Raw genomic sequence first — 72,089 nt, 5'->3', positions numbered from 1 at the left:
GTGACTGTGACCTCAATTTCTACACCAGTGGGTCCTTTCAAGGCTCCACAGGTGACCTCTGTGGAATGTCGCAAGCCTCCACACACACATGCATCCATGAGGTCATCGATGCCATATTCATGAAGGCACACAACTTTGTGCATTTCACCCGGGATTAGGAAAGCCAGGAAGAAAACCGCTGGGATTTGCCCAGATCTCGGGTTTCCCACAGGTGCAGGGTGTCATCTACTGCAGCCATGTGGCGCTTAGATCTCCATGGCAACAAACGCTCAACTACATCAACTGCAAGGGCTTCTACTCGCTGAATGTTCAGCTGGTGTGTGATCACCACAAACGCATCCCACAGGTCTGTGCACAGTTCCCAGAGAGAGCCCATGACTCCTACATTCTCAGTAGGTCTCAGATCCCTGATGTCTTCCAGGGTCCACACAGGCTGCAGGGTTGGCTTCTCGGGGACAAGGGCTACCTGCAAAGAATGTGGTTCATGAAGTCCATGCAGCAGCCTCAGAGCGCAACAGAGAGAAGGTACAATAAGGCGCATGCTGCAACTCGCAGTTTGGTGGAGCAAACCATCGAAAAGTTGAAAATGAGGTTCTGGTGCCTGGACTGGTCTGGTAGAGCACTGCAATGTAGTCCACAGAGATTGTCACACATTGGAAACACCTGCTGCACCCTTTACAACCTAGCACTGCAACAGGGAGAGGAGCTGGTTTAGGAGGAAATGGAGGTCTCCTCTGATGAGGAGGACGTCAACGAGGATGAGGCTGAGGTGGTCCTCAAAGGCGAGGTGGTCCACAATAACAGTGATGAGGCCATCACAGTGGCCAGACAAGGCAGGTGTGCTCAGAGGCCCTCATAGCTGTTAGATTTGCAGAGGATGACGACGACATGCAGTGAGGAGACCCCATAGACCCTTACATTGCATCTGTGAACATTTGACTTGTAGTTGGCCTTCAAGAGCTGCGCCCTTCAGGACCACACTGTCACCAGGCACAGATGCTGATGAGCTGGGCGGGGGGGGGGAGCCACACCTCAAATATGTTGAGAGCACGCAGAATATTCTGCCCAGGATATGATTAGCAATGATAAGCCCCATCGAAGTGCAGACATGTCTGATGTGTCCAGTGACTGTGAAGGCGCACCATCAGTGTGCTGAGGAGGTTACACACTGCACAGGGAAGAGGCCCTGGACTGAGACGCCTGCCTTTACCTTGTGCAGGGACCAAGGTTTCACAACTGAGTGACACGAACACTGCTCATCAGTATAAGGAGCCATAGGCAAGCAGACATTCATGGGAGTTTATTAACAAAATGAACATTATGTACAAGTGATTAACACCCATGCTGAAGCTGTGCAACTCCATTTTATTAACCTTCCTAACATTGCCACTACGTCTTTGTGCATCCCCAATATTCACAGCGGAGGTGGAGGCAGCCTGCTGGCTTCTATGTTCTGTCTGTGATGACATTGATGGGTGTCCTCTGCAGGGCCAAGACCTGGAGGGCCCCAGCCTGCTTTCAGGGTCCTGCTGTGTCACAGTGGCACTTCCTCAGCTGTTGGAGCTGAAGCTGCTGCGGTCACAGGAAGAGATGATTCAGACAGGATGGACACTCCCAGCGTCACCTGGATGGATGGGCCTGGAGTGTGCACCTGCTGATCCTCCTCCCTATGAGTTCCTAAGGGCCCCTGACTGACTCCTAGAGGAGAAGGGGCAGTTGGAGTGAGATCGCGCTGACCGGTACCCCTCTCGCATTGACACTGTTGGAGGTCAACTATGGTGTCAGCGATGGCGTTCAGCCCATGCAGCAGTGCAGGACCGATGTCCTGGACCAAGGTCTCCATGGTGGCTGCCATCCTACCAGTGTTGACCTCAGTGCTTTGGTACGCCGGCACTATCACCTCAGTCTGAAGGCGGATGGACTCCTTGTAATCTGAGGAGTGCAGAGGACATCCCTTCACAGAGGCAGCATAAGTCACCTTCAACCCTAACGACAGGGTCATTTCTGGAAGGCACAGTAGCCTAAGGAACATGTATCAGTTGTGTAATGTGATAAGCACTCCACTAGTGCACCTCCATAAGCAACTACACATAGTGCAGTCCTTTCAACCATGGTGTCAACAAGCCTGTGGGCATGGCATCCTTCAAGCAGCTGTAAAGCCATTGAGCACATGGATGGGCTCATGCCAGTATGATAGCAGCTTAGCAAGAGAGAAAAACATTTGTCAATGGTAAGTGCTTAACCATCTCAAGAGGGATCTACATCCGGACAGCACTATCTCTCCAAACATCAGTTCTCGTGCATGAAAAATGCGAGGCCTTATCTTGCTACTGAGCCCCAATATGCTATTGGACATCAGGATGCAGTGGCCTGTTACACAACAGTATGTACCTAAAGCAATGAGTTATGTTCGAATTGATATCACAGAGGGTGGCTCAGCAGGACCATCATTTGATTTTTGACAAACACTCATGACACTACATTCGTCAGAAGCCTGTCAAATCTATGTCCTGCATTGCCTTGGCATTTGGAAGAAACATGGCCCTGCCAGTACTGACAGAGCAGTCTATGACAACTTCTCCTCATAGCTCCTGCTAAGCACTCAGGAGATGTGCTGAAGCATCGCTTTCATAGCATTACAGCCCTTGACTTTGCCCATCTTACAAAGGCCAATCCTTTCTATCTACCCTTAGTCATGAGTGCACATTATGCAATGAATTCCATATCGATTTGTGTACTGTGCTTTACAGAAGGATTCCGTAAAGCACCACTAGGCAGCCATTCAGCAGCAAAGTGCAATCCTCACAGCTAAATAGATGCTTCATCAGGATGAGCATACATCTCTGACATCACACACTCAAATATCACCGAGTGGAACCTACTTCAATCATTCAGCATTATGGATGGGAAGAGTGAGAACTAAGAAAAGAATAACAGTCAGCCCTCAATGCAGGGAGGCATGATGATGAATACTACTTTTCACAAAAACATTCAGTAATAAAAAAACTCCATCGCAAAGTACACTTGGGAGAAAAGACACTAACAGTTATGACAAATGCTTGTAACATCCACAAATTACAGACTTCAGTGTGACAGCATCAGAATAATCACTAACCTTAATGACCAATTCTCATGAGGCCAAATAGTGTCTGCCTGAGATGCAAGGGTCACATGTGTATTGTCCAACCATCATTTTCACATATGAAGTGCCTTTGTTCATGTTGCGGAAGTGGAACTAAAGTCGTATATAAGCCTCCTAATTGTAACCACATGGTAGAATGGAGCATAAAGGAAGAAATAAAGGGAGCTTGTCAGAAAGGCACAGCGATAATCATGGGAGATTTAATCTACATATAGACTGGAAAAGTCAGATGGGCAAAAGTAGCCTAGATGAGGAGTTCATGGAATATTTCTGGGATAGTTTCTAGAACAATATGTTCTGGAGCCAACTAGAGAGTAGGCTGTACTAGACCTGGTATTATGCAATGAGATGGGATTAATTAATGATCTCATAGTGAAGGTGTCCCTAGGTAGCAACAACCATAATATGCTTGAATTTTACATTCAGTTTGAGGGAGAGAGGAGTGGGTCTGAGACTACGTTTTTAAACTTAAATAAGGGCATTTATGAGGGCATGAAAGCAGAGCTGGCTAAAGTAAATTGGCAAATTAGGTTAAGGGATAGGTCAATAGAGATGCAATGGCAAACAATAAAGGGGATATTTCAGAATAGGTACATTCCAACGAGTAAGAAAAAGTCCAAAGGATGGACACACCATCTGTGGTTAACTAGAAAGGTTAACGATAGTATCAAGAGAAAGTATATAATTGTGCAAAGAATTGTGTAGAAGGCCAGAAGATTGAACAGAATTTAAGGAACAGCAAAAGATGACTAAAGGATCAATAAGGTGGGAGAAATTAGAGAATGAGAGAAAGCTTGCCAGAAATATAAAAACAGATAGTAAGAGTTTCTATAAATATTTTTAAAAGGAATGAGTTAACAAAGTGAGCATTGGTATTATAGAAAGTATGTCTGTAGAATTGATAATGGAAAACAAGGAAATGGCAGATGAATTGAACAGGTATTTTGCAGCAGTCTTCACTATTGAGGATACAAGTAATATCCCAGAAGCAGCTATAAATCAGGAAATGGAAGGGAGGGAAGAACTCAGGAAAATTACAATCACCAGAGAAGTGGTACTGAATAAATTGTTGGAGCTGTGGGCTGACCAAGTGATGGACTTCAACCTAGGTTCTTAAAAGAAGTGTCCAGTGAGATAATTGATGCATTGGTTTTAATTTTCATAAACACCCTAGATTTGGGAAAGGTTCCATTAGATTAGAAGATAGCAAATGTAACTCCATTATTCAACGAGGGAGACAGAAAGCAGGAAACTACAGACCAGTTAGATTAATATCTGTCATAGGGAAGAGGTTAGAAGCTATTATTAAGTAAGCTATAGTAGGGCACGTGGATAAGTTCAAGGTAGTCAGGCAGAGGCAACATGGTACTGTGAAAGGGAAATCATGTTTAACCAACTTATTGGACTTCTTTGAGGAAGTAACATGCATTGTGGATAAAGGGGAACCGGCGGATGTACAGTACTTAGATTTCCAGATGGCATTTAATAAAGTGCCACATCAAAGGTTATTGTGGAAACTAAAAGCTCATGGTGTAAAGGATAACATATTTGCATGGATAGAAGATTGGCTGGCTAACGGAAGCAGAGAGTAGGTATAAATGAGTCTTTTTCAGGTTAGCAAGATGAAACAAGCAGTCTACCACAGGGATCATTGCTGGGGCCTCAACTGTTTACAATTTATATAAATGACTAGGGTGAAGGGATGGATAGGATGGTTGCCAAAGTTGGTGATGACACAAAGATAGGTAGGAAGGTAATTTATGAAGAGGACATAAGGAGGCTACAAAAGATATAGGGCTGAATTTTTCATGTCTGCTGGCAGCGGGTATGATAGGTGGCACACATTGATAATATGGTGCGATTGGCTCCACGATGGTGGGAAGCCAGGTCACGATCATGCACTCATCCCGCTGACAGTGGGCCATGCTTCCCATCAATGGTCATCGGGGAGCTCATTGTAATACATCAGCATATCATTAAAAAACTCTTGGTCCCCCACTGGATCGTCTGTCCACGTTGGCGGGAAAGCATATTGACGTGTTTCACAAAAGCACACAGGTGATGTGCACTTGGTGGCCTTCACTTTGGGGGAACTGGAGGTGAGTGAACAGCATTGTTCTGCAGACCTCACCAGGGTCACCTATTGCTTTGCAGGCTTCAGGGGCGCCGGGGTGAAGTGCTGCCCTGTCATGGAGGCAACTGTTGTCAGGGGGGTTGTCTGGGGGGCAACTGCTGCCCAGTGTCGGAGGTGATTGTTGTTGGAGGGGGGTGTCCAGGGGCAACTGCTGCCCACCCTCAGAGGCGACTGTTGTTGGAGGGACAGGGAGGGGGCAACTGCTCCCTGGCATTGGATCCTGCGCACAAGACATCGAGTTGGGGGCAGGGTGAGCAAGGGAAGAGGCCACGCTGTAGGGACACTTGTATAAACTGACCATTCCTCTGAAACTGAGATAGTTCAGGCACAGCCACAGAGATATTATTGGGGTCGGGCTTCTAAGCTGCCCACCCATGCAAACAGCGTGGAGGTACCAAAGTGCCACCTAGCGATCCAAACCTTACCACCCCAGTTCCTCCCCCACCCCGCCCAACCTGGCCCCGGCACAATTGGACTGCACATGTTGTACAATCTCCTCGCCAACTCTGACCATGTAGCAGTCACTGCTGGAGGCGCTTACAACCTCTTGCAATCTCAGCATCCCAGTTAGGAGCAGTCTCCCCCGTGTCACAGGACAGCCATGCAGTGCACTCATCTGTGGCCATCTGAGGGGCAACTAGCACTCTCCAAAAGGTGTTAAGGGGCGGTCACACAGGGCCAGGAAAGGTGCTAAGTACACCTAAGCTAACCATGCCCCTCTCTCTTTCATGCCGCAGGAGGACCACATTAGGAGCATGGGACCTGGTGACCTAGCTTTATGCCTGATGGCCTACAGAGAGCGGAGAAGACTCAGAAGAGAGTGACTGAGGCTCCTGAGAGGGAGAGGAAGGTGTGAGGGTAGAGGGGTGGGAGATGGGTTGGACACAGTTGAGGCCCCTATCAACCACAGTGGGTGGGAAACCTTGGACCCATCTCCCGCGCCTCTGCCCTCACACCTTCCTCTTCCTCCCAGAACCATGATAGGGTCGCCCTTGTCCTCACTTTTCACCCCACCAGCCTCCACATTCAAAGACACCACAATGGTGATGTCTCTTGAACTGGCAGTGGGTGAGGGTCCTGTGGATCTGTGATGGGTTTGTGAGTGTATGAGTTCAGAGTAATGAGAAGAGTGACTTACGGAATGGAGGAAATCATTCATCCTCTTGCGGCACTGGGTGGCTGCTCCCTTCTGAAGGGTTTTGGCACTGACCACCGCTGTCACCGCCTCCCAAGCTAGATTGGTCACTTTGCTGCCCATCCTGCAGCCAGAGCTGGGGTACAGGACATCCCTGCAGGCCTCCACAGCCTACAGCAGTCACTTCAGGGACCCGTCGTTGAAACCGGGGACTGCCCTCCTTTATCCTTTGCTGGCCATGCCTTCCATGCAGCAGTGGTGAGCTGGAAACAATGAGCGCTGTGCTTGCGGCTGGACTTTAAACATGACACCCAGCCTGATGTGGCGGCGGGGTGATGGCGGGCGGCGAATGAGAGCTCACCCGCCATGGAAGCAGCATGTTTCCCGGGAGTGCATAGATAATGAGGCGGGTTTGGGACGATATGGCGTGAAAACCCGCCATCACGACCAGCAGGTAAAACGTCGCTTTACCCACCCACTACCGCACTTAGTGCAAACTTGGGAAAATTCTGCCCATAGATAGGTTGAGTGGAAAAAGATCTGGCAAATGGAGTATAATGTGGGAAAACATGAAATTATCTATTTTGGCCGGAAGAATAAAAGAGAAGATATCTAAATGGTGAGAGATTGCAGAGTTCTGAGATACAGAGGGACTTGGACGTCTTAGTGCATGAACTGCAAAAGGCTAGTATGCAGGTACAGCAAGTAATTAGGCAAGCTAATAGAATGTTATCATTTATTGTGAGGGAAATTGAATACAAAAGGAGCGAGGCTATGCTTCACTTATACGTAGAACTAGTGAGACCACATCTGGAGTACTGTGTACAGTATTGGTCATCTTATTTAAGGAAGGATGTAAATGCGTTGGAAGCAGTTCAGAGAAGGTTTACCAGACTAATACCTGGAATGAAAACAAAAATAGCTGGAAAAACTCAGAAGGTCTGACAGCATCAGTTCTGATGAAGAGTCATACGGACTCGAAATGTTAACTGTATTCCTCTCTGCAGATGCTGTCAGACCTGCTGAGTTTTTTTCCAGCTATTTTTGTTTTTGCTTTGGATTTCCAGCATCCACAGTATTTTGCTTTTTTAATACCTGGAATGGGTGGGTTGTATTATGCAGAAAGGTTGGACAGACAAGTCTTGTATCCGCTGGAGTTTAGAAGAGTAAGAGATGACTTGATTGAAACATATAAGATACTGAGGGGACTTGACAGGGTGGATGTGGAGAGGATGTTTCCTCTTGTGGAAGAATCTAGAACTAGGGGTCACTGTTTAAAAATAAGGCGTCGCTCATTTAAAACGGAGATGAGGAGAAATTTTTTCTCTCAGAGGGTTGCGTGTCTTTGGAACTCTCTTCCTGAAAAGGCAGTAGAAGCAGAGTCTTTGAATATTTTTAAGGCAGAAGTGGATAGTTTCTTGGTAAGCAAGGGAGTGATAGGTTATCGGGAGTAGATGGGATGCAGATTTCAGGTTACTATCAGGTCAGCCATGATTTTATTAAATATTGGAGAGGGTCAAGGGGCCGAACGGCCTACTCCTCCTGCTTGTCTGTATGTTTGTATCCGCAGCGGAAATGGAAGAAGCCTGTTGACGGCTATGCCCTGTTGTCTGAGATGCCTTTGGCGGGTGTCCTCTAGTGACCCAAAGCCTGAAGAGCCCCAACTTGCTAAGGCTCTCCTGCTTTGCGGTAGGTGCACCCTCCACAGCCTGACCTGTTGGAGGTGATGGGGTCATTGGCAGAGGGGAGGTGGAGCAGCAGGACACCCTTGCAGTGTCCTGGGGTGGAGGTCTCAGGGTGCTTGGTTGACACCCTTCCTCCCTGTGGGTGCCTGATGATACCTCCCTGTCTCCTTGAGGAGAAGAGCCACCTGGAGGGGAGTCGAGGTGCCCCGTCCTGCTTTCGCCTAGCCACTGCTGGAATGGTTAGACATGGTTAGAGTGATGGTGTATAGGTCTGAGCACAAATATTGCAGAAACTGCTGGAGCTGGGTCTCCAAGTCAGCTGCCACCCTTTCCATAGCAACTTTGATGCACTCACATGCCAGAGTCACAACATCAGACAGAAAGTGGGTGGACTCCTCCATCCTTTGTTCCAGTCTTGTGACGGCCTCTGACAACTCTACCTTATGTTCTCCTGTCTGTCTCTGCATCCCCAACATTTCTCTCAGGGACAAATCCAGAGGCTCATCATCAGACTCGGTCTCAGCAGCAGCCTGGTCTCTAGCAGTACTCCCAATGTCAATGGCTGCCACTACCTCCACTTACTGTGGACACAATTGTGAATGCAAGCCTGCTCTAGAACTAGGACCCACCAAGGTGCGTGTATCTGTGCTGGTGGAAGGTGCAGGTGAACATAGTGACAGGTCTTTATCAGATGGATCCTCTGCCTCTTCATCTAGAGTGTCTGGGAACTGGGGCTGACTCGCTTGCTGGAGCTCCTCCTCCACCTTTTCTTGCTGGTAGCTGTCATAGAGAGAAGAGATAACTCATGATTGACTGGGCATGCTCCAACATTATAGGTTACTCACATTCACTGTCCGCGTGTTGTTGATGTATACTGGATAGACCCTCACTGGTTTTCTGGGAGAGGCCAATCTCACCTTCCATGCAGGAACAACCTCTGTCTTCATCAGCGATCGCTGTCGCTGGCTCCTCATGGGAGGAGAGTGTCCTCAGCTCAGGGGTCCCACCTCAGGTCTTCAGTCTCTCCCTTCTGTTGTGGGTAATCTTGTCCTGCATAAAGACCGATGGATTGACTGTGAGCACTATGGATGAAAGGCATTTCAGAAGTATACATGTTTATTGTGCCTGCTAAGCCCTTCCCGGTAAGGGATTAAGACACCATTTGTGCAGGATCTTACATGAGATGGTGATCTTAAAGTGACTGGCAGACATTCAGTGCTGATTTCCTATTTGATGGTCCTTTGTGACATTCCTGTGGACTCTAACCCAAAGACTGCCGCCCTTATGAGAGTGTGCATTTGGAGTGAGTAGAGGTTTAACTTACCCTGGCGGAGCACGTCAGATCATTAATTCACTCCTGCACTGTAGGGCAGTCCTTTTCTGTTGGCCATGAGCACTGACCTGCATGGCAACCTCCTCTTGCGTGGTCAGGTGGGAGGACATCCTGCTCCCATTCCTCAGAAGGAGAACCTCCTGCTTTTCCTGGAAGGCCTAGAGGAGATTCCCCAGGGAGGCCTCGCGGAACCAGGCAATGGAGGGTTTTGTCCTCTTGGGTGCCATGTTGAAGCAGAACTTTACAACACACTTGGCCTGCAGTGAATGAATGTCTGTGCATGTGCAGCTTAAATATGACGACAAATCCTTGCCTGCCCTGCCACGAGATTCAACAAGCTCCTTATGCATAATTAATGAGCTAAAAAGCAGAAAATCGGGTGGATAGGTCTGCCCCCTCACAGCCCCCCCACCCCACACTTCCAGCAGGAATCACACCGACTTTCCCACCTACCACCACACTTAGTCTCCAGAATTGAAAATCCCGCCCTGCATGGTCCCTTGTCAGGGACACCCAGGCTCCAATGTAGCCGCTGAAGAAAGGCAGTCAGTCAGACAAACCACCCCCTCAAACGCCCACTGCCTGGACTTGTTAATGGAAGGAAGTCAGGATACTCGCGAAGGATCAGAGTGTATGTATACATAGCTATTTGGATAATGTAAGACTAGTCAAAGATTAGGCAAGATTGAAATGGGAGGGACTGCATCATCAGCTACTCCAGTGCTGCCCAAGGGAACGCCAGCTTATTACAAGTACCAAAATTATGGTAAAAATACTTGCAAATTTTTGAAAAAATGGAATTGGATAACTAGAGATGATCCCAAGAAGCAATTCCCAATGGAAGGCACTTGGGATATAGATAAATTAGTACCTTTAAGAAAAGGTAAAGTTAAACAAGACCAGTGGGACGCTTATTATGATTGGTACCAAGAAGCCAGTAAAAGACAGGCAGACTCCAGAGTTAGAGGACTCCAAGACTCACATAATAAGCTCCTCAAAGAAGTAAAAACCTTGAAAGAAGCTAATAACATGAACAGTGCAGAGGTGCCTTCAGCATGTACCATTAAAACCTAAGGAAGATGATAATTCCTCCACAAAATCAGACATGGTGGATTGGATGTCCAATGTATTCCCACCTCCCTATCATCGAGATGAGGAAGGAGTGGCCAGTTCATCCAGTCCAGCTACTTCCAGGCAAGCAGCTCAGAAGGAAGTCCCACTCCTTTACAGGTCTGGCACCCCCGCACCACACCCCCCCCTTCCTTCTTTTCTCCTTTGCAGACAAGACAACAAAGGAAAAATTCACAAACCAGACCTGCTCATCAGCTTCCCCTCAGACAGTTGCCAGGGGCAAATGGCAAACTGGTAACGGTCCATGGCCCATGGACCCCAGGGGATTTGAGAAATTTGGCTAAGGACTTTCCCCCTGTAAGAGAACAGCCAGAGAAATTTACTGAAGAACTTCTAACAGTAATGCAGTGTTATAATCCCAACTGGTCAGATATGCTGCAATTGTTGAGAGTGATAGTACCCAGAGAGGTACAGAAAAGGCTGCTCAAAGCAGCCCAGTGGCCCAAAGATAATCTAGGCCACACTGAAGCCCTGGACGACTTTAAGGGACAACTGATTGATGCAGTACGTGTAGTATGCCCCAAAAAGGCTGATTGGTCCAAAATTGTAAGCAGGAAAAGAATGAATCTCCTGCAGATTTTTTACAGCAAATAAATAGAATCTTTGAATCTCACTCTGGGATCACCAAGCCCAGAGATATGGCCCCAGAGGCAGTTGCAGCCACCTTTGTAGGAGGGCTTTTGCCCAAAATCCAAAATCAGTTCAAGAGCATCTTTATAGGGTGGCAAACCTAAACCCCCACAGAGCTAGTAGCTGTTGCCTCACACTGCCAAAGCTGCCTAGAACAAAGAAAGAACAATTGGAGGGAAGACTGATTGCTCTGCAACCTGGCCAATTGCAGGGAAACAATTTTGGGGAAAAAGGAAGGGGCAGAGGCAGAAGTAGAGGCAGAGGGAAAGGGAGGGGGGGAATGCAGGCAACCCCAGGAAGAGGTGCCTGCTTGAACTGTGGAGAAACAGAACAGAAAACAAACTCCCTAGTTTACTATTGGAACTTGTGACCCTACAAGAATCCGTCCCTTACAAAGAACGTAAGTCATGGATCCTTACGGGATGTCACAAAGATTCGGATGGTCTTTGGCGATCCACAGATGGCAGACCTGTGGCCCCCAGGCAAATGTTTCCTTATTTAGCAAAAATTGCTTATGGCGTGACACACGTGGGTAAAGGGGGGATGATTGAGACCATCCGAAATACATGGTACGCCCCTGGTTTTGCGCAAATGTCAGCTAACCTCTGCCAAACGTGTGTCATTTGCCAAAAACACAACGCTGGCAGGATCGAACCTACTCGGTCTGCTGTTAAAATAGGTCCCTGTGGACCTTTTGTAAATATACAAATTGATTTTATACAGTTACCTACGGCATTAGAATAAGAGTATGTGCTAGTTATAATAGATACCTTCTCTAAATAGATTGAAGCTTTCCCTGCACGTAAGGCGGACGCTATGACAGTAGCGACAATACTGATTAAGGAAGTAATCTGCAGATTTGGCCTACCAGAAAGTATAGATAGTGACAGAGGAACACACTTCACAAGAAAAAATATGCAAGAGATATGTAAGGCTTTGGGTATTAGACAAAATCTGCATTGTCCCCACCACCCACAAGCATCTGGAATAGTAGAAAGAAACAATGGCACACTAAAGAATAAATTGACTAAACTTTGTGAGGAAACTGGCTTAAAATAGCCAGAAGTTTTGCCCATAGCTCTAATGAGTGTGCATTCTATACCACACTCAGAGGTGAAATTGAGCCCACATGAAATAATAATGGGCAGCCCTACGAGAGTAGGATTTAACCCCACGTGGCTAACCAAATCCTTTGATCTACATGAGGCAGATGATAAATGGATACGGTATTGTCAAGCATTAACCAACCAATTGAGATCTATTCATGCACAGGTAAAAGAATCACAAAAGAAACCAGGAGACTTCCAGTGCCATACGCTAAAACCAGGCAAGTGGATCCTTGTGGAGTTTCACAAAAGGATTCCCTTAAACCCAGATGGGAAGGGCCTTATTAAATCCTACTGACCACCAGAACAGTGGTAAAGTGTGAAGGAAGAACCACTTGGATTCACACCTCCCACTGTGAAAGGATCCCGGTGCCCAAAGATGTATAAAGGACTGAGCTTGCTCCTGGCCTTTGTGGCCCTCGGTGGAGGTTCCATAGTTGCCATCACCTGGCCGTGCGCAGGAAACGGAACATACACTATTGAACTAGACTTTAAGGATCAGGTACAGTGCAATCACCCAGATGCCATCCCGTGGCATCTGATCATGTACCATTGCCACACAATAATGTTTGAACAAACGCAAGAAAATTTGTCAAGCATTGAACCACAAGGAATTTGCTATTTCTCTTGTGGAAATGATAGACGTAAAGTAAAATTTGATTGTACAACACTTCTGTATAACCGTATACGAATGCGTCGCGAGATAATGAGTGACTCTAGTAATAATCAGGCTGTATTGCTAATGTCTAAAACAGGTAATGATGGTTCTTGCAGGGATAATAAGATCTATTATAATGATGATACCCACAAACCAGTACTGGTGTACTGTGGGAAAGGAAATTTTAGCAATAAATGTTTAGAATCAGGAAAATACATAGAAATGAGCGAGGTTCTTTGTCTCTCAGTACAAGTTAAGGCCAGTAAGATTGATATAGCTATGTCTACAAATAATGTAGGAATGTTGTGTGATGAAGAAAGGCCAGGAGATGAAGGAATGATAAAAGGGGAAAGAGTCATATCCATAACTTGCAAAGGACAAGATCCTACCTTGATCCTTAAGTGTGGCAAACAGAAAAATCCCAATAGTAACAATAATAGACAGGAGTGGAAGTTACAATTTAATATACTTTGTGAAGGACCCAAAATAGCTATGGGTTTAGGAAAAAGGGGCACCGGTAGGCTAGTAATAGAAAAGCGAGACACTGATAATAATTATAGAGCTACCACTACAACCAATAATAATCAGGTACAGAAGGAACAGGGAAACAATTGCAAACTATATACCCCTAAAAACGCAAGCCCCACTTCAGGCTTTGCCCTAACCAATAGCTATCAGTGTGAAAGACAAAGCAGAGGATGTTATACTTGTAACGGGACAGAAATAAATTTAAAGCCAAACCCTTGTGGGCCATGTCAAACAACTGGCACGAATAAGAGGATCGATTGCAGTATAAACAATCAGATTTGGGGACAGGTGGGAGGAGGATTTGTCTTGAGCTGTGCAAACCAGATAATAAGATGGGCTATTAGGTCTGGCCTTACAACCCCATTACCCCTCTCAAACAGCACAACAATACCCAAAACAGCTGGTACCCCAACCCCACCTCAAGATATTATTAAAACAATTGTCACCCAGGCACTCCCAGAATGCCTCAAAAATGGGTCAGAAGTAATACCACTAAACACAGGGCTAGTAATAATCCCAGAAAAGGAAGGAGTGATTATTGTGCCAGGATACACCCATGTGAAAGTAACAGTAGATCTGATGAGACTAAATATACCAGAATGATACCCTAATGGACTGAGAAACCTGCGTACCAAACTGTTAAGAGAGGAAGTTAGCCAAACAGGGTTGAAACTAGAAGTTGAAAAGGAGCAATTGGTGAGCGCTCCCACTGTAAACCCTACTCAGAAATAATGCAAAAAGGAGGATACGGGAAAAAAAGACGAGAAAGGAGAGGGATCTTGGAAGTTGCAGGAATAGGTTATGCGGCAGGAACTGCCACAATAAATAACTTAGATATAGGAACTCTACAAATGGAAATTGACAAAGGAAAGGCCCACATGAAGCAGATAGCCCAGGAAGGGTATAATGATCAGGAAGACACAGCCCAGACTAATGAACAGCTGACTGTCCTTATCCAGGAAGGTTTGAAACGCCTGAAACCAGTAACTAACACGATAAATGCCCTGATTGACAGAGAAGAGGGTGAAGAAAAGAATGAAATAAGGGATGCTGTATGCACCTTATACGGGTCTTGGGTTCTGGCCCAAGTAGATAAAAACTTGTTGCAGCTTAAAAATCACCAGGTGCCAGATTGGATAGGGGAAGAGACTTTACAAAAATGGGCGCTAGGGTCATCCCTAGCAAATGTTGATGTCCGAGATGTCTTTCTAGCCACCCGCATCCCCCACCTTAAGAGCAGCAACAAAAAGAAGGAAACAATAATCCTGGGTATGGTTCTACACATACCTAAAACGAAAGATGATACATTGAGATCCCGACTATATCGGGTCGAAAACGTGGGCTGGGTAAAGGAATGGGTGCAGTTGACAGTCCCAGAAGCCCCAAAGTGGGCAGTGATAATGATTAACTCAGTGAAAGAATTGCAACGGGAACAATGTCATCAGACGGACGATATCTGGTTGTGTCCAGACTACGCCACCATAAATAAAGGGACATGTGGTTTAAACCATTGGAATAATTGTTTGATATATGTCAGCCCGACTAAACATAATGGCTTATATTTCAGAAAAACACACAACGCAACCCACTATTATGTTGTAATCACTAAACCTAACTTACGCTATACGGGACAAGGTCTGCACCTTGCCAAACTATAATGTAATAATTAAAACCCCTAAAGAGCAGGTTGTCTTTGGAACTGACACCCTGGAACCTATACCAAAGGACATTAATCTAAAAGTTGATGCAACAATACAGTGCACGGACAATGATACCACAATACGTGAGTTTGCACCTCCTGTTTTGACTACACTCCTTCCGATCGGAGTTGATTGGGAGCAACTGATAAAAGAAACACGCAACATAATTCACAAATGGAAAACCATTGAACAGAAGATTCGGACTGATCAAGACTAGCTATTAAAGGAGAACACTGTTGTGTCACAAATTTGGAATCGGGGTATAAATATAAAGGTACATCCATGGCTGAAAATTCTCTCCCATGTCCTGGTTATTATTCAGGCCTTGATAATTGTTATCCTGATTATGTTAGCCTGCCAGCTTAGAGGAAGGATCAACAAGTGGGAAAAGGACAAGTATAGAAGGGAAATGGCACTATTGGGAAGGGACTAAGGGGATTGTGCTACAAAGCACAAAAGAGGGGACTGAGAAAGAAAAATCACCTAAAGGGTTAAATTATAAAGGGAAGCAAGAACAGAAAAATAAGCCTGGACATGTGAAATGACCTGAGATCAAAGGTTAGGCAAAGAGTAGATAAAAAGGATAAATGACACAATAAACACAAACAGATGTTGTCTCATGGAATGAATAGTACATTGTTAGAAGAGATAAGGGATGATCAAGAAACTGTATGGGTAAGCAAAATCAATTAGCTAATATTGATATAATTATAAGAGAATAAAGAAGGGCAAGTTAATAAGATCACTCAAGTTAATAAGATCACTGTGTAAATATGCTGGAGTCATGTAATTGTACTGTATAAATACTGCTTGTTGAACACTGTAACTTCGAGCAGATCTAGATGATCTCTCCCAATGGCCATTGTACGGTTCAGCGCTTAATAAATTGTACTCTTTCCTGAAGTAACCTGCATTTGCTGCATTTATTCTTTGACAACAGTCACTCTCACCTCACCTCGGGAGTTCAGCTCTTTTGTCCATGGTTCAACCAAGACTATAATTATGACAGGAGCTGAATGGCCCTGGCAGAACCCAAACTGGGCATCAGCGAGCAAGTTATTGCAAAGCAAGTGCCACTTGATAGCACTGTTGATGACCCCTTCCATTACTTTTCTGATGATCGAGAGTAGACTGATGGGGTAGTAATTGGCTGGGTTGCATTTTGTGTACAGGACTTACCTGGGCAATTTTCCACATAGCTGGCTAGATGTTGTAGCTGTACTGGAACAGCTTGACTAGGGGTGCGGCAAGTTCTGGAGCGCAAGTCTTCAGCATTGTGACCGGAATATTGTCAGGGCCCGTAGCCTTTGCAGTATCCAGTGCTTTCAGCCGTTCCTTGATATCATGTGGAGTGAATTGAATTGGCTGAAGACTGGCATCTGTGATGCTGGGGACCTCTGGAGGAGGCCAAGATGGATCATCCACTTGGTGTTTCTGGCTGAAGATTGTAGCAAATGCTTCAACCTTATCTTTTGCACTATTGTGCTGGGCTCCTCCATCATTGAGGATGGGGGTATTTGTAGAGCCCCCTCCTCCATGGAGTTGTTTAATTGTCCGCCACTATTCACGGCTGGAAGTGGCAGGACTGCAGAGCTAAGATCTGATTCATTGGTTGTGGAATCGCTTAGCTCTGTCTATCACTTGCTGCTTATGCTGTTTGACATGCAAGTAGTCCTGTGTTACAGCTTCATCAGGTTGACATCTCATTTTTAGGTATGCCTGGTGCTGCTCCTGGCATGCCCTCCTCCACTCTTCATTGAACCAGGGTTGATTCCCTGGTTTGATGGTCATGGTATAATGGGGGATATGCTGGGCCATGAGGTTACAGACTGTGTGCGAGTACAATTCTGCTGCTGCTGATGGCCCACAATGCCTCATGGATGCCCAGTCTTGAGTTGTCAGATCTGTTCTAAATCTATCCTATTTAGCATGGTGGTAGTGCCACACAACACGATGGAGGGTATCCTCAATGTGAAGGAGGCACTTCATCTCCACAAGGACTGTGCGGCGGTCACTCCTACCGAAACTGTCAAGGACAGATGAATCTGCAGCACGTCGTTGGTGAGGATGAGGTCAAGTATGTTTTTCCCTCTTGTTGGTTCCCTCACCACCTGCTACAGACCCCGCCAACTCAGTCATTAGTGGTGCTACTGAGACTCTTGTGGTGATGCATATTGAAGTCCCCCACCCAGAGTATATTCTGCGCCCTTGCCACCCTCAGTGCTTCCTTCATGTGGTGTTCAACATGGAGGAGCACTAATTCATCAGCTGAGGGAAGGCGGTACATGGTAATCTGCAGGAGGTTTCCTTGTCAATGTTTGACCTGATGCCATTAGAGTAGATAGGGTGAAACTGTTTCCACTGGTGGAAAGATTGAGAACGCATGGGCACAGATTTGAAGTAATTTGCAAAAAAAGCAAAAACCATATAAGAAAAAATATTTGTATGCAGTCTTTGATTATGGTCAGGAATGCACTGCCTGAGAGTTTGGTGGAGGCAGGTTCAATCAAGGCATTCAAAGGGAACTAGACTGTTATTTGAAAAGGAACAATGTGCAGTGCTGTGGGGAGAAGGTGGGAGAATGGCACTAAGTAAACTACTTATCCAGTTTGTACTGAAGGTCTCTTAGAGAATAGGCCCCAAGGTAGCCTGTTACTGCTGTAGTTCCCCAGGTCAAAGGGAGCATCACCCATTCAGATGGACAGCTGTTCTTCATGTTGGTTGTGGACGAGTTAACCAGAGTGGGATAGTGTAGGCATCTTCCTGCAACTAGTAGCCAGAGTTGTCCCAATTTGCTCATCGCAGTGGAAAGTGCCCTTTTGGTCTGGTGGGCAAGCCTGTTCTTTTTGAAGTTCAATTCATTGAGGCATTTGACTTGGCTCAGTGATAGCACTCTCATCCCTGACCAAAAGGTTGTGAGGTCAAGTCCCACTCCAGAGACTTGGGTACATATCCGAGGTGGACACTCCAGTGCAGTACAGAGGGAGTACTGCCCTGTTAGAGGTACCATCTTTCAGATGAGATGTTAAACTGAAGCTCTATCTGCCTTCTCAGGCAGACATGAAGGATTTCACATCACTGTCCAAAAAAGAGCACGGCAGCTTTTCCCGGTGTTCAAGCGAATGCTTATCCCTCGACTAATATCATTAAAGCAAATTACATGATTACTTTCACATTGCTGTTTGAGGGAACTTGCTTTGTGCAAATTAGCTGCTCCATTCCCTTACATTACAACAGTGACTACACTTCAAAAGTACTTCATTATCTGTGAAGCAGTTTTTGCTGACCTGAGGTTGTGAGAGACTATAAAACGCATTGGGCAGAATTTTACATCTCGTGGGCGGGCGCACGCTTGACCCAATCAGGCATAAAATCGCATGAGAAGGCGTCGGACGAGTGTCCCGACGTCATCCTACGCATGTGCGATATTTCAGTCGGCAGGCATGTGCAGAAGTCGGAAGTGCATCCACCGACAATTAAGAGGGCAATTAAGCTCATTAAGGGAGCAATTAACTCCAATTTTTCATGGTCTGTCCAACCGGTTGGTGGACAGGCAAATTTTGCATTTTTCATGAAACCTCAACCAAGGGCGGGATGAGGTTTCCGTTATTAAATAAAATTAAAATAAAAATCTATGGACAGCATTTTTATGATCTATATGTTCAGATGCCTGATGCTTGGACATTTTTTTCCTGATTTTCAAAACTTTATTTCATGGTTTTCGGGTCTGCAGCTTCCTGAGGCAGCTATCTGTCTTCAGGGAGCTTTCTTTCAGCACTCACCCATGCCCGCGGAAACGTCATCGCCCGCCCTCCTTCCACCCCCACCATGGCAGCGCTGAGCTTTTCACACACATTTCATGCTGGCTGGCTGTTAATTGGTCAGTCTGCATGAAATCGTGGTCAGTAGTCTGTTTCCTGACCGCTCCCGGGCCTGCCGATCACACCTGCCCGACGAGCTGAAAATTCAGGCCATTCATTTTCTTACACAGGAACAGGTAGTGACTCAATCTGGACAGCAGGTTGTGGTGTTCCAGAAACCTGATTCAGTTCAGCCATTCACCTTATTATAAGCCTTCCTGCTTTCTTTTTAAGTGTGTTTAAATTAATCATTTTCCTGCCACAGTTCAGCATTAATCCCTTAAGCATAGTATTCATAATTCACAATTTTATCTTTAAAAAGGCGGATGTGATAATTGGGCTTGTGACAGATTCATTGGGCCTGATATTCACAGGGCTACATAATTACCACTATATTACCTTCAAGAGGAAGAGGAGGCAGGGAAGAAACATCGTGGACCCCGTGTAACTGAAAACACTGTGAGACATAAGATTGTGAGAAACAATTCCCCCATAAAATAGACCCAATATTCCCCACCATTACATCCACTCCCCATCACAATATCCACATGGCCAACATCCATCTGACTGAATGGCATGTTTATATGGTGTAAATTCTATGTAATTCCATTCATTCCACGTGATATCAAGAAACAGCTGAAGGCACTGGCTATGGACCCTGGCAACATTGCAGCAATAGTACTGAAGACTTGTGCTCCAGAACTTGCCAAGCCCCTAGCCAAGTTGTTCCAGTACTGCTACAACACTGGTATCTACCAGCAATGTGGAAAACTGCCCAGGTATGTCCTGTACACAGAAGCAAGACAAAATCAAACCAGGCTAGTTACTACCCCGTCAGTCTACTCTCCATCGTCTACAAAGTGATGGAAGGTGTCATTGACAGTGCTATCTTGTAGCACAAACACAGTAATAACCTGCTTACTGACACCCAGTTTGGGTTCTGACAGAGCCACTCAGCTCCTGACCTCATTACAGCCTTGGTTCATCTATGGCAAAAGAGCTGAATCCCCGAGGTGAGGTGAGAGTGACTGCCCTTGACATCAAGGTAGCATTTGAACGAGTGTGGCATCAGGGAGCACTAGCAAAACTGAAGTTGATAGGAATCAGGGAGGAGTCTTTCTGCTGATTGGTGTCACACCTAGCACAAAGGAAGATGGTTGTCCGTTATCTTAGCCCTAGGACATCACTGCAGGAGTTCCCTGGCCCAACCATCTTCAGCTGCTTCATCAATAACCTTCCCTCCATCATCAAGTCAGAAGCGATGATGTTCACTGATGATTGCACAATGTTTAGTAACATGACGACTCCTCAGATACTGAAGTATGCAGCCTCAGTCTGTATCCATATTGTCATGGAAACCTGGTTTATGTCAGAAAATGTTTTTTGAATCAATGGCTGGATACCCTGAATTGATTTTTATTCACAAAGAGTCTAAAACTGCATTTCAGTGACTTGAGCTCGCAGCCATAGATGGCTACACAATTTGCATGATTATACCTTTCACATTCCAACGCCCTTGAAATGGAGTCTACCTGTCTGCAAAAACCCACCAAAGATAATGACTTGAGGGGAATGTGTATGAAGCACATCCCTATCCCACTAGCACAGCTTCCAAACATTCATCTTGGTACTCAAAATTATGGAGACAAATATTTGGACATAACCACTTGGCCAATAGGACCCTGGCTGAGGGTGGAGAATGTGACCCATTTTGATTCCTCGTCCCTTTGTGAGCTCCTACAGTCTTGCACATTTGCCCTCGGCTTCAAATTTCCTGCCCGCTCCTCTGTCCCATTTCTCCACCGTGAGACCCAATTGCTGACATATAATGAGCAGACTGAGTTCTTAAGTGTGATGTCATCCACTTTGAATCAAAGAATGATTGATCAGTACATTTTCTAAATGGTGAGAAGTTTAGAACTGTGGAGGAGCAGAGAGATTTAGGGGTTCATGTGCAGAATTCAATGAATGCTAGTGAATAAAATATAATTTAAAAGCATAATGCAACATGTAGTGTATTGAAAACTGCCTTGTGCATTTTATCCACATAAGGTTACCACACACAAGTACCAGCAAATGGAGTCTGGAAAAGGAAATAAAAGGGTTCCGTTTTTAACAGCATGTATTGTTCTGATTCTGAATGCTTCTTACTGAATATTACTGTTTCTTCCCAAGAACAATGCTGGCCTTTATTTCAGGGGCAGGAAGCCAAAGGGGTGGAAATACTCAAAGTGAGTCTGCCCAGAACTGAATACAGCACTTGAGGTGGGACTGACTAGAACTGGACACAGTCCTCAGAGTGAGTCTGACCAGAACCCTGTACAATTAATCATGAAATCCTCTGACTGTATTCTCCTGTTTTGGGTTTGTACTCCAACATTAATTTGTCTTTGTTGCAGCTCTGTGTAGTTTATATACATTTTGTGTTGCGCTTACTGAGCTTGTAGCCTCTGTTGCTTTGCTTTTTTACATCTCTCCTTGCCCCTCTAAACCTTTTAACTTTTTCTGCATATTTCTCTATTTCTGTCGGAAAGTTCCTTCCCCTTCCTCTCTGCAGGATTTGTAAAGGTTATTTTTCCTCTTTTGTCAGTTTTAATTTATTTGTTAAACCATTTTTTGTTTGGTCTGAGGTGATTAGTGTTCAATTCATTTAATGAACCCAGCTTGCTGAATTCTGGTAACATATTATGAAATTACAATCTTGCTTTTCTGAATTTGGCCCTGAACTGCTACTCCCAACCTGAAAGGGTTAATCTACAGCCAGAGAGAATTATAAAAGTGAAACTAACATTCTCATTCCCTGCACTGAGTGTTTATAAGGATTTTACTTCCTGCTTTGGTTCCTCAGTCTCTCAGGTGCTGTGTGAAACCTCTTCAGCTGCTGTAACAATGGATCCTGAAGGTTTAAAAGATGAATTAATCTGTGCTGTGTGTCTGCAGGTGTACCAGGATCCTGTAATTTTGCCCTGTCAACACAGTTTCTGTTTGAAATGTATTGAAAGAGTTTGGGTCCACACAGCAGGCCCAGGAAGGTTTGAGTGTCCTCAGTGTCGCTGTAGATTCGACCCCAGGCCCAGTCTGAAGAGAAACTTCACTCTGTGTGATATAGTGGAAAAATATAACCACTCACAGCCTCCTGCTGGTCATGTCATGTGTGATTACTGTGATAGCAATCCAAACCCAGCTGTGAAGACTTGTCTGAAATGTGAAATATCTCTTTGCTCCCTTCATTTAAAGCCACATTTACAGAACAAGGCTTTCAGTGGACATACTCTCATTGAACCTGTGTCTGACCTTACAGACAGGCAGTGTCCTGACCATAAGGATCCCCTAATCTTCTATTGTAAAGATGATGCAAAGTGTGTGTGTGTTTCCTGTGCAATAATAGGGAAACATAAATCCCACACACTGCTGAGCCTGAATGAGGCACAAGCTGCAATTAAGGTGAGTGAACAATTCTTGATATTAAATACAGTGAAGGAGAGTTTTCTTGTTAATGACCAACATTAATTGGAACTAATTGCAGACAGTGCTGATTTAATCCTGTGTTTTCTTTCTGGCCTGTGTCAGGCTTTACAGCTGTTTATTTTTGGTCAGTCATATTTATTCCCCTTCCTCTTACAGTCTGTCTGAGAGAACAGGTTGGGCACAATGGGGTGGGGTGGGGGGGGGGGGGGGGGGGGGGGGGGTGGGGAGTGAGGTTGGCGCAGTGTGACTGCCCCTCACCCACACTCAGCCGCTCCTGGGGAGAGCACTGTAAAGCTCAATTATTCACTGTGGGCACCTGTGAGAACTGGCATGTGGCTGTAGAGCAGAGCATATTGTAACTCTGTGCACTGGGGGATTCTGCCTTCTGAGCAGCAGGGAGAGGCTCATCTCCAGTGGGGAGTGTGAGAGACACCCATGGAGAGGGAGAGGCTCAAGAGGCTGGGAGAAAAACCTGTTCCTCACAAGAGGGAATTGCTGTTTGAGAAATGTTGGTGTGTCTGAGTTTGTCTCCCTTTCCCCTTAGCTAATTTCTGGAAATGGAGGGAAGCTGAGTGCTTCGTCTACAGTTCAGGTTTTGGTTGGGGCTTCTCTAGGGTTGGCTATTTACCCTAAGAATACAACTATGGGCTGTGTGAAAACCATTCTTATTTATTTACAGGTAGATATGTACATCTCAGTGCTTTAGACTAGGTGCTACATGTGCACCAGATCTCAGTTATTTAACCAGGTGATGCTGCATCATAGTTACATCAGTATTGGGTGCTCCTGATGTTAACCCTTTAACACTGAGTCCATGTGAAAATGCAGCCTATGGTGTGTCATGTAAAATGAAAATGTGTGTGTGTGTGTGTGGTCACTCAGTTTATACAGGGAAGGGAGGATTTTGTTACTGAAAGCCACAGATAGGAATACTTATGCCCAGATCCAGGCACTGAAACCCCAAGATTTACAGGGAGGAATGGGGAGACCTGTCAGCAGCCTTGACATCTGGAAAAGCCAGGAATGCAGACGTTCATTTGGATTTAACAGCAGGACCTGATTAGGATTCTTCTACTGTTTCCCAGCCAGCCAGACTGAGACGCTGAGCATTGCTGGGTGGGAAATCCTGCAGTACAAGGCAGGAGCCAGGGAACAGCGGGGATGGTCCCGGTCAATCAAAGATCAGAGCTTGGCAGGTTCGGGAAAAGGAATTGTAGCATGGCAGAGAGATGGTGAATGGGGAGAGGTGGTGGGTTGGAGGCAGATGGCAGAAGGGAGGAGAGAAACAGTGGGGGGAGAGAGAGATGGTGATGGGAGGTTGGGTAATAGATCCAAAATGCAGCAACAGAGAGGAGAGAGATGGTACATAGAAAACCAGGGTGAAGAAACAACTGCCGAACAAAGAATAGTGCCGAAAAAGTAGCAATACAATCAGTTGAAACAAGCAAGAACCATTAGACAATTAATTGGATAATTACCATTGTAACCATTCACTCTGTAACCCAATCCTCTTGGGAATGACAGAATGTTAACGTGTTCAACTCATTTAAATGAAAAGTCTTGTTTCCTCACCTTGTCAGAAACACACCCAAGGATCTGAGACAGAAGGAAAAAGCAGTAAAAACTGGGAAATGAGAATGTTCTTCCGAACTGGTCTTGTATACGTTAAAATGGAACACCAGTAAAACTGGGAAATAAGAGTCCTGGTCCGAACTGTTTTTGCCTTTTGAGGCACTCGACCACATTAAATCTCCCAAAATTTTGGAGACAGTACATTAAGTTGAGATTAATTTCTTGCATTGAATTAGTTTTCTCAGACATCAACTGTATTCACATTCTCCAATAATAAACATATCGATTCCAGTTACATTGAACATTAACTCCTTATCCACCACACCTCTGTTATGGGTGTGAATATTTAAATGTCAATTTTTATTTGACAATTTAGAGTGTTCACAAGATTTACAGAACTAGCTGTCTGTGTGACTTGTCACAGTAAACCAGTGTTCATAATTTCAGAATTTGATCAGATTCTCGGTCTGTAGCCTCAGGTCAGTTAGTCTAATTCAATTCAGACCCAGAAACAGAGGAACTCAATCACTCAAAACAACACCTCTGTACACGTGTATAGGATAGCATGCGCTTACATATAACCAGTAGAATGCACCATCTTCCTCTTGCTCTCCAGCATATTTCATTATAAAGTACTGAAAATTACTGAGGAAAAAATAGCTTTTGAAGGACAAATGAAGTTTGAAATTTTTATCACATCCTGAATGTTGACAAAACCGAGGCATACAAAAGGGATTAAAACTGCTGACTATAACAGGGAGTGGAGCCTCTGAAAAGTGAACAATTACAGATGTTTTTTAAATTAACAGTACACTGAAAACAAAAGAAATCCTGTCTTTTGCTCTCATTTCAGTTTATCTCTATTTCTAATGTTTGTTAATTTCTCTTTCACTACCGCTGAAAACTCTCCTCTGACTTCGTCATTGGAGGGTGTAATGACCAAGAGTAAGGGGGGAGTAGGGTGGCTTCTGCACCCTCTTTACCTCTTTTCTGATCACCAATTGTCTGATTATCTTTTCCAACCCCCCGACATCATCCTAATGTTCCTGATTCCATATCCATGGTAGCCATTTAGAGCTTGCTCTGCAGCCTATTTTTACACTCCAGTAATATATTTGAAGATCAACAGTCACATTGACTCTATGTCCCTTTTTTATACTTTCTGGATGTGTTTGTTTAATCCTCTGTATCTCATTTTATATCTCATCCCCCTTCCTGACTCAGACAGGGATGGTGTTCCGCAGTAATAAAAACAGAAAGTGCTGGAAAAACTCAGCAGGTCTGGCTGCGTCTGTGGAGAGTGAAACAGAGTTAATGTTTTGAGTCCAATATGATTCTTCTTCTGAACTGGCTTCTAACTCTGCTGAGTTTTTCTAGCACTTTCTGCTTTTATTTCAGATCACCAACAGCCGCAGGATTTTGCTTTTATTATTATGGTGTCCCACAGGGTCAGGCTGTACCCAGTAATTTCTCCCGGGCACCACTCTTCAGCAGTAATACTGTGGCAGGCTTGTCAGTCATGTCAGTGTCAGCATCCAGAAAGGAAATACACACCTGAGAATCCGTACAGTGAAGCTACGCTGGGTCAACTCCTGCGATGAGCCATGATCGTATTGAGTGATGGAGCAGACTTGAGGGATCATATAGCTGACTGTGCTCCTATTTCTTAGGTTCTTCTAGGAAGTGTGAAAAGTCCTCGAACTTCTTTGATGCTAAGAGTGAGATTCATTCAGCTTCCTCTGTCGTTTCCCTGCCTTCCCCTTGCTCACCAAAGCAGATCTCCCCCAATTTTCTCCCCTGCTCCAGCTCTGAATTGTCATCTCTCTATAATTTTTCTCCCAACACTCCTCATGCCCTTTGTGTGCTCATCTTGAGATCCACATTCCTTGATCTTATTCCTGCTAAGCCAGTAACCACCTAACATCCCTTCCACATTCTCGCTGGTATTGGAAATATTTCTCTCTCCACTGGGACCATTCCAGTCACTTTCAAATCTGCCATTATCAGCCCCTTCTAGAAAAACACAGCCTCACCCCTCGATCCTTGCTAACTACCAGTCCATCATAACTTCTCTTTCCTCTCCACTTGTCCGTGTTGTCACCTCCCAAATCCGTGTCCACCTTTCCTGCAACTCTATGTTTGACACTCTCAAATCAGGTTCCTGCCTCTGCCACAGCAACTAAACAGTCACAATGACATCCTATGTGACTGTACCCCGGTGCACTTTCACTCCTCATCCTTCTTGACCTGTCTGCAACCTTTGACACAGTTGACCACATCATTCCTCTCCAATGTGTGCCCCCTGTCGAGTGGGACTGCCCTCACCTGGTTCCACTCTTACCTATCCAGTCATAGCCAAAGAATTTTTTGCAATAGCTTCACCTCCGATTCCCACAATGTTACCTTTGGAATCCCCCATGGATCTATCCTTTCCTCCCTCCTATTTCTCATTTACAAGCTGCTCTCAGCCACATCAGTTTACACATGTACGCTGACGACACCAAGCTCTACCTCACCACCACCTCTCTCCTTCCCTCCACTGTCTCATGGATTTATTAAACTGCTTGTTTGACATCCAGCAAGATGCAGCAGCTATGGAGAAAGAAACAGAGTTATTGGGCTTGATTTTAGGGGAGCCGTAGTTAGGAGGGAGCACGTTGATACTCGGTCCCCCTGCATCAATTAAACAGCCGGCTGTCCATTAGCTGAGTTGAGGCATGAATGGAAACCTTTCTGGAACAGGGAATCATGCCTCTGACAGCTGCTAGCCTATTAGAGGCCAGCAGGTCTTCAATACTTTGGGAGGATGAGGAGGTGTCTCTTGCTGGATTGGGACTTGATTAAGTGGTGGGGGTCTCACCAGGGCCAAATTGGCAGACCCCAACAAGTGGGGAGCTGGGCGAGAGAGATTGGGGAGGTGTTGGGGTTTGAGGGGCCAGGACTGAGGGGAACCAGTTTCCTGAGTTGATTTGAACTTCTGTAATTAAGTCAGCAGCGTTTCACTGGCATTCACTGTCCAGTGGTGGCTATCTCTTCTCCATACATTTGCATCACATGAATACTGATTAAAGCCAAACATTTTCGAGAATAAGTCAGCCGGGCATGGAAATCTCATGTCTCCTGCACCAGCCGATGTTCCGATTTGAGTTGAGCTGTTGTCTGTGGTTAGCACAGTGGTACAGAGGAGAAGCCTCACATACCTGGAAAGGGAGATGGAGTCATAATGGTGCATGGTCAGGCACCATGATGGGTGTTGTGGGGGTCAGGGCGTCTGGTTCACCAGAGCTGAAAGGGCAGGGTCAGTCCTGTCCAACGTTGTGTCTCGTTGTCCAAAGGAAGCAGCTGTACTACACGGGGAAGGTCTACATTCACAGAGGGGAGATCAAGCTTGATGGAGGGCAGGTCCAGCTTGATGGAGGGCAGGTCAAGGCTGACTGAGGTCAAATCGAGAGATCCTGAGGGCAGGTCAAGGGTGATAGAGAGAGACTTCTAGGGTGACAGCAGGCAGGGTGGGGGTGAGCCGGGAAGGGAGGTGGGCTGAAGATGAAAGAAGGAAAGTCGAGTGTCATTGTGACTGGTTGATGGTGGGAGGCTGAAGGATGATTGTTGAAAGGCAATGAGTGATGCACGGAGAGTCGAGGGCATTAAGCGGAAGCTCGAGAGTGGGAAAGAGAGGGTGGAAGTGGATTGTTGAGAGCTCCAGGCTCACAGTTGGAGTGTCTGTGGATATCTCAGTGAATAGGGGTTAAGCTAGCTGAAACCAGATTCAGGTGGGAGGAGGATATTGTGGGATTGAAGAGTCCTCGGTGTGGCACGTGGGTGTCTCAGGCATTCTGATTGGTCAGCTGCAACTGTTAATGGGGATAAAGGTCATATACACAGAGCTGCTAAAAGCTTTGCCTGCTTTCTTTATGCAGTCTACTTTTTGGATTCACAATGGGTCCCATACACTCAGTAGTTTTGCAACCTCAGGCAGAGGAGAGAGGATTTGCCGTAGGAGAGCTGTGGCCAAACAAGAACAGAAGCCACAAGCCAATCAAGATGCTTCACCAGAGGGTGAGGCTTGTCAGGAGGCAAGAAACCAGGGATGCCAGTTTCGTCATCAGGCATTGGCACACTGACGCATGTTCAGAATGGATACAAACTATCATCAGATGTCTGTGAGGCAATGCCAGAGACATCTGAGACTATCCAGGGAGGCAGTCACTGACCTCTGTGCACTCCTTCAACAAGACCAACAGCTCCATGGAATGAGAGGGACCCAATGCTGGTTGCCTTCAAGGTGTCCATGGTGTTGAATTTCCATCCCCTCTGATCATTCCTGGTGTCCACAGGGGACATGAGTGACATTTCTCAGACTGCCACACCCAGACCTAGTTCACTACAGATATTGATAGCCAGGCCGCAAGAGCAATGAGCTTCAGGGCTATCGTGTGGTTTCAGTCAGGTGCAAGGGTCATTGAATGCACTCATGGCCATGAGAGATCCCTGGGAATTGCCAGCTGCACATGTGAATCACAAGGAGTTTCATGCTTTTAACATTCAAATATCTGCAAACACAGAAAAATATCCTGCAGGTCTATGCTCAATTCCCTGCGAGTTCCCATGACTCCTACATCTTATTATCAGGTCCCAGAGCTATTCAAAGCCCCTGCCCAAGTGCTAGGTTGGATCCTGGCTGATAAAGGCTTTCCCTGAGGACGTCGCTCATGAAACCAGTGCGTCATCCCACAGTCACAAGGAGGAGTGGAACAATGAAGCTGATGGTTCAATCGGAGCTATCATGGAGCAGACCTTTGGCTTGCTCAAAGTGCGCTTCTGCTGTCTGGACCGGTCTGGTGGAGCACGACAGTATGTGCCAAAGAATTATCGTGGTCTGCTGTGCATTGCACAATGTTGCATTGTAACAAGGAGAGGGTTTGGCAAGTGAAGACATGGAGGAGATGCACTCAACAGATAAGCATGAAGGTGATGAACCTGAGGAAGAGCACAGTAATGTCACGGCACACTTCCAAGATGCCAGGAACAAGAAGAGGCGTGCTAGGGCTGCCAGAGACAACCTCCACGAGGATTTTCCTGTCTTGCCACTAGCAGGCATCGCCACGGGCAGGACATGAAAGTTTGGAGAGCAGTCAAAAGTCTGGGGATCTCCTACGCATGTTTAGGGTCACATTCCTCAGCCTCACCAACTGGAGGCACTGGGGTCACTGGCGGGGGAAATGAGGTGTGGCTGACACAAACTCTTCTCCCTCTCAGTGCGTGATGGCACCTTCCTGTCTCACTGAGCAGAAGGGCACCTGGAGGGAGGTCCAGGTGCCCCAACCCCCTCTCCCCTAACAACTGCTGTAGAGAGCCCAGGGGCAGAGTGATGGAATGCAGGTCACAGCGCATTTTAGTTCTGCTGGACCTGGCTGTCCTCTCCATGACAGTTACCATCCTCCACAGATGAAGCCACGTGGTCACCTCCTAGAGGCATGGCAGAACTGTTGCCTTGGATGGACTCCTCCACCATCCATACAAGGCTGCGCATAGACTCTGTCATCTCTGCCAGATGTTCTCTACCTGTCCCTGCATCCCCAGCAGGCTTCTTGGCTGGACAGCACCCAATGCCAGGAGACCAAGGCCTGTCGTCAGCCTGGGAATCAGTATGGACCTGGTCCCCGACAGATCTCCCAACATCAGAGACTTCAAATGTCACAGCCTCCCTCAGCTGCTGCCAGTTTTGTATCATGTGCTCATCAGATTGTGTCTAAATCTAAACGATTTGACTACCAGTGCGCTGTTGGAGAGTGCATTCTCTGGATCTTGTTGTTGTTCTTCTTCAGAGGTGGAGTCTTTCCTGAAGGCTAGGGGCTGTGGGTTAGGCTCCGGATTGCAATGACTTGCAGTGGAGAACACAAGGAAAGACAAGGTTTAACACATTCTATGAGCATATCACAGTTCTACACATCTCCTGTGTGCCCATGTCTCGACACCAGGTTGGAGGCATTCTCACTCTGCTGCCTTGCCACTCCTGCCTCACTGTCTGCAATGGCACGGCCACCCTGCTCACTGGCAAGCTTCACAGTCTCCTTCTCAGCTGTGTCAGGATCTTCATCTCTGGTACACCTTCACCTATCTTGGCCCTCATTATGCACTAACTTCTCCTTTATTGACAAAGGGGAGAGTTATCTCACTAGGCACCTTGCCATCTTGTCTACATGCACTCCATGCCATGTACTGGCCCGTCACTTTTAACTGGTATCCAATCATGTTCTGCATCCACTTACAGTATTTATTCACCAAGCAAAACTGTCACATGCTGTGGCCCCCCAAGCACAATGAAGCAGAGCACGCATTCTCCACTCGGACCCGCTCTCCACTCACACAGATTGCTTGATGCCCTCATTGCCCCATGATGTAAAGCCACCAAGCCACTTATTCTGCCAGATCAGAGGAGATTATTGATCCATTTGTGGCTCTGGACCCAGGAGTGATTATGCTGCTCACCACCACTACAATCTCCATTGAGGCGTCCTTGGTCTGACGGGAGGGTCTCCTGTTGCCAACATTTGGGAAGAGCACTTCTCCTGTCCCGGAGGAGAACCTGCAGGGACGTATTGCTAAACCAAGGGGCCACTGATTGTCTGGTGACAGACACTGTTGCTGGGCGGGGAGTGATAGGAGTCCCGGGAGATGAATCCAATGAAGAAGGATGGAGTTTTATTCTGTTAAAAATGTTTTTTAAAGCAGGTTGTTATTTTTAAACACTTATGATATGTTTTTACAGGAAGAATTAGAGACAGAAATCAAGAAGCTTCAGGAAGTCCAGCAGAATTGTTCCAGCAAACAGCGAGGCTTGGAGAGATCAGAAACTGAAGTAAAGGTAGGGAAAAGTGAGACTGGATTTTGAAAGGGTTTCTCTCCTCACTGAGTCAATGAGAACATCAGAAACAAGCCTTCCAAACTAGGCTGGTTCTGTTGAGCTGAGTCACTGATTACACTGAGTTCCTGTGTGTTTGACAGGGAGCTGCTTAATTCTACCTGCACCTCTCATGGAATTATTCCATCGCTTGGACACTGAATTTACTGAAACAGACACAGCCAGAGTTGAAGACTTGTCCTGAAGTCTGTATCATATGAACATAGAAAGGAAAAGGAAGAAAATCCCATTAGCCCCAGTGAGCCTGCTCCATGCAGACAGGGTTCAATCACACACACCACTGATCCATCCTGAATCATGTACTCACCTGGGAAAGTCAAACAGAAGAGAGAATTAAACCCCTGCAGCCAATTCAGGACAAACTACGGGAAATTCCTCCCCAGCTCCCTTTTAAAGGGTGGTAGTGACTCCATACCAACCACATGTTCAGAGAGTCTGTTCCAGAGATCGAGGACTCTGGTGTCTAACCTATCTCTGTGTCTATGGATTTTAAACACAGACCCTCTAGTCCTATCCTACTGATCCATCTCGAGTACCTCACCCAACAAGTGAGTCCAATAATCCCTCCATCATTTTCAAAACCTCCATCATGTCCCTCTCAGCCTGCCTTTCCCTAATCACCCAAGCTCTTGGAGTTGATCCTCCGAACTAAAACCATCAGACTCTGTGTCATTCTGGTCACTGTCCTCTCCAGAATCTCAATCTCTTTCACCAGGCATTGGCACCAAAACTGGAGCCAACACTCCTGATGTGGATGGACCATACCCAGTCTAAATACAGTGCTCTTTCTTTTAAACTCCAGGTAACACTGGTTAAATTATGTTTTCTCTCCCAGTAGACACCCCCCACTGCTTGTCTATCTTTAACGGATGATGGGGTAGCGATCTAAACAATCTATCCCTTCCCTGGAAAATGCCATGTGCTCAGGGTAACAGCTGTGTGGAAGGACCATTTGTAATGAGGGTTGGTTTGGGTTTCAGACACGAATCAATGAGTTGAAAGGAAAGTTATCGAAGAGCTTCTCTGAATGGAGGAGAAAACTGGAAGAAGATGAAAAATCCACATTGAAACTGATCAATGAGGAGGGGCTCCGAGCCCTCAAACAGATTAGAAGCTGTTCTGAAGCATTAAACAAGAGGATGGAACAGATTACATTTATAGATGGAGAAACCCAGACTCTGGTACAGAGGGAACCTCTCTCCTTTATTCAGGTACATCTTCAATATAAACAGTGCCATGGTTGGGTATTTTTGGATACTGATATGAGGCTGAATTGTTTGAAGATTGTTGGTATGGTTCAGTTGTCCCCCCCTCCAACTGAAAATTTTAACATTTTTGCGTTCAAGTGCACTCAATGGTGAGGGGGAAGAACAAGAGGGGAGGGGGGGAAAGGGGGGTGGGGAAGGGAGAGGGGCAAGAGGGGGAGGGGGAAAAAAGAGGGGAAAGAGAGAAGAGGGAGTGTGGGGAGGAGGGGAGAAGGGGTGATGGGAATAAGAGGGGTGTGGGGGAGGGATGGGGAGGGGAATCAGGGAGCAGAAGGAGGGATAGGGAGGAGGGGAGAAGAGGGGGTGGGGGAGGAAGGAAGAGAACTGCTGCAATCCAAGGAGTAGGGAATGGGGTGTTTTCCCACTCCTTCCAGGCTTGTCCAGCCCCAGCAGCGGCAGGACTGGAAAATCCTGCCTCCATTTCAGACACCCAGGTGAAGATTTTTCCCACAGGCTTCAGGATCTCCACGTCAGTGCTAAATAGGGGTCAGAAGCCTCTATTGTAGGGAAAGTGGTCTGTGATATTCCCTGAGTTTTTAAAACCCATTTAACCTCTTTGACCAAAATTTTGGTCATATGACCTAATACTGTCTTATGTTGGCTCACCCTACCTGAAAATTCTGACTTTTGAAAGTTTGCAGATGGGGTTTTTTGGGCGGGGGGTGGGGGGGGGGGGTGGGTGCGGGTGGAGGTGACAGAAGAAAGTTGCTTCGTGGAGGGCTAGTGAGGTAGAAAGTTGCTCTAGGGGTGGGGGGGTCGATGGGGAGAGAACTGCTGCAGTCTGGGGGAGGAAGGGTGTGGCGGGGGCAGGTTTGTGCTGCACGGGTTATAGGTTATAAAGTAAAACATAAAAATACCTCATCAAAACAGGGTGTGCTTTTGTAAACTTTGCTCATTTTTATGATGTTTGAAGCTATCGAAATTCAGAAATATGGAAGATCAATTCAGCGATCATTTTTGGTGTCCAAATGCTTAAGTGATGTTGGTGATTTTAAATGTTTGAGTGCAATGCTTTGGGACAATTGATGTCAGTTACAGTACTTGTAATGTTAAATGATAGCTAAATGATTGATTTTGAGTGTAATTGATAGCAACTGAATGCTGTTGAACACAAATGATGTCAAACTTTTCAGGCAGGGCCCTAAGCCCTTCCCTCATAGTGTTGGTGCTACCCCAGGATGGCGTGCACCGAAATGTGGGAATATCTCCCATTCCTGTGACTGACCCCACCTACTGGGTGGAATCTTCTGTTCTTGAGTATAAGTTGGGAGATGGAGGCAGAAGTGAGAGTGATTTCCACTCAGACCAGGATGGTTGGCCACATGTGATCATTACATATGCATGCACGAGAAGCTCAGCAAATCTTGCCCTTACCTCACAGACTCAAAGGTCTGAGCGCCATCTTTAAAGGACACCTGGACAGACATTCACCCACTGCAAGCCAGGAGCATCAATCAGGTTGTCGTTTCAGTGGGGGAAACCTACTGCCGATACCAGAATATTGCAGAACAGAAGATTGGCCCCATGGTTCAGAAAGTCTCCCTTCTCCAGGCCGTCCAGGAAAGGCGGGAGGATCTGTTCCCCATGGTTGGCAGCCTTCCCACCTGACCAAGGATGCCTGGACGGAGTTAGTGGTGCAGGTCAGTGCAGGTCAGCAACTCATGCCTGGCCATTTTTGAGAAGGTGTCACGGGTTCTGTGACCTGTGCCAGGTTGGGTAGAAATTTTGCCAACTGGCTCACCATGCCCAGGTATCTCTGCAGATCTGGAACAGATGATGGAGTTGGAAACTCACTGATAGCTTTTGTCTTTTTTGTGGGTCTGCCGTGATGCCTTTGCTGCTGACAATGTGGCCTAAGAATTGAGTAGAAATCTTGGAGAACTTGTATTTCTCGTTTAGTGTCAGCCCTGCTTCCTGCAAGCATTCTAGGACAGCTATGTACCTCCTGTCATGTTCTTCCACAGTCATGCTGTGGACCAAAACATCATCCATTTGATAATTGACATGCTCCAGGTCTTGCAAAATGGCTGACATCATGTGTTGAAATATCTCGGGTGCTGAGGTAATGCCGAATGTCAAGCGGTTGAAACAGAATCTGCCAAAAGGGGTGATAAACATAGCGAGCAATCTGGATTCCTCATCAAGTGGAAGTTGCCTTAAACTGCTGTTAGCATCAAGCTTTGAAAACACTGTGCTTTTGGAGAGCTTAGTCAGTCTGTCGCCCACAGGGGACTTTGGGTAGACTTCTTTCACCACTGCTTTGTTGAGTTGTGTCAGGTTGATACAGATATAGATGGACCCATTTGCCTTTGGAACTGGGACCATCCTGGGACACCATTTGGTCAACTGAGTGACAGGGGAGATGATCCTTGTTTTGGTCATCTCGTCCAGTTGTTGCTGCACTTGCTTCATGAGCAGGTGTGGTATTTTCTGTGGTGTGAACAGGCACACGTGCTTGACATCCTCTCGTAATGTAATACTGAATGCAGTCCTCAGTCACCCCAATTCAGTGAAGAGTTTGGGAAACTCTTTTTTTAAATTTGGAACTAGACCTTTGCTGGCTGACCTCATCAATTTTCTGAAGGAGGTTGATGTTGACGCCAGCCTTTCTGCTTAAAATGGAAAATTCCTGATTGAGGACTACAAATAATGTCTCCCGTATTTGTTTATCTTTTTATTGGAATGTTGCCTCCAATATACGTGACCTGGGAGCTGGATCTTGCCTACTCCATAGAGCTGTGTTGTGGGTGGCATCAGGCATTGTATCACCAGCGATGGTTCCTTGTCCGAGAGGACCATAATACTGCCTCCCGTGTCCCATTTGAAGTTGGTGAGGTGACCGTTTACTGAGATGTCCGCATACCAAAAAGAGAATCCAAGGATCCCAAGAAGCACTGTTGGGTCTCTTCCTGATGTGGTACCTCAATCTCATGGATTGTCTGAGTGTCTTAGCTTTGTAAGTATTTCCAAAAGATCCCAGGCAGTTGCAGTTGAAACAATGCTTCGAGATTGCTGGACATTGCTCTCGCCTGTGAGGTCATTTGGCTCCACAGTGTTAACATGGTCACCCACCCTCTTGTGGTCAGTTCCAAGCCTTCCTTGGCTTGGAATCTCTCTGCCCCTTTTGTTGCTTTACTAGCTGCTCAGTTGAGGTTGCTCTGTACCAGGACTTGCTTTTGTCACATAAAATGGATTGGTGCAGTTGGTGGATTTCAGATGGCCTTTTCTAGAGTCAGGTCTTCCTTGGCCTGTAGCATGTCTGAAAGGATATGGTCAGCCACTTCGACAAAAACTCTTTCCTTATGAGTTCTGACTTGAGGTCACCATAGTCACAGCTTTCAGCCAATCTGTATAGTTTGTTCATAAAAGAGTCAACGGTTTCTCCAGGCTGTTGGACATGTTTGTTGAATTTTGCTCTCTCTAAAATTTTGTTGTTTCTTACATTAAAATATGTATCAAATGATTTTGGAACTTCATCAAATTTATTTGAGGATTTGTTTATTCCTTGCCTCGCAATAATATCATTAATCGGACCTACTGAATAAAGTAATGGATTCACTTGGTCAGCTTCTATATTTTTATCTAATCCTGAAGCTATCATGTATCTTAAGAATTTTTTCTGCCAAAGTTCCCGATTTTGTGCTTTGTCTGGTCCTTGGATCAGTCCATGTTGGTCTGGTAAAGTTGATTTTTTTTAATCCATGGTTGTTGTAAAGTTCAGGTGGGTACAGCTTTAAATGGTGTGCAGGTTTTAAAGGTGGCATTGTAGTAACCGTTTTTTATCGGAAAGTCCTTCTGTGCTTGACATGTTTCAGCAAGCTCCCGTAGCAATGGTAGTCCCAACCTCTGGGGGTTTTTTTGCAATTAGTTTAATCAACGATTTGGTGCCTTCCCTGCGATATTGGAAGACTTTCGGGCATTTCACAATCGATTCCTGACTTTGGCTGAAGTTTTTAAACCTTTTGCTTCTTGTTTTTTTCTTACAACGAGCTCAGCCAGCCCTGGTGAGGCGCCAATTCTGAACTCGGGCTGGCTGCAATGCTCTCATAAAAGGGCTGCTCTGACATTTACAACACTGAAGCTTTTTAAACTAGTCCTGGCCGAGAACTGAAATTTTTGCTCAACCCTGCTGGTCCCTTGGACTCTGCACTCTGTGGGCACTGATAATGGATCTTCATGAGATCTTGTGGTGTCCTCAGCGACAAAGTGGAATTTTTTTCACTGCCTTCCCGCCTCTGATTCTGCCTTGGAGCTTCTTTCAGGTGATCTCCTTCTGTGTCTTCACTTCATGTGTTTTCAGTCGGGTCAGAATGTTGCTCCTTTAATTTTCCAGCATTGAATTGCTGCTCCAGCTTCTCTGAGGTTCTGGGTTATTCCATTAGCTGCCACCACGTTGTATGTTATATATTCGGTAGGTCTCACAAAGCGGTTCTAAGTCTTGTATGGTTTAACATTAAGTGTTTATTAATAACACATAACTATTTACATATATACTAGGTAAAGCTCAAGCAATGAGCTAACGTCATGCTTGCTTCTACACAGGTCTCTGTGCAGTCACAAATGACTTTAGTCTCAGGCCATGCGTCTCTTTACATTAAATTGTGGGCAGAACTGTGATACCACATTAACTCTTGCTATGCCAGATACCCATATCCAACAGTCATGGGGATTAAGGCTGTTGTACTTTGTTCCTGATCAGATTCCGATGACGTTGTTCTATGGATACACCATTTAATGTCTGTCATGAAATCATTTACATTTTTATCCCAGGGTGCTAAGTTAGCAGTCTGTGGAGATTGTAACATTTAAGGTACAGGGTGCTTGTTACATTGATTCCTGCCTAATACCCAGGGTGAGACTCTCTGGGAATGTTTTGATAGGTCAGCAGAACAGTTCAAGGGTCAGTGAACAACTCTTCTAGAAGCAGTCAGTTTGAGGCAGTCTGCCAACCAACAAATATTACAAAGACAAAAAGACAAAACAGGTCCCAGCTAAGTTTAAGAAAGAGCTGCGAGGAGCAGACTTTAAGTAAAGAGGGCCATTGGGGCAAAGACACTCCTTTGGAGCAGTGGTGTTCTGCTTGGCATGGCCATAGATCTGAAAGTGTGCTTGTAAACTAGTGTTGAGTGTACTCAGGAATCCAGGGTGAAGGAATCTCAGAAGGCAAGATTGAAACCCTGTGCTGTGGGCCATTGTTAAAGCCATCCAAGTGGGAGCAACTTACGGAGAGAATTCCAAGGAAAGATCTTTAAAGGTGAAGCTGGGAACACCTTGTGAGACAGAGTTTCAACGAGATCGTTTGACTTAGTATTTACTGACATCTGGGTGGGTTCTTGAGAAATCCATGGACTCTGTCTTGGCTGCATCTGTCATTTACTTTGTTGTGTGGTGGGTTCAATCTTAGTTCATTTGTTAATTCACATGTACCTCATACTTATTCTGAATGTTGAGTATAAGATATAAATTGTAAATTGTTTTATCTTTCTGAGCTTGTATAGTAAAGCTTGTTTTTGTTTGTTCAAAACCCATGGGATCTTGTGGCTTTATTCCAAAAGCACATGTCTTGAAACTTAACCTATATCTACTTTAAATAAAGTCTTATTGGTCCCTAACCTGAGCTGCCCCCATGTCCTGGGACGTGGCCATGGATCACATCATCAGTAGTGTCGTCACTGATTATCCCAACATATGGAAACAATGGAATTTACATATTAAAAAGAGTAACATATATAATGGAGAATGGGTTATGGATAAGGCATTGTGAGATCTAACAGAAGTGTGTGAAGTAGCCTTAATGAAGCCTCCAGCATTTGTGCATTAACCTGCTGTCTACAGAAACTGGAACTGGAGAAAAGTTATTTGGAATTCCACCGTCTGGGGTATTGTGTTAATTTGCTGGATCTGTTTAAAATCTAAACTCTATTTTTAGACTTTTGCCTTAAAGGGGGAAAACTGGGAGTCAGGTTAATTAGGGATTTTATGAGTTATTATAGTAGTAATTTGTTCTACGTATGTGCTTGAAATCTTCTCTTTTGTTAATAAATATTTTAATTCCGTTTTTTTTAAATCTCTACAAGTCTTAGTTATTATGATTTCTGAATTCAGAGCATACATCTCAAAATAAATATAAATTGCAAAACTGTTGTGAGAGCACAATCAAGTTTCCCTTGTGTATTGGATCCACCTGGCACACATCATCTGCCCCGTCATAACACCTCCCATCAAGGGATTGGAACCAAGATTCACTAGGCTGATTCACTAGGAAGCAATAATGTATATAATGTTATTGGAAATTATTTTAAATTGGACTTGTAGTAGGGTCTGTGTCTGTAGGTGTGAGTGTGTGTGTGTGTCTTAATTGGATTAAATCCAGCTAGTCTGGGTGTTTTGTTGTATAGTAGTTTTGAGATGTTAAACAGTAAGATAAAGAGCACATTTGCATTTTGTTGAAAAACTATTCAAAGACTGAGGGGTGACTCCGTGCACCTAGCTAGGAGACACCAAGCAATAAAGTTGGTACTATGAAAGGGGTTTTATTGTTAGAAGAGGTGGAGTTCAAAGGGCCTGGTGATATAATGAGAATTTGCATTCAAAGGGAAGGCTAGGTTTATACAGAAAGAGTTTTGTTTGTGACTCAGAGGCATGCTGCCTGTAAGCCTACAATTGTGCGAAGGAACCAAATTGAAAGGATCCTCATTTTGAATTCGTAAGATAAAATGTGCTTTACCTGGTGTCTGTTTAAGTCTATGGGTTATTGTTGCCTTGGGGAAGATTACATTGAAGTGATTAATTTGGGATTTGTTTTAATAGTTATTATGGTAGTAATTTGTAAACATGTGTATGTGTTTAAATTTGTTGTTAAATTAATAAGTGTTTAATTTATATAAAAAACCTCTTGAAGCTTGGTGGACTTTACTCCTGAATTCAGAGCTGCATCTCAAACATACCAGTTTAAAATATAGTTTATGACAGTTGTTTAAAGTTTTCCTCTGGGATTTTAAATAACCCAGCCTTTACCAACTGCTGTGTCATAACACTCTGCAATTGTCCTAGCAGGTGAGAGTGAGGAGAATGACCCTGTGTTCTTGAGAGTGAAGAGGACTGAGAGGCTATCTGTATGAAGTATAAAGATCTTTTTACAGGACTCTGCAGGATGGATGCAGGAAGGATGTTTCTCATGGCTGGGGTGTTCAGAATAAAGGGACATATCTCAAAAGTAAGAAGTAGGCCATTTAGCATTGAGGTATGAAGGAATTTCAACACTCAGAGGGTGGTAAGTGTTTGGAACTCTCCACCCCATAGGGCAATGGAGGGTCTATCATTGAGTATGCTCAACTAGCAGATCGATAGATTTGTAGCCTCCCCATAAAGATGACAACGGATAGGGGTATATTGAGGGAAATCGGTAATCAATTATAAGAACAACCCTGATCAAGGTGAATGGCAGAGCATTCTTGAGGTTTAAATGGTCTATTCATGCTGCTCTTTCCTGTATTCCCATGTCTCTGGGTCTGCCTGACAGGGTTCTCTGCCAGGCATTGTCCCCATTTGGAGCAGGTGTCAGGGTGACACGAGTGCATCCCTGTCAAAATAAGGCTGTATGTGGCTTCCAATGTGACATGCATATGGGCTTGCTGCAGCCAAGGGACAGATTCCTTTTCTTCCAGATGCCTGAGGTCGTAGGAGTACGCAGTGTTGTACAGGCACTGTTGCGTGCATTTGGTGCAAGGGGAATGTCTGTCCATACAGGTTGGTGCATGCTAAAGGATCACACTACCAGAAAGGTTAACAGGAAATAGTGCTTTTTATTTCAGCTAAGATAAAATAAGATCAATGAAAGTAAACCTTAATGTTAGCCCCAAGTAGGAAGCTGCAGCCTTCCAGTCAATAGAGGATTAGAAACCAAAGTGTAAAAGATAAGTAGGTAGCTCACTCCACCGGAATCTGTTAGTGATTAGATTGTCCCGAGCCTGTCTGCCTCATTGTAACATTGCTCTCGCTTCTGCCTGTCCATTCACAACATCCTGGCTCCTGTCCTCACCATGATCTTCCCCTTCCTCATCGTCGGAGGAGACATTCCGGTCATCCATCTCTCCCTTTCCCTATTGTTGAGTGAAGTTGTGCAGGACACAGCATACCATGATGATCCGGGACACACTCTGTGGGGAATATTGGAGTGCTCCGCCTGAGCAGTCCAAACACCTGAACCTCATTTTCAGATGTGATGGAGGGATGTGCCTCTCCTTGGTGGCACTTTGCGGATTCTAAAAATGGTCCCATCAATTAGGTCTTCTGGGGATATCCCCTGTCTCCAATGAGCCAGCCCTGCAATTGACCCGCTGGGTCAAAGACTTATGGCACTTGCGAGTGGTCAACAATATAGACATCGTGAGAGCTCCTTGGGTAGCGTGCACAAACCTGAAGGATTTGTCTTGGGTGATCATATATCAGCTGAACATTCAAAGAGTGAAAACTTTTCCTGTTGATGAATGCATCTGGCTGCTCCCAGGGAGCTCTCAACGCTACATGTGCAGTTTATAACCCTTTGCACTTGTAGGAATCTTGCAACTGCTGCAAAATCTATTTCTCTAGCTGCCTGGCTCTCAGGGTTCAAATGGAATATCAAAAATTCATCTGCTGTTCTGAAGAGGCATCTGTTACCTCATAGATGCACTTATGTGTCACAGGCTGGGATATCCCACAGGGATCCCCAGTGGAGCCCAGGAAGGAGCCACTGGCAAAGAAGTTTATGGCTGCTGTCACCTTTATTGCCATTGGCATGGGATTGCCTCCCAGTCCTTGCAGACGCAGATCCTCATTGAGCAGCTGGCATATGTGATTAATCACATCCCGGGATATCCTAAGGTGCCTCTGACATTGCCTTTCACTCATCTGGAGGTACCTGCACCACCTACGATGTATCCACATTCGGGCCAATGCTCACTGTCACCTTGACCCGTGGTTGCCAGCACCCTGCGCTTCTTGAGGCTCTGCCATGTCTGCCTCGTGCTGCTCTGGCCATTGCTGCTCCTGGTCCAGATCCACCCTGTGCCGGTTCCTCCTCAGCTGGACCAAAGCCAGTAGAAAGGCAGGGTTGTTTTCTATCATCATCATAAAGGTCTGAGGTGATATATTTAAAAATTGCAGCGATCCATCTAGTCAGCATATTCTTTAAAAGCTTCTTCTCTATCCCTGATCCTTTAAGCCAATGCTAAGCCCTGTACCTAGCATCAGTATACCTCTGGCCTCCTCCCCAGTGCATTTTGGAGGACCAGAGATGACTTCTCCTCTCGTTCATACATCCCTGTGCATGGAGATTGCAGCATAGACCTGGGTACTGGAAGCCATGTCCACGCACCCTCCCTCAAATACTATTGAGCTTCCTTACATCATCCTCAAGACACTTTCAAGAGATCTTTGCCTTGCCATCATGGACTTACCACCTACTCTATTATAGGCCATGACCATCAAGGATGTAAACCAGAACTTTGTTGTCATTTCCTACCCCCTCCACCCCTACTCAAGGCCCCAGAGAGCTAACCCCTGCCTGCCTCCCTCCCTCTAAACCTCTCTCCGTTTCCCTCCACCTTGGTCAACTTGAGTGCCCTTTAGTACAGAGTTTACTGCAGCTCCCAACCTAGGATTTCCATGTAAACGCATGAGTCAAAGAGCAAACCTGCTGCCATGTGGCAGAAAGGAGAACACACTTGAGCATGGTTTTCATCCAGTTGATTCATGATTATTATGGTGTCCCTTTGGTGACCACAACTGGCCAACTATTAACTCCACCCACCCAAAAACGACCCTCCTCGTACTTCGAAGGATTGCCTTTAGGAACAACTGCGTTTCCACAAACACATTTTAAAAAGTAGTGTGCGTCACATTTCAGACATGTTCCATCACCTTCCAACCTGCCCCTGTTACCCATCAACTTCCCCCCCATCACCCTTAACCCACCCAATACAACCATTCCTCTTCCCTCTGCTGCTCTTGAACCTTCCCCCTTACTTCGAACCCTCCTCTTGCCTTCTCTCCCCTCTGAGCCTACACCCATTACTGCCCCCATGCCGCCAACCCTGATCCTGACCTCTCTTGTTATCTGAGCCACCTGTTTTGTGTTTCCTTGACCCCGCCCCTTTAGACCAGCCACTATCCTAACATGACCCTGAACCTGCCACCCTACCACATCCAACAATCCGCACCCCACCCCACCCCCACCCTCGCCCCTCACTGTGCCCCCAGGACCCCATTGTAGACAACACTGACCCTACCCTGTAGGACCACAACTCTCATTCACTATCCTTGCCCAGAGACCCCTGCCCTGACCCAACTACAGACCTCCACACTCAACCACAAGACCTCCACACCCAATATGCAAGGCCCTTCCCTCCCTCCCATGTCCCTGTACCCTCGCATTCCTTTCCTGGCCGCCATCCCTGCCCTGGACAGTCTAGCTTCCTTCCCCAGACACCCTCTCACCCTGCCCCACTGATCCTTGCACCTTTGCCAGGCCCCAGTTCCACCCTTCCCTGCTGACCCTGCCTCCCTTGTCCAGCCTTCTTGACCCTTGCCCAGTAGATTCCATCCTCTCTCCCTTTGTACCATTATCATAAAGGCCTGAGGTGATATATGAACAAATTGCAGTGATCCATCCAGTTAGCATATTCTTTGAAGCTTTCCCTCCATCCTATAAGCCAACGCTAAGCCCTGAAACTAGCATCGGTCTACAACTGGCCTCCCCCAACCAACCCCACCCTCCGTGCACCTTGGATATCTGACACCCGAACTCAATCTTAGCCTGCCACGGTTTTCCTCAAGGAACCTGGTGCATGCCATTTATACACAGTTGTGAATCTGAAGGCATGTTTTTCTCGCTTGCGGCTAACTTAATTCAGAGGGGGAGCTTAATTCTGGCGAGCTGGCATTTTAATGAGCATGGATGACTTGTAGATGCATGCAAAAGGGCTTTGGTGTTGGGAAGCTTGACCCGCCTTTAAAGTTCCAAGAACTTAATTGTAAAATTTCATCCCACGGTTGGGATTCTGAATTTTGGACTCCCATAGAATTAAGTTCCTCTGCCCGCTTTTCTTCCCGCTCCCAACAGCAGCCAAAGATTCTGACCACTGTTATACATTGAACTCATTATTCTCAATCCCAAATTCATTCTTTGGTTTGTTCATTGACTAATTTAATCTCCTCTCTTTATTCACAGAACTCGAAGCAGCTCCTTTCCAGGTAAGTTCCTCTCACGCATATATTACATGCTATTTTTGGGGAACCTTCACCACTATCTGGGAGAAGAGTGAAAGTAGAATTTCGGCTTTGAAATCTTCCCAGATAGGGTGCTTACTAGTGGTGGGAATATTGAGTGATATTTAACTGTGGTTTGATGGGTTATTAGCTCAGCCTGTGGGAAATGGGAGATTCTATATGTACACTGATGACACCCAGCACCACAATAGTTACAGGACGATCACAAAGATCAAAGCCATTGTCTTCAATTCAAGCCAAAAACTCCATTCCACAGTCACTGATTTCATCCCTTTCCCTGGCCACTGTCTGAAGTTGATCCGGTTTAGTTCGTAGCATTCTTGTCTTGAGTTAGAAGGTTGTGGGTTCAGATCCCACTTCAGTACTGAGGAAGTGTTGCACTGTCCAGAGTGACAAGTTTCAAATGAGAGGTGAAAGTCAAGCTATGTCTATCCTCAGATAAGAAATCCTTTGGCGCTATTTCAAAGAGGAGCAGGGGAATTTTCCCCAGTGCCTTGGCCAATGTTTATCCCTCAGTCAACATCACAAATCCAGATTATCTGGTCATTATCTCATATTCTTTGTGGAAGCTTGCTTTTCATTCTTCTAAACTGCAGAGACTACTCAATCTCTCCTCAAAGGACAATCATCTATCCAAACTATTCTGACCAATGGACACAGGACAGGTACACAAAACATCAGGTGGTTACCACCCCTCTTGTGCGTCACCTTGCTTGAGGTCAGCTTTTTAGTTTACATCATGTTGAGGGTCGTATACTGGTCCTTTCTAAACAATTGCATAGATAAAGAGGTGCACGAGAATCCATTCTAACAGCTTACGAATGTCAACATGTCAGCCTGAACTAAGACTGTTTAGAGGTCAAAGTGTTTAGGAATCCTCTTTCCACAGAGATAATCAATGCTGCTTAGCTAATCCCATAAAATGCAGAAAATATCTGTTTATAAAGACCCCAATTTCTTACAACACATCTCTGTCCAGTACAAGGCTGCCTTCTAGACTCAGATCATGTGTTCCTTTACATCACATTGTGGGCGGGTCTGTACCCAGTCCCGCTTAACTCTTTCTGTGCCAGACCTTATACGACGCCTGCCCCTATGTCTTTACCCAACATATTTACAATGCATTCTGTTTACCCAACATATTTACATTACTTCTACTACCCCTTCATCCCCCTTCAAGTCTCTATGTTTACAGGTTCAGGATGTCTGGAGGCTTTATAATTCTTCCAGATCATTACAACAGTTGGAGAATGGTAGACTCTGTTGCACTGGGAAACTTTGTTGTATAGGAGGTTTTTTTGGATGTGATCGCTTTGGCGTTTGGTCACCTTCTTCAATTTCTCCTCACTGTATAGTGGGAGGATCACCTCAAAGGATGAGGAAAAGGCTCCTCCTGTTCCGACTGACCGTACCTTCCAGAGTACTGACTGTGGCTGGTCATCGTCTGTCTGGACAATAACACCCTCTCTATCAAGATCCTTAGTCCAGACTCTGTTGTCCTTGTGTAAATGTGGCAGGCGTCTGGTGCAGTACCTTTTGTTGTAGGCAGCAGCCTGTAGGCCTGCTCTCTGCCCTGGTTTTGGCAATCTTTAGCTGCCAACCCTAGTATTAGTTTCTTTGGCAGGATTGAGAGTTGTGTGCAGAGTTTTCTGATCATCAGGCGTTTGGATAGGGCTAAGCCGCATTGTAGTGGGGTGGACCTGTAGGTTAACGATGTCAGGAAGTCGATGTTCTTCCTCAGGAGGCAATTGCGAATTGTGGACTGTTATCCAACACTATCTGGTTTGGGATGCCATGGCTCGCGAACATCTCCTTCAACACTGTCACCACTGCCTCTGGTTGTCATGTACAATTGCTTCACCTCAGTCCATCGGGTAGAGCACTGCACCACAATGAGGAAAGATCTGCCATTGAAAACAAATAAACCGATGCTCAACCTCTCCCATGGCCTGCTTGGGAACTGTGTGGAGTTAAGGGGCTCCATCTGGTACTGCTTGTGTAACGCACATGCCTCGCAATTTGCTATCATGTCCTCAATTGCCCTTGAAATGCCTGGCCACCACACTGCAGATTGGGCCGTGCCCTGCACTTAGTATGCTCAAGTATCCCTGGTGTAATTTCTGGAGTATCTTCGGCCAAAGGGAGGCTGGAATGATCAGCCGCTGATTGTATACCAGCAGATCATTGATGATGGTAAAGTGTTCAAACCAAGCCATCATAATATTACCACTTGGTCTTTTTTGTGGCCACCCTTGTTGAAAATAACATCGGAATGCGGGCACACTCCTCATCTCGCATTTGTTCCTGATGGATTTGTTGGAGTTTTCGTGTGGTAGCCAGCAGGTGTCCCCTCACTAACTGGGAGTATGATTCGAGCTCCTCAATCAGGTTAACGTCATGTTTCATTGGAAGGTCCACTGTGGTCCTGGAAATGTGTCTACTGTTGTTTGATTTTTTTCCCTGAACGTATACCATCTCATACGCAAACCTCATGAAGCACAGCTAGAATCCCTGGATTCAGGGGGGCATCTTTGCCAGCTCCTTCTCATCTAGCAGTAAGACCAGTGGTTTATGGTCTGTTTCAATGGTGACCTTTAGGCCACTAATATAGTCTGAAAATTTCTCGCGTGCTCATGTGACTGTGAGAGCTTCTTTTTCAATCGCAATGTGCTTTTATCTATGTGTCTGACAGTCCTCTGGATGCATAATACACTGGCCAGAGACATCCGTCCAATTGTTCCTGAAATAAGACTGCTCTGAGGCCTGTGGACGAAGCATCTGCTGCTATGGTAGTGGGCAAGGATGGGTCATAGTGGGCCAAGATGTCGGTTGAGAGCAGCATTGCTTTGATGCAACCAAATGCTTTTGATGTGTCCCCCAGCACCATGCCTGGTCTTTCTTGAGAAGGTGCTGCAGGAATTCTGTGACCTGTGCCAAATTGAGTAAAAATTTTGCCATACTCCGGAATCTCTGGAAGTCTGGAATCGAGGGTCAGGTTGGGAACTCACTGATAGCCTTTGTTTTCTGTGGGTCCGCCATGATACCTTTTTTGCTGACTATGCGGCCTAAGAACCAAATGTTGGTCTTGGAGAAATTACATTTCTAATTCAGTGTCGGTCCTGCTTCCTAAGCTGATGCAGGTACAGATGGACTCGTTCAGTTTTGGGACCAGGACCATCCCAGAACACCATTCAGTTGGCTGACTGACAGGGGAGATGACACCCATTTTGGTCATCCTGTCCAGTCATATGGACTCAAAACATTAACTCAGTTTCTCTCTCCACAGATGCTGTCAGACCTGCTGAGTTTTTCCAGCATTTTCTGGTTTTATTTCGGCTGTTGCTGTACATGCTTCATGAGTGGATGAGATATTTTTCGTGGTGTGAACAGGCTGAGCATCTTCCTGTATGTGGCCCTCAGTTGCCCCAATCCAGTAAAGGGTTTGGGAAACTCCTTTTTAAATTTGAAACCGTACTCTTGCTGATTGACCATGTCAATTTTCTGTAGTAGATTGAGTTTGACACAGGTTTTTCAGCTTAAAAGGGAGCCTTGTTGGTTGTGGATGACAGGGTGTCTCGTATTCTTTTGTCTTTGTACCTGAGTGTCGCCTACAGATTACCTTTCATCAGGACTTTGATGCCACCTGCTCTCTATAGCTGGGTTGGGGGTGGCATCAGTCATTGGGTCACCAGCCATGGTTTCTTGTCTAAGAGGACTGTAACACTGGCTATCAGTGTTCAAGTTAAAAATTTGCGAGATGACCATTAAACAGGACATCTGTGTTTCTGAATGAAAATCCCTGATCTTTCACCTCCTCTAAGAAGCATGGTTGTGTTTCCTCTTGGTTTGGTACCTCAACCTCGTGAATCATCTTGGGATCATCTGGACGTCTGGTTGTGTTAGCTTTATATAGCTTTCTGAAGTGTCTTATGCGATTGCAATTAAAACTTTGTGCTGTAACTGCCAGCCATGATCATGCCTATGGGGTTGATGGGCTCCACAGTGCTGGTATGGTTGCCCACCCTCTAGTGGTCGGTTGGGGTATTGCTTCTCTTGGCTTTGAGTGTCCCTGCTCCGCTGCTGTTTTACAAGCTGGAGAGTGGGGATTGCTCTATCATGGCTTGCTTTTGCCCCTCAAGATGGATCTGTGCTATCAATGGATTTCAGGTTGCCTGACAATCTGAAGGGCCTTTTCAAGGGTCAAATCTTCCTTCGCTTGAAGCATGTCTGACAACGCATCATCTGCCACTCTGACAACAATTCTGTCCCTGATTAGCTCTGATTTCAGGTCACCAGCCTTCAGCCATTCTGTACAACTCATTAATGAAGGAGTCAACAGGTTCTCCTGGCTTTTTGAAACATCTTTTAAACTTTTTTCTTTCACAGATCTTGTGACTGCTCAAATTAAAATGTGCCAGAATAATTTTAAAACTTCGTCAAATTTTGCTGAGGATTTATTGATTCCTAGTCTAGCTACTATGTCATTAGCTATTAGACCTACTGAATAAAGCAGTGTGTTAACCTGTCCAGCTTCTGTCTTTTTGTCTAGACCTCAAGCAATCATGTATCAAAGAAATCTTTGACAATGTTCCAAATTTTGTAACTGGTCTGGGCCTTGGATGAGTCCAAACTGGCCTGGTAAGGTAGATTTTTGATCCATGGTCACTTAAAATTAAAAGTGTGTACAGCTTTAAATGCTGTTGGGAAGTTGGCACTGCCATAAGCTTCTTGTCAATGAAGTTTCCCACGCTTGTCAGTTTTTGCAGGCCCCCACAGCAATGGTGGTCACAATTATTCTGTCAATAGACAAGTCAGTTGGCCGGAACAGTGGTAAATGGAGTACAATCCAGAGAAGCGTGAGGTAATGCAATTGGGGAAGGCCAACAGGGCAATGGAATACACCATTATTTATTTATTAATGGTAGGATACTGAAAAGTGCAGAGGAACAGAGTGACCTTGGAGTGTCCAAAGATGTCTCAAGGGGGCTGGACAGGTTGATACAGTGGTCAAGAAAGCATACATTTAATGAGTACTTGGATATGGACTTCGATGCTATAACCTATGAGGCTAAAGACTAAGAGCTGGAAAGCGAGATTAGGCTGGATGGCTACTTGTTGGCCAGTGTGGACATGACAGACTGAATGGCCTCCTTCTGTGCTGTAAATTTCTATGATTCTAGAGCTTTGTTAGAAAGGAAGTGAGAGAGAGAGAAAGCTGCAGTGAGCTGTATCTAACTGAGGCTTCCTAAAGGCTCCATGTGTCTCAGTGACAGCCTTATTCCATTGGCTCAGTAAGTGCAGTGTGATTGGTTTGGTCCGTCAACCAGCCTATGGAGAAATGAGGAGAGGGGCAGACCCCATATGTCAGAGTGACAGTAAAATGAGTTGTGATTGGCTCATTCTATCCACTAACAGTGAAAATGAATGGGCGCTGAGATTTCCCAGTAATGTCAGTGTCACTGGACACTCTGGCCCCAATATGAATGGGGAGTTGGGAGGGTGCGGGGAGGCTATTAATATGGGTAGATCCTGGCAAGGCTGGGGATGTAGAGGCCCAATCAATATCAACATCCAAGCATCAGTTAAATAATCTTCATCAGATTCCCACCTGACAGCCGATGACTGAAATCCTGACTGGTGGATGGGAGCCAGACAAGCAGCAGGAGAACTCAGCTGAGGACCCATGAAGGTGTCACTGTTACTTGAGAGCGAAGCAGGAGCTCCAAGACCCCATCGGGAATGAGGGCTGAGGAACGATGGTTGAAAGATTGGGACTGATAGGGTAGACTAAAGGCTTTCTTGTGGGGCCTGGGGGGTATCCTGCTCTGCCTGGCCCTCAAGGAGTGCTAAAAGGAGCAAATCTTTAGTACAGACCTTGACCTGTTGGCTCCTCCAGCCTCTGATCTGCTCCTGGGCAGCCAGTAGTGCAGTCCTCCCTCCAGCCTACACTCACATTTCAGTCACTGTCCCGATTATATCATCAGACTGTGACTTTTGAATGTTAATGAGACCCTGGCTGCCTTTCACAGGAGCCTTGTCAATGACCTGACTTGTGTGTGTTAAAATTTAAATGAAAGCTGTATAGCAATAACCAAGATTTTTGGAAAATTTAAATGGATGGGAATGGAGTCAGATTGCTTGATCCCAATGTTTTAACCTACAATCCTCCCCCTCCCATCGGGGGTTAAAATGGAGTGGTCTGTGAGGGAATATCACTGATGACAGATCCCTGGGAGGCTGTTCCTTCTCCTCTCCTCACTTCACATGACTGTAGTGAGTGTGTTCTTGCAGAGAAGGGGAGGACAAACTGGACACATTCAGGATAAAAATCAATATTAATAATGGAAAGATGAGACTCCAGTACAGAGAAACCTGACTAAACACAGACTTATTTGAAAATCACGAACTGAGCTGAAGTGGCAGCAAATCAGGATCCAACTGTACGTGTGGAAATTGTTATGACTGGGATGAGAAGAGTGCACAGTTGATCTAGCCCTATACTCCACAGGTCACAACATTAGTTTAAATGTTCAGTTTACTCACCAAAATGGCCAATTATTTACCTTCACTCCTGTTACCCAGAATAAAAAAGACTTTAACCGGCTTCTTTCAATAAACAAGAAGCTTATTAGTTTATTATGAAACCAGTCTTGTTGAAAAGAAAGGCAAAGATTATCAACATACTGTACAGAATATGAAATTATACTACTTACTCTTTCAAGATACCTTAAGTCTCACACACATACACTGAAGTAAAATAGAAATGGAGGAATTCAGCCAAAGGGTAAAAGTCAGTGGTTCAAAGGCAAGGGATAAACAGTGGAGTTCTTGAAATGGTGTCTGTTGAAAGGTCATGAGGACTCGAAACATCAACTCTTTTCTTCTCCGCCGATGTTACCAGACCTGCTGAGTTTTTTCAGGTAATTCTGTTTTTGTTTTGGATTTCCAGCATCCGCAGTTTTTTGTTTTTATCCGGGTTATATGGTTGGTCTGTCAGCACTGATCCGCGAAACAATCAATGACTGGCACTGCTTTCCAGGCAGACTCATGGAAGACTCGAGGGCTATCACAGCATGTAGAGCATCTTAGAAGCAGCTTACATTCACTTCTGGCTGCGGACTGGCTTTGGATTGCAAAAAAGGTCACTGTTTTCCTTCTCAAGCAGTTGGTCTTTCTCTTCTCAAAGCAAAACCAAAACCCACTTTTTAAAACATCATTCCAGGCATGTTTTTTTTTCAGAGTCATAAAACCCCTGTGACCCCCTTTGTACACAGTTCACCAGAGTCAAGAGGTTTACAGAGATAAAAACAAAAAACTGCGGATGCTGGAAATCCAAAACAAAAACAGAATTACCTGGAAAAACTCAGCAGGTCTGGCAGCATCGGCGAAGAAGAAAAGAGTTGGCGTTTCGAGTCCTCATGACCCTTCCACAGAACAGTTCTGTGGAAGGGTCATGAGGACTTGAAACGCCAACTCTTTTCTTCTCCGCCGATGCTGCCAGACCTGCTGAGTTTTTCTAGGTAATTCTGTTTTTGTTCAAGAGGTTTACAGATTGTTTTTTTAACAACTGCTTAATTACCCTTTCTTGTAAAAGGATGCCTTTTCCAGGAATAGCAGAGTTCTGCATTAACTCTTTAAGTCACACTGACTTTTAAAACACAAATTCTTCCAAAATGTCCTTAGTCCTTGAAGATGAACTGTTTTCTGTGATTAAAGAGTTCATGACGAGATCAGTGTGAATCCAGGGAGACAGTAAATCGGGATTCTGCCATTTTCAGGATGGGTTGCTGCGGGGTGTCAGTACAAGCATTGTTGCACTGATCACTGGTTCCTCTTTGGGTTTCTGATCCGAAATGTCTACACTGATTAAAAACATTCCCTCCTCTTTCATTACAGGGTGACTGAGTCTCAGAAAGTCACAGACCCAGATGTTCCAGAGTTCACCCTGAACCTGTCCAATATATTTCAACTTATCCAGGAGAGGTTGAATGGATGTGAAAAGTACCACTCAGACATATTGGAAATCATCAGTAAGAACATGCAGCTTTTCTCCAATATAAGAGACTGAGAGCAGGTCGGGTTAGTTGTGCTCAAACAGCTGGGAATATTCCTGAACTTTAATATCAGCTCCCTGTGTATGTGGATCAGGAGCCTCAGATTAATCCTCAGTCCCCAATGACACCTGCTTTAAACATTCCCCACTATAATGATTCAGAGCTTCAACCAGCATGGCTCAGGTAGGGGTGGGATTACATAGTCAATCAAAGTGTCTCTTAAAAGGAATACTGTCCCTCAAATGGTGATAAGTACACTTGAAGAGTAAAATAAAAGTCTTACCTTTTTATAGCATCTTTCACAACTTCAGGTCATCTCAAAGTGCTTTACAGCCAATTAAGTTCTATTTTAGTCTCTCTAATGCAGAATATATAAGGATGGAATTCATAACTGACCATTGAGTAATATAAAGAAGGCTGGACCTCGCTGTGTCACAATTCCCAATCATTGTGTGCTTTGTTTACAGTGCCAGCTTCCACCAAATATAGGGGGCCATTGGACATCATGCCTCCCCCACACAGCCCCTCTGGGACAGCCCTCCGGATAGCAGCTGGGATCAGCAGGAGAACAGGAATATCCCAAGGTGTTTATAATCTTAAACAGCAATCAAACTGACTGTAATTTATATTTAACCCTCTAATTTTTCTATTAACCCTTTCTGTTTATTTCTGTGACATTTCTTCAGTCAGGATTTAAGTTCCTGTTCCCTCTTCACAGCTCTCTATTGGTTTCAGTCTCAGACCCAGGTGGAAGGAGTTATGGTGAATTCAGAGTGAACAGCAAGCAACAGTTTAATGTACAGAAGGGATATCAGATTCACCTCAATTCACAACTAAATTCTGACTGCTGTGTGTAAACTGTTGGGAGACTATAATCAGGCTGTGAGCAGAATGGAACAGTAACAGCAGGGAGCGTGCCCAGGGCACATTCCTGTATTCAGGGTGATACAGTAACAGGAGGGAGAGAGCCCAAGACGCACTCTTGTATTCAGTATGGAGGAGAGAGTATTGGGCACACTCCGAGAGTTGTGTATTGCCTATACATCCAATTCTGAGATTGTGGGTCTGTAACTATGAGACTACGTGGGATATGTTGTGTGCTGGTGAATCCCCTCCATTGTGTCTGCGAGGCCATGTGCATAGTGTCAGAGCCCGAACAATCCCCATCCACCACTACTCTCCTCCGTCTGGCTGAACTTGTTCTCACACTGAACAATTTCTCCTTCAAATCCTCTCACTTCCTCCAAATAAAAGGTGTAGCTATGGGTACCCGCATGGGCCCCAGCTATGCCTGTCTCTTTACGGGGTATGTGGAACATTCCTTGTTCCAGTCCTACTCCGGCCCCCTTCCGCAACTCTTTCTCCAATACATCAATGATTACCTCGGTGCTCCTTCATGCTCTCGTCGGGACTTGGAAAAATTTATTAATTTTGCTTCCAATCTCCACCCCTCCATCATTTTCACATGGTATCTCTGACACTTCCCTTCCCTTCCTTGATCTCTCTGTCTCAATCTCTGGTGATAGACTGTCTACCAATATCCATTACAAACCCACCGACTCCCACAGCTACCTCGACTACAGCTCCTCACACCCCGCTTCCTGTAAGGACTCCATCCCATTCTCTCAGTCCCTTCGCCTCCGTCGCATCTGTTCCGATGATGCTACCTTCAAAAGCAGTTCCTCTGACATGTCCTCCTTCTTCCTTAACCGAGGTTTTCCACCCACGGTCGTTGACAGGGCCCTCAACCGTGTCCAGCCCATCTCCCGCGCATCTGCCCTGACGCCTACTCCTCCCTCCCAGAAACATGATAGGGTCCCCCTTGTCCTCACTTATCACCCCACCAGCCTCCGCATTCAAAGGATCATCCTCTGCCATTTCCACCAACTCCAGCATGATGCCACCACCAAACACATCTTCCCTTCACCCCCCCCTATCGGCATTCCGTAGGGATCACTCCCTCCGGGACACCCTGGTCCACTCCTCCATCACCCCCTACTCCTCAACCCCCTTCAATGGCACCACCCCATGCCCACGCAAAAGATGCAACACCTGCCCCTTCACTTCCTCTCTCCTCACTATCCAAGGGCCCAAACACTCTTTTCAAGCGAAGCAGCATTTCACTTGCATTTCCCCCAACTTAGTCTACTGCATTCGTTGCTCCCAAAGTGGTCTCCTCTACATTGGAGAGACCAAATGTAAACTGGGCAACCGCTTTGCAGAACACCTGCGGTCTGTCCACAAGAAAGACCCAAACCTTCCTGTCGCTTGCCATTTTAACACTCCACCCTGTTCTCTTGCCCACATGTCTGTCTTTGGCTTGCTGCGTTGTTCCAGTGAAGCCCAACGCAAACTGGAGGAACAACACCTCATCTTCCGACTAGGCACTTTACAGCCTTCTGGACTGAATATTGAATTCAACAACTTTAGGTCTTGAGCTCCCCCCTCCATCCCCACCCCCTTTCTGTTTCCCCCTTCCTTTTGTTTTTTTCCAATAAATTATATAGATTTTTCTTTTCCCACCTATTTCCATTATTTTTAAATATTTTTAAATCTTTTATGCTCTCCCCACCCCCACTAGAGCTATACCTTGAGTGCCCTACCATCCATTCTTAATTAGCACATTCGTTTAGATAATATCACCAACTTTAACACCTATGTGTTCTTTTGTCCTGTTGTTTGTGACATCTTTTGATGATCTGCTTCTATCACTGCTTGTTTGTCCCTACAACCACACCAACCCCCTCCACTTCTCTCTCTCTCTAACCACCCCCCCCCCCCCCCCCCCCCCCCCCCCCCCCACCCCCGACCCCACACCACACCTTAAACCAGCTTATATTTCAACTCTTTCTTGGACTTGAACTCAAGTTCTGTCGAAGGGTCATGAGGACTCGAAACGTCAACTCTTTTCTTCTCCGCCAATGCTGCCAGACCTGCTGAGTTTTTCCAGGTAATTCTGTTTTTGTTCTGTGTGATTAAACTGATTGTTACTGTGTGTCACACTACAGTGTTTGCACTGGGACCCACACACTGCTATTTAACAAGAATTCTGATTGAAGGTCATTTATTTGACATGGGAAGAAGACAGTCAAACAGGTAATGTGGGGCAGACACTGTCTGGGAAATACTGACACACCTGCTGACAGAAGCCTGCAGCTGTCAATCACTGATCTGAGTGGAATAACCCTGTCTGACCAATCTCTTCTCTCCTCTCTAGGGAAAAGTTCATTGAGCCTGGATCCAAAGACAGCAAACTGCAACTTGGTTCTTTCTGATGATCTCAGATCAGTAACATGGACTGAACGGAAACAATTCTCCCTCCTTTATCCAAAGAGGTTTAAACACTATCCCCAAGTTCTCTGCTCTCAGAGCTTCTCCTCAGGATCCCATTCCTGGGATGTGGAGACTGATGGGAATGAATGTGGAATAGGAATTGCGTGTGGGACTGTGGAGAGGGAAGGAAGAAATTCTTTTCTTGGGAACAGCAATAAATCCTGGTGTTTATATTGTGGGTTTAGTTATCTCAAGGCTTGGCACAACTCCCAGTTCACTGACCTTCCTCTGTTCCCCTCTAAACCTAGGATCCGAGTCCAGTTGGACTACGAGGCTGGGACTTTGTCGTTTTACCGGGTCACTGACTCAGTGAGATATTTACATACATTTCAAACCACATTCACTGAACCAGTGTTTCCAGCATTTTATTGTGGGAGAAAATGCCTAAAATTGTTAAACTAATCATGATGGCGGAGGCTTGATAACATCACTTCTTGTTTGAGGGCATCGTATGATGTCACTTTCTGTTTGGCCTTGTGGGCCTCCGAATCATGTCAGTTCCAGGGCCGCTTGTGGTCTCTGATGGCGTCACTTTCAGATTGGCTTGAGGTCTTTGATGCTGCCATTTCCCGGTGAGCTTGCTGGGTCAGCTTGGGGGTTTCTGATGCCTGCCTGTATTTTGAAGTTACATTCTTCACATTAACTTTAGTTTTTAAATGCTTTTCTGTTTGCAAAGTTTTGCAATGTTCAATTAGTAAATGGGATTCCAAGCAGAGTGCTATATTGTTATATTATTTATAAAGAGTCACTATTTTCTTAGGTTCATGTATTTCCATATTGCCACATCACTCTACAGTCTGTGTTCCGAACTAACAATCGGATAAAAACAAAAAAACTGCGGATGCTGGAAATCCAAAACAAAAACAGAATTACCTGGAAAAACTCAGCAGGTCTGGCAGCATCGGCGGAGAAGAAAAGAGTTGACGTTTCGAGTCCTCATGACCCTTCGACAGAACTGAAGGGTCATGAGGACTCGAAACGTCAACTCTTTTCTTCTCCGCCGATGCTGCCAGACCTGCTGAGTTTTTCCAGGTAATTCTGTTTTTGCTAACAATCGGATGTTTGATTGAAGATGTGTGTTGGAGCCCTGTGGATGCCCTGATGCATGGACCTCTGTGGGAGCTGCTGGGAAGTTTAAACTTCCGATAGCGGCGATTTCCCTGCTCCCCGGGACCCACCGTGAAAGTCTGATTCTGAGCTAGAGTTGGACGGTTCCGATGTACTTCCTCGATGGTTATCCAGGAACTACACCACTGACCCCCCAATCAGACCACTAACCCCACAACTACCCTACCTGACCAGATCCGACTACAGCCCCTGCCCCCGACCACCTGAAAACCCCTGCGACCCTAGACCCAAATACTCCTACAACCTCCTGACTAACCCCTGACCCAACTACCCCCTACCCAGCCCGAACACCCAAATACCCTCCCAATCCGACCCGACTGTCCGTTCGACCAGACCCGATTAACCATCCACCCCTCGACCACCACCCCCAACCTGATTACCAACTCACCCACCTACCTAGTCACTCACTCACTTACCCATTCACTAAAATTCAGACTGTATATTTAAACTTACCATATGGCAGCTACTGCCACAAAAAGGAGGGCGTGTCCTGTCTTCCCCAGACTCTACTCCGCTCTGGAGTTCCCCGAAGCTTGGCCTAAATAGCCAAGTGGTTATGATACTGGGTTTGTAACCCTGAGATCAAGAGTTCAAATCTCACAGTGGCAAACTTTGAAACAATGTAACTTCATCTGAAACAGATGGATCTCATCAGTCAGCTGGTCACTGTGAGCCAATTATAACCTGGAGTTCCCCGAATAACGCTCCGTTGTACGTTTCTCTGAAAGCTGAGCTTGGGAGTTCCTGGAAGAAATGAATCCATCATTGCCGCTTCTTGGAAGATCCAGACCTATATATTATTCAGCAGCAAGAAATGCATTCAATCTCAGCTCCAATATATATCTAAAAGTGTGATTATTTAGAACGTCTGGAAATCACCAGACATAACACAGACTCTAATAAGCAGAGGCCGAAAAACTGTGTTAGTTCCAACCTGGAAAAGACACCAACCATTGATCTAGAAAATGAGGGAGTGAGTATATATTGTATGTGTGATTATTCATAATAGTTATTGAATCTGTTCGTTCATTCAGAATAGTTATTATTTTATTAGTCATTCTATTTGTGAACATTAGTTATTTGTGTGTGATTGTTGGTAATTTTAATTTCATATCTAATTCCTATGGAAGTCAATAAATGCATTTAAACCCTATTCTCCCGTGGAATAACATATGAATTTGTGTAACAACATTAATTCCCTAACGGTTGGCATCTCAGAGCGGGCAAAAAGATCCCGGAGGAAGTAACCACCACCTAGAAGAGCTATCCAACCCAGTCCAGTCTGTGGCTCCAGCGCAGAGTGGCCAAATCAAAGTGTGACATCATAGGAAAACGTCATAAGTGATTGGTTGGTGAATATTTTGCTTTTTTATCTTCAAAACTCATGTATTAGTAATTTTAAGTTTTATTGTTGTACGGTTTTCTAGCAGTAGCAAAAGTTATTGGGAGTAGCAGTGTTTAATAATTATAAACTAATTAAAAATAAATTAATTTAACACATAACAACAATGGCAGAGCCAGTGACGTATTGCAGCTGCGGAATTTGTGGATACCAGGGTGATCCAGGGAAAATATGTCTGCAGTAAGTGTCTGCGGCATGAGGAGCTTCAGCTCAAGAGCCATTGCTCTGGATGCTAAGCTGCAATGCTTCAGGTAGGACGAATATTACCTGGAGACTTTGTACCAGGAGGCGGTCACAGTCTTTAGGATAGGGTCTTCTCTATTGGTTAGAGGTTTGGAACATAAGAACGTGACTGAGAGTGAGGCAGGTATAGGGACATAGAAGGTAGAAGTGGCAAAGTCTCAGCCTTTGCAATTGTCCAACAGGTTCAAAGTTCTTCAGCTTGTGTGCAGGAAAGTGGCAGCTGCAGGGTGGATGAGCAAACTGTCCATGGCGCCATGGTACAGGAAGCCATTCAATTGGGGAGAGTTAATCGGAATGTAGTTATAGTTGGGGATAGTATAGTCAGGGGGATAGAAACAGTTCAGGGAATCACAGAATTGTTACTGCCCAGAAGGAGGCCATTCATCCCATTGTGACTGCATCAGCTCTCTAAATGACTTCATGCCATTCTCCTGCCTTTTCCCCATACCCTTGAACATTATTTGAATAGAAACAATCATCCTTTTCCCCAACCCCCCACACCCCACAACAGGGCCATCTGTGACTTGTTTCTGTGTTGTGCTTTCACAGAGCGCTCACCCTTGTTCTGCTATTAACACATTCTGCAACGATCAACATTTTTTAGTCCTTACCACTGCCATTAACGCTCCCTTTGTCTTGTGTCTATGAGGTCTTTGTCAAATTCCTCCTTGGCTCCCACTTATCCATGACCTTCTATCTTGCTTAAACAGTATAAAATCCATCACATTTCTACTTCTCTTTAGGTCTGAAGAAAAGTCATACAGACTCGCAACATTAAATTTGTTTCTTTCTCCACAGATGGTGCCAGACCTGCTGAGATTTTCCAGCATTTTTTGTTTTTATTTCAGATTTCCAACATCTGCAGTATTTTGCTTTCATCTAAGTAAAGTGAGCGTTGGTCCTCTAATCAGTGTGTCTGGGGTATTAATAATGGAAAATAAGGAAATGTCAGATGAATTGAATTGATATTTTGCACCCGCTTTCACTGTAGAGGATACAAATAACATCCCAGAAATAATTGTGAATCAGGAGGTGAAAGGGCGGGAGGAACATTAAAAGAAAAATTACAATCACCAGGGAAAGGGTACTGATATGATCCCAGATGATGTTAATGCTGAACTAGCCAGATCCCAGAGTGAAATCTGGCTTGATAGAACCTAACTTTTATTTATTTTAGAAAACCATGGAGGCCAGTTACTGAACAGATTCACAGGAGTGTGTTGATGACCTTTTAACAAAAGAATAAAACATTTATTTATCAAGTAAAATGAATTATATTACACTAGACAAAAAGGTTGGGTGGTGTGGGGGGATGGCGTAGTGGTATTGTCACTGGACTAGTAATCCCGGGCCCCAGGATAATGCTCTGGGACCCGGGTTCGAATCCACGGCAGATGAATTTGAATTCAATCAAAACCTGGAATTAAAAGTCTAATGATGACCATGAAACCATTGTTGTAAAAACCCATCCGGTTCACTAATATCCTTTAGGGAAGGAAATCTGGTCTGGCCGACATATTGACTCTTAAATAGCCTAGCAAGCCACTTAATTGTATCAAACTGCTACAAAGTCATAAGAAAGGAATGAAACCAGACGGGACCATCCGGAATCGACCTAGACACCAGAAATGACAACAGCAAATTCAGCCCTATTGACCTTGCAAAGTCCTCCTTACTAACATCTGGGGGCTAGTAGCAAAATTGAGAGAGTTGTCTCATAGGCTAGTCGAGCAACAGCTTGACATAGTCATCCCCACGCAATCATATCTTACAGGTAATGTCCTTACCATCACCATCCCTGGGTATGTCCTGTCCCATTGGCAGGACAGACCCAGCAAAGGTGGCAGCACAATGGTATACAGTTGGGAGGGAGTTGCCCTGGAAGTCCTCAACTTCGACTCCAGACCTCATGAAATCTCATGGCATCAGGTCAATCATGGGCAAGGAAAACTCCTGCTGATTGCCACGTACTACTTTCCTAAGCTGATGAATCAGTGATCCTCCATATTGAACACCACTTGGAGGAAACACTAAGGGTGGCAAGGGCGCAGAATGTACACTGGATGGCAGACTTCAATGTGCATCACCAAAAAGCGGCTTGCTAGCGCCACCACAGACCAAGTTGGCCGAGTCCTAAATGACATAGCTGCTAAACTGGGTTTGTGGCAGGTGGTGAGGGAAAAACATACTTGACCTCATCCTCACTAACCTGCTTGTCACAGATGCATCTGTCCATGACAGTATCGGTAGGAGTGACCACCACACAGTCGTTGGGGAGACAAATGCCCATCTTCACATTGAGGATACCCTCCATCGTGTTGTGTGGCACTACCATGCTAAATGGGATAGATTTTGAACAGATCTAGCAACTCAAGGCTGGGCATCCATGAAGTGCCGTGGGCCATCAGCAGCAGCAGAATTGTACTTGCACACAATCTGTAACCTCATGGCCCGGCTTATTCCCCACTCTATCATGACCACCAAGCCAAGCATTCAACTCTGGTTCAATGAAGAGTGCAGGAGAGCATGCCAAGAGCAGCACCAGGCATACCTAAAAATAAGGTGTCAACCTGGTGAAGCTACAACACAGGGCTGCTTGCATGCCAAACAGCATAAGCAGCAAGTGATAGAGCTAAGTGATCCCACAACCATTGGATCAGATCTAAGCTTTGCAGTATTGCCACATCCAGTCGTGAATGGTGGTGGACAATTAAACAACTCAGTGGAGGAGGAGGCGCCACAAATATCCACAACCTCAATGATGGAGGAGCCCAGCACATCAGTGCAAAAGATAAGGCTGAAGGATGTGCTACAAACTTCAGCCAGAAGTGCCAAGTGGATGATCCATTTTGACCTCCTCCCCAGCATCACAGTTGCCAGTCTTCAGCCAATTTGATTCACTCCATGTGATATCAAGAAAAGGCTGAAGGCACTGGATACTGCAAAGGCTATGGGCCCTGACCATATTCCGGCAATAGCACTGAAGACTTGTGCTCCAGAACTTGCCGCGCCCCTAACCAAGCTGTTCCAGTACAGCTACAACACTGGCATCTACCCAGCTATATGGAAAATTACCCAGGTATGCCCTGTACACAAAAAGCAGGACAAATCCAACGCAGCCAATTACTGCCCCATCAGCCTACTCTCGATCATCAGTAAATTAATGGAAGGGGTCATCAACAGCGCTATCAAGAGGCACTTGCTTAGCAATAACCTGCTCACTGATATCCAGTTTGGGTATCGCCAGGACCACTCAACTCCTAACCTCATTACAGCCTTGGTTCAAACGTGGACTAAAGAGCTGAACTCCCGAGGTGAGGTGAAAGTGACTGCCCTTGACATCAAGGCCGCAATTGACCAACCGTGGCATCAAGGAGCCCTAGCAAAACTAAAGTCATTGGGAATCAGTAGTAAAACTCTCCACTGGTTGGAGTCATACCGAGCACAAAGGAAGATGGTTGTGGTTGTTGGAGGTCAATCATGTCAGCTCAAGGACATTGCTGCAGGAGTTTCTTATGGTAGTGTCCTAGGCCCAACCATTTTCAGCTACTTCATAAATGACCTCCTTCCATCATAGAGTCAGAAATGGGGAAGTTCGCTGATGATTGCACAATGTTCAGCATCACTTGCGACTTCTCAGGCTACTGAAGCAGTCCATGTTCAAATGCAGCAATACCTGGACAATATCCAGGCTTGGGCTGACAAGTGGCAAATAACATTCATGCCATACAAGTGTCAGACAATGACCATCTCCAACAAGAAAGAATTCAACCATCGCCCCTTGATGTTCAATGACAGTACCATCACTGAATCCCCCTCAACATCCTGGGAGTTATTATTGACCCAAAATTGAACAGGACTAACCATATAAATACTGTGGCTACTAGAGCAGGTCAGAGGCTAGGAATCGTGTGATAAGTAACTCCGCTCCCGACTCCACAAAGCTGGCCCACCATCTACAAGGCACAAATCAGGGGTGTGATGGAATACTCCCCACTTGCCTGGATGAGTGCAGCTCCACAACACTCAAGAAGCTTGACACTGTCCAGGACAAAGCAGCCCACTTGACTGGCACCACATCCACAAACATTCACTCCCTCCATCACCGACACAAAGTAGCAGCAGTGTGTACCTTCTACAAGATCCACTCGAATTCACCAAGGCTCCTTCAATAGTACCTTCTAAACTCATGACCTCTACCATCTAGAAGGACAATGATAGCAGATAGATGGGAATACTACCACCTGGAAGTTCCCCTCCAAGTCACTCACCATCCTGACTTGGAAATATATCGCCGTTCCTTCACTGCCACTGGGTCAAAATCCTGGAACTCCCTTCCTAACAGCACTGTGTATGTACCTACATCACAGGGAATTCAGTGGTTCAAGAAGGTAGTTCACCACCACCTTCTCAAAGGCAACTAGGGATGGGCCATAAATGCAGGCCCAGCCTGCGAAGCCCATATCCCGTGAATGAATAATAACAAAATGTAAATATGCAGTACAAAAGAACTAATAGGTGAACTGTAGTCAGACACACCACATTCCAAAACTAAGTGACACAGGCCACCAAAACAAGTTCCATGAATTTCTCATAACCCACCCCCCCCTCCCCCCTCAAATGTTTGTTACACTGTGAGCCAACTGGTCTCACTGAAACACTGTCTTTTCTCACGAGGGCTTCCAATCTCCACGCTTGAAGAACTTGTCTTGGAATTGTATTGTCTCTGAATAGAGTTCTTCAACAAGGATCCACCTCCAGGGTTTCAATCTCTCCTTCTGATATTCATTTTCCCTGGATCTCTGCATGCAGTCAAGCATCATTTTCCAAATGCGTTCTCAGATATTCAGCTGTGCCACTGCCCCAAAGGCCTGCCATAAGGAATCACCAACCTTTGGCTACCTCCTCAGATCTTCTGGCTTCTCTCAAGGCCACTTTGCTTCAAGTCTGCTCGCAGCTTTCTCTCATTAATTCGGAACCAATTATTCTGCTCCTTACTCTCAACTTTGTTCAACAGGATCTACTGATGAAGTCTGTCCTTGTCCTTTTACCTAGAATTCTCTTCTGGGATCGGTTTCTGACCTACTTACCTGGTTTGGGATTATCTTCTTTGTTTGGAACTTTCTCACTGGCTCCCTCCCATATCCTGCTCCTTGGGACATCTTCTCTGGAATGGTGCTCCTCTTCAGATCACTTACCTCCAGTTTCACACAGTTTCACTTTTTCTTCTTCTGTTCCTTCTCCGCAGGCATGCAGTTCACAATCTGCAGAACTAAAGAAATGAATTGCGCATGTGCACAGGGCCAGTTCCTGGTCTGAAGATGTGAAAATGCACCAACTGCGCATGTGCGGCCAATGTCTGACCAGTACATGCGCAGAAACCCAGAAGATCATTTTAAAAAGTGAACTGCACATATGCGGCTATTCTATGGCTGTGCATCCACAAAAAACCCAAGGCCCACTGGGAACTGTAGTCTCCAAACTCCGCTTAAAGTAATTTTTTTTCTTTTATCTTGGGGATTCATCACACCACCTCCTCGAAAGAAAGGATCCTTCACTACAGTAAAGGTTCTTTACAATGGCTTTACACCTTCTTTACAATAACTTAACATCACAAACTTCTAACAAATAGCTTATTACATACTATACACACAGCATTTCATCTCGTTTCACAACTACACGTCATATTGTGCAATTACAAAGGTTTAACTAAAAGTAAATACATGTAGTAAGACCAGTAGAATTTATAATTCAAAGAATTATCATAACTCAACGCTTGTTTCTTTGTTCTCGTATTACCAGTCTTGAACCCAGCAAAGAATGTTCCATTTAAGTTCACAGCCCAATCGTTTTTTTTGTTAGTTGTAGGTGTAAATTCATCTTCAAGCTCATTTTCCAAACTCAGATATGGTAACTGCTCAACTTGAGATAATAAGGTCAAAATGGCATCTTTGTGCATTAACAACTCATTTCTCCTTTGATCAAAATTTCTTTTAGCCATTTCAAGGATGTTATTGAGGTGCTTTTTTATGTTCACACAAAAGAGCTTCATACTCCTGATTGGTTTGGTCTTTGAACATCTTGTAGTTTCTCCCAACCCCATTTCAAACAGTTCTTTTCTAATTCACTTCAAGCAGCATCAATCACTTCATCCCTTTTTTATGGTTTGTTCTGATACTTCAACTCTTTTACATAACTCACAAACTATATCATTCCACTTCTCTGCAGGTTTTAAATGGTCTTTTGAAAACTGTCTACTTGTTTGAGTTCCAGCTGTCATACCTTGTGTATCAACACTGGCAAACACTTGTAAATAAGTGTCTCTGGACATTGACCCCCTCCATACCACATCTCTCCCCTTTCATTTTCTCCAGATTCCGTTGAGGTTCCAGAACCTCATTGCTCTTTTCACAATGAAGTTCGAAGTTCTAACTGTTCATTAGTTTTAGTTTTTAGTTCTGTAGTTAATCAACTGTTCTAATTCACCAGCACTTCCTTTTCCTGTTCAAGGCTTTTTTCACGATATTTCATAGAGACTTTTGATGCTTGAAGTTCATCAAGTTTTAGCTGAAGATCACCCTTTGTTAAATTTGCTTTTACAAGTTTTTATCATTTAGACATTTCAAGTCCTCAGTCAACTGCTCTACTATCTGTGACTGATGATCAATTGTTCTCACCAATTCTCATTTTTCATTCGCAAACTCCTCTTTTATATGTGAAAGTTGCTTCTCTATAATGATCAAGTTTTCCTTCAATTGTTCATTATCAGCAATAAGCATTTCGTTTTTGGCCACAGTAATCTTTAGGAGTTTAAGATCAGCACAATCAAATGCCTGCTGCAATACAGTCATCGCCACATTACTGTCACCACTAGCCAAATCCAGAATAAATCTACTCCTTCAATAGGTGATCTAGGAATAATTCCCACTGTAACAATTCTGTTCATGAAGTCACTTTGTAAATTGACTTTACACAAAGGAACAGATTCATAAATCCTATTAATACCCATTGTACCCTTTTCCTTCATAAAATTATCTGGAACACAAATTGTATCGTTAGCCACCATCAATGACTGATCTGCCTCAGTATCTTTCAGAATTTTAATTTGTTTACTTATTTTGTTGGAGGAGTAAGGAAACACTTCTCCCTTCAAGATAAAACATCCAGAACTTCCAGTAGCCCAACTCCTTTTAGCAGTAATCAAAGAAAAACTCTCTGGATGATTCTGAGCCATATCCTACTTTCCCATATGTTCTGAGGGAACACGTTTCACCTGTACCACTGCTACAGTTTTAATACCCATTTCCTTTCTTGGTACAACCTTTCCTGAGGATTCCTTAAATGTTCCTACTATTGAAATAGGACTCTAATTTAGTTTCCAGCAATTAACTTTAGTATGTCCAATGGAAGCATACCATTTCCTTTACATCACCTTTAGGTCCTAGCCTATCTCCTTTATCATTTTGGTGTCCTTCTGTCTGTTCTCTTTAGGGAGAGTCAGTGGTGTAGTGGTATTGTCACTGGCCTAGGAATTTAGAGACCCAGATTCAAATCAAACCATGGCAGTTGGTGAAATTTGAATTCAATAAAAAAAATCTAAAATTAAAAGTCTAATGATCATGAAACCATTTTCAAATGTTTTAAAAATCCCATCTGGTTCACTAATGTCCTGTAGAGAAGGAAATCTGCTATCCTTACCTAGTTAGGCATACTTGTGACTCCAGACCAACAGCAATATGGTTGACTATTAACTGCCCTCTGAAATGGCCTAGCAAGCCACAAAGTTCTCAGGTGAAATTAGGGATGGGCAATAAATGCTGGCCTAACCAGTGATGACCCCATCCCATAAATAAATGTTTTTTTTAATCATCTTTTCCATCACCAGATTTTCTATTCCTCCAATATTCCTGTTGATCCTCAAACAACCATTTCCTCACCTGTCTGTCCGAGATATCAAAGATTTCAGCCAAAACTGTCACTTCTTGGATCTTTGAAACTTGATGCCAGTCTAAATAAGTCTTATGTTCCATAATCATGATTTCCCTCATTCTCAAAATTGTTCTCTAACTTCAGTGATCAAAACCACTGATCTCATAGCATTTCTTTTCTCTTGAAAAATTCTACAAATGTCTGATCATGTTTCTTTCTTATGGTCTTAAAATTTAATTGATAAGGTTCAGGGACAAGCTTATAAGCATTGAGTATTGCACTTTTAACTGCTTCATAGTCTGCAGACTGTTCCTCTGACAGACTAGTGTACACATTCATAGCTATACCTGACAGGACACTTTGTAACATTAAGGTCCAAGCATCTTTCGGCCACTTCAACTTTACGGCTATCTTTTCAAATGAGGTAAGATATCTTCCAACTCCATCCTCTGTAAATTTAGGCACTAAATGAAGATGTTTAGTTAAATCAAATTCTTCAGTGGAATCAGGATCACCTCTGAACTACTATATCCTCTTTCTTCCAAGCTTCTCATTTGCCAAATCATTTTATCTGATTTCTTTCTCTCTTCGAAACTCAAACTCAGGCTTTCGCATTTGCATTTCTTTTTCTTTTTCAAGGTTTTTCAGTTCTCTTTCTCTTTGTTTCCTCCAGTTCAAGTTTTTTTTTTCATCTCTCTATGTCAAGCTGCTTCATTTGCAACTGAATGCTAGCTAACTCTACCTGTGATACATCAATTTTAGGTTTCTTTCCTTTTAATTCTAAATACTGGGCAATTACTTTAATTGTATCATCCTTATGAAATCCTGCTTTTATTTCTACCTTCAACTTATCTGCTAACTCTCTCAGCTTAACCTTGGTCAAGGATTTCAAATACATTTTCTCCTCCCAGAAAAGTCTTGGTAACAGTCAAATCCAATGAATTCCAACCCATATGTAATATACTTCACAACAAATCCTGTTCCTATGTCAAGCATCTTCACGCACTCGTTTCTTTAAGGAATCACAGATTCTACCAAAGTACAAAGATTTTTAATCGCGGAAGAGCCTCCACTTTGTTATGATCCCAGCTGATATTAATGCTGGTCAAGTCAGATCCCAGAGTGAAACCTGCTTGTGCAGATCTAAAGAAACGAACTGCGCAGGGCCAGTTCCTGGCCAAAAGACGTGAAAATGAACCAACTGCGTATATGCGGCCATTCTCCGGTTGGCACATGCACAGAAACCCCAAAGATTGTAAAAACAAAAAATGAACTGTGCATGTGCCGCCATTCTACGGCTGGCGCATTCGGAGAAACCCCCAGGCCCACTGGGAACTGCAGTTCCCGAACTCCCATTAAGGTATTTATTTTTTCATTTTTGATTGGGGGTTCATCACCAGTACTGAGAATATTATAAGATCTTCTAAATTCCAATAGATACAGGCCCAGCCAGTCCAGCCTTTCCTCATAAGATAACACCCTCATCCCAGGTATCAGTTGAGTGAACCTTTTCTGAACTGCTTCTAATTTATATCCTTTCTTAAATAAGAAGACTAAAACTGTACATAGTACTCCAAATGTGGCCTCACCAACATCAATGCTTACAAGTCCCCAGGACCTGATGGATTTCATTCTAGAGTCTTAAAAGAAATGGCTGCTAGGATAGTAGCAGCCTTGGTTTTACTTTTCCAAAATTTCCTAGATTTCTGAAAGGCCCCATCAGATTGGAAAATAGAAAATGTGACTCCTCTATTCAAGAAAGGAGGGAGACTAGTTAGCTTAACACCTATCGTAGAGAAATTGCTGGAATCTATTATTAAGGAGGTTATAGGGCATTTAGAAAATCTCAATGCAATCAAGCAGAGTCAACTTGGTTTTGTGAAAGGGAAATCATATTTGACTAATTTTTTGAGGAAGTAACAAGCAACGTGGATAAAAGGGAACCTGTGCTGTACTTCAATTTTCAGAAGGCATTTGACACAGTGTCACATCGAAATAAGAGCTCATGGTGTAGGAGGTAACATGGATAGAGGATTGGTTAGCTAACAGGAAAAAGACTAGGCATAAATGGGTAATTTTTGTGTTGCAAGATGACTGAAGCAAAGTACCACTAGGATCAATGCTGGGGCCTCAACTATTTACAGTTTATATCAATAACTTGGATGAAATGACCAAATGTATGGTTGCTAAATTTGCTGATGACACAAAGATATAAAGGAAAGATATAATGGAAAGTAAGTTGTGTAGAGGCTATAAGGAATCTGCAAAGAGATGCAGGCAAGTTAAGTGAGTGGGCAAAAATTTAGCAGATGCATATAATGTGAGAAATTGTGAACTTGTCCACTTTGGCAAGAAGAATAGAAAAGTAGCATATTATTTAAATGGAAAGCAATTGCAGAACTCTGAGGTATAGAGAGAGGGTCTGGGTGTCCTGGTACATGAATCAGGAAAATTTAGTATGCAGGTACAACAAGTGATTAGGAAGGCAAATGGAATGTCATTTATTGGAAGGGGAACGGATTATAAAAGTGGGATTTCCAGCATCCGCAGTTTTTTGCTTTTATAAAAGTGGGATGTTTTGCCACAATCATACAGGGTGTTAGTAAGGCCACATCTGGAGTACTATGTACAGTTTTGATCTCCTTATTTAGAAAGGATATAAATGCATTAGAAGCAGTTCAGAGAAGGTTCACTCGACTGGTACCTGGGACGAGGGCATTATCTTGAGGCTGGGCCAGTATCCTTTGGAGTTTAGAAGATTGAGAGGTGATCTTATTGAAATCTATAAGACCCTGAGGGGACTTGACAGGATGGATGTTGAAATGATGTTTCCCGTTGTGGGAGAGACGAAAACTAGGGGACACAGTTTGAAAATAAGGGGCCTCCCAATTAAGGTGGAGATGAGAAGAATTTTTTTCTGAGGGTCAAGGATATTTGGAACTCTTTTCCCCAGAGAGCAGTGGACATAGGGTCAATTAAGATTTTTAAGGCAGAGGCAGATTGATTCTTTTTCAACAAGGGAGTCAAAGGTTTTCAAGGGTAGGCGGAATATGGCGATAGGCCACAATCAGATCAGCCACGATCTTATTCAATGGCGAAGTAGGCTTGAGAGGCCGAAAGGCCTACTCCTGCTCTTAATTTGTATGTTTGTATGGGGTCAAAAGTGTTGGCATGCTTAGGATGACAACCTGTATTTCTCTGATTTTTAACATTGCAGCATTACAATAAATCATTGTGCCAGGTCCATTTCAAACTCTAAATTAGACAAGAGTTTGGAGAAATGTATTCTTGCTCCTGATGCATCTCAATTTGTACTCGATGTGGTCAGATACAGAGACACATTTAAATAGCTTTAAGCCCCTTTGGAGGGGTCTATGATATAATGAGTTGAATGCTCTGCAGGTTATTTATAATCTACCCAGTCTTGGTCCAGTGATAAATGCAGTAAGGTATAGACAGAGTTTGGAATGGAGATGGTTTTCGAGTTGGAACCAGCAAGGACAGACACAGTAATCTGGGACTGTCAACTGGTGTCCCAATGTCACTATCCACCTGTATTCTGTATCAGTTCATTCTTCCCTTTATCAGAATGAAAAGAGAAAGGTTAAAACTTCAAAGCAAGCATCAGAAAGAAACTTTCTTAACACTTTAAGAGGAGAAAATGGTTCAAGCAAAAGGCTGATGAGTAAGGACTAATTATTGGTAATTGTTATAGAGACTCAGGCCAGATATTGGAACATGGTCAGTTACTATGGAAACAGGTTTCTCCTCTTCAGATTAGTTAGTGAGGATAATGATGACATTGAGGTTAAGAGATGGTATGTGGTCTTTTAACGAGGCACCAGCATTGAATTACAAACTAAGCCAAGTTTAAAAGAAATCTTGTTAAATTAAATTTAAATTTGATTCCATGTGTTGATGAAGCTCTCCAGTCCCTGCGGTGTCTATCAATCATGGAAGGTCTCAACCATACCTGTGGACATTGCATGTTTACTATCCAGTGACACACAGGCATGGATGTAGCTGTGGAAGAAAGGCAGGCTGTCAGACTGAACAACCCCCTCAACTGCCTGCTGCTTAAACCTGTTAAAAGCCACCTTGGCTGGGCCCAGGAGCAGTCCCACATGGAGGTCCTCTGATCCACCCTCTGCAGTGGGTGGTCAAAGATTAGGAGCAAGGGACTGAAATGCAGCCAGAAACTGAGGAGCAGCCCCTTCAATATTGAAAACTGCAACCTCTCACACATCACATAAACATGAAACATTAAGGGCTGATTTTAAACTTTGTGTAAGAGAATGGGCTTTGAGTGGGTTAAAATCGGGCCAAGACTAACCAGTCCATAGAATTTACCATCAGTCTGGAAGTCTGTGAAGCTGCTTAAATATTTATTGCACGGGACTGCTCTGTACACCACCTTCCACACCAAATCCCCATTGTAAAAGGCGTTGACTTCTGTATAGAGTGTTCTCCACTGTAGCATTCCATTCTGCTGTGCAATGTGTTCAACAGCAGACAAGGGTGAGGGAGTGGAGCAGAAGCAGCCTATGCAGGAACCTTTCCACGCACAGTGGAATGGCACAAAGGATTTCCAAGAGGCTGCTGAATTTGCGAGACATCGGATCCCGAGGGAGGTTTCAGAGTCTGGTGCCCATGAGAAACTTCATCCAAATGGGAGTTCAGCTTGGATGGGAGTTCTCCACATGCTTGAGCCATCTCGATACACCAGGTGAAGTCAGGACTGTGCGCTAATTTTAGCATCTCAATGGCTTTGGTCATGAACTGGACACTGCTTAGGACGTACACTCTGCCAGGTCCTCTGGTAACATCCAATACCCACCTGACTTTGGTCACCTTGCCAGCAAGAACCCTCTTCTCCATCTGCATCTGAAACTGTGCTTGTCATTTACAAGGTGACGTAATGAGATCATATGTTACGTTTTAATTAAAAACAAGCAAAGATCTGCAAGACATTTGTGATGAAATTAGTATGTTTTGCAATAGTTGTTCTTTAAATCCGCCTCCCTTACCATCTTCACCTATCCTTCTCGTGTCATAGCCCACTCCACCCTCCATGCCATAACTTCTTCCCCATGCCATAGCCTCCTCCACTCTCCTATGCTGTCTCCAAACCCCTTTTTGCATCATGCACATTCTAATCTCATGCTATTTCCCCCCTCACCTGCTTCCCAAGCAAAGCCACATCAGGAGTGGGACAGTATATAAAGGGCCAGTGAGTGAGGCAGGGTAGTGGAGCAGGGCAGGGCAGCAGCCAGAGTTCAGTTACTGAGGCTAAGGAGAAGTGAGGGTCAGGGCTGTGTGCCATGCTCTGCTCATCAAATCAAACCAACAAATTAGAAAATGTGGTCAGACCGAAAGGAAATTATTACATAAGATTTTACCGCTCTATTTTACATTGTACTAATTGTATTCAACCTCAGTCTCTCTCTCTACTTTTTCTTTAAATTCTGCAATGTCAAACCTACTTTATCCCAATCTGTCTCCAAATGTTTTCTGTACTAAACACCATGGTCTCCTCCCCAGGTACCTCCTTGTGCACCAGCCGTCACCCTCCAAAGATGTGTCTTCCCCATTCACCAGGTATCTGGTATTGAATTGATCAAAAAACTGTCACTCAACACACACTGTACTTTAATGTTACGATAAAGTATTATAATATCAAATCAACCAAGTATCAGCCCACAGGTGCAAAACTTCACTGATCTGACAAAACACTCCACAAACCAAGACCTACAAACCTGACAGGAAGTTGCCTTATTTTAAAATGGATGTCCCTCTGCGATCCCTATATTACATTGATTATATTTAACCTCAGTCTCACACAATTTTATATTACAGTACTGTGAGTCTGCACTAAACTCACCTTTGTACATGTGAAAGCCTTAAACATATCCACTGATGACCTAATCCCTAATCTCTCACTTGCAGCTAAATCTAAATGCCAAAAATCCTTTTCATTTGTACAATTCACCCCCTCCCCCCACCGCAGAGTGCAAATTGGGACAGATACACTCTCTTATGCGCTCACTCCACCCATCAAATAATCCCACTGTCCAAGCAGGAAATTGCAGACTGGAGAAACTGTATTGTATAAGATAATCAGTATATGTTGTGTCACAAAACTATCATATTTTTCATAGTATTATTGTGGGATATTGGAAAGTAGGCTTATGTATGTGCATGTGTGGTTGTGTGTGTGGCTGATTTAATTGAATTAGAGATGGATAGGCTGCAAGGCTGAAATTATCAAAAGAGTTAGGTGTTAAAAGGGCATTTGAAATGCTAGTGAGTGAGCTAGGGTAAAGTCAGCAGATAGGGTGTGAATGAAATTTGCATTTTCAGCTAAAGGGAAAAGTTTTTGGATTTTCAAAGTGACATGATAAGGTTTTTACAACAGGCAAGATAAATAGAGCAAGGTTATTACGTTGATTTTTCTCAAAAG

At 44.7% G+C, this 72,089-nt stretch overlaps 1 protein-coding gene across 2 annotated transcripts; it reads left to right on the top strand.

The window, feature by feature from the left end:
* Positions 1–21,866: 21,866 nt before the first annotated feature.
* Positions 21,867–55,640, top strand: LOC121281377 (E3 ubiquitin/ISG15 ligase TRIM25-like). 2 transcript variants are annotated; one of them, XM_041194318.1, is made up of 7 exons: positions 21,867–22,486; positions 30,852–30,947; positions 31,985–32,215; positions 43,482–43,504; positions 51,437–51,570; positions 52,062–52,178; positions 54,812–55,640. In XM_041194318.1, exons 1-7 carry the CDS (start codon positions 21,932–21,934, stop codon positions 55,327–55,329), a joined length of 1,674 nt encoding a protein of 557 aa, XP_041050252.1. In that variant the 5' UTR covers positions 21,867–21,931; the 3' UTR covers positions 55,330–55,640. The 2 variants fall into 2 exon arrangements, with proteins under 2 accessions (XP_041050252.1, XP_041050253.1); XM_041194319.1 differs by lacking the exon at positions 31,985–32,215.
* The last annotated feature ends 16,449 nt before the right edge of the window (positions 55,641–72,089 follow it).

This window comes from Carcharodon carcharias, chromosome 8 (genome assembly GCF_017639515.1).
Source record: "Carcharodon carcharias isolate sCarCar2 chromosome 8, sCarCar2.pri, whole genome shotgun sequence".
Taxonomy (NCBI): domain Eukaryota; kingdom Metazoa; phylum Chordata; class Chondrichthyes; order Lamniformes; family Lamnidae; genus Carcharodon; species Carcharodon carcharias.
Note: the sequence above shows the minus strand (reverse complement) of the source record. Positions and strands in the feature narration are given on the sequence as shown.

Coding starts and splice junctions, on each gene's coding strand:
- LOC121281377 (XM_041194318.1), top strand. CDS start 21,932: ATGGATCCTGAAGGTTTAAAAGATGAATTAATCTGTGCTGTGTGTCTG. Junction 43,505..51,436: donor TCGAAGCAGCTCCTTTCCAG/GTAAGTTCCTCT, acceptor CTTTCATTACAG/GGTGACTGAGTCTCAGAAAG. Junction 51,571..52,061: donor AGACATATTGGAAATCATCA/GTAAGAACATGC, acceptor CTTTGTTTACAG/TGCCAGCTTCCACCAAATAT.